General features: G+C 37.4%; 5 protein-coding genes and 1 pseudogene across 5 annotated transcripts; 2 read left to right on the top strand and 4 right to left on the bottom strand.

Annotated features, from left to right (window-relative positions):
• The first annotated feature begins 19,338 nt into the window (after positions 1-19,338).
• Positions 19,339-25,375, top strand: LOC145604139 (uncharacterized). Its single transcript, XM_081660090.1, has 10 exons — positions 19,339-19,354; positions 19,812-20,037; positions 21,175-21,228; positions 21,355-21,530; positions 22,171-22,238; positions 22,334-22,435; positions 22,515-22,670; positions 23,144-23,263; positions 24,646-24,766; positions 24,847-25,375. Exons 1-10 carry the CDS (start codon positions 19,339-19,341, stop codon positions 24,960-24,962), a joined length of 1,155 nt encoding a protein of 384 aa, XP_081516216.1. The 3' UTR covers positions 24,963-25,375.
• Positions 25,376-29,889: 4,514 nt separating this feature from the next.
• On the bottom strand, positions 29,890-29,988 carry LOC145606399 (small nucleolar RNA R71; annotated as a pseudogene).
• A 12,617-nt stretch (positions 29,989-42,605) lies between these two features.
• On the bottom strand, positions 42,606-43,802 carry LOC145604138 (putative disease resistance protein RGA1). The gene has a single exon (XM_081660089.1). It carries the CDS (start codon positions 43,800-43,802, stop codon positions 42,606-42,608), a length of 1,197 nt encoding a protein of 398 aa, XP_081516215.1.
• A 48-nt stretch (positions 43,803-43,850) lies between these two features.
• On the bottom strand, positions 43,851-44,471 carry LOC145604137 (putative disease resistance protein RXW24L). Its single transcript, XM_081660088.1, has one exon. It carries the CDS (start codon positions 44,469-44,471, stop codon positions 43,851-43,853), a length of 621 nt encoding a protein of 206 aa, XP_081516214.1.
• A 689-nt stretch (positions 44,472-45,160) lies between these two features.
• LOC145604136 (putative pentatricopeptide repeat-containing protein At3g11460, mitochondrial) lies at positions 45,161-46,537 on the bottom strand. Its single transcript, XM_081660087.1, has 2 exons — positions 46,525-46,537; positions 45,161-46,428 (listed from the first exon to the last, which is right to left on the bottom strand). Exons 1-2 carry the CDS (start codon positions 46,535-46,537, stop codon positions 45,161-45,163), a joined length of 1,281 nt encoding a protein of 426 aa, XP_081516213.1.
• A 2-nt stretch (positions 46,538-46,539) lies between these two features.
• LOC145604134 (uncharacterized) lies at positions 46,540-47,055 on the top strand. The gene has a single exon (XM_081660086.1). The coding sequence runs from the start codon at positions 46,540-46,542 to the stop codon at positions 47,053-47,055; it is 516 nt and encodes a 171-aa protein (XP_081516212.1).
• The last annotated feature ends 25,034 nt before the right edge of the window (positions 47,056-72,089 follow it).

The following is a 72,089-nucleotide window of genomic DNA, read 5'->3' as shown; positions in this document are numbered from 1 at the left end:
TTGTGCAATAATTAACCGGACTGAGGCCCTGCCATCAACCATTACATTTTCAAGGTGAGTAAACTCTTTACTGATTACAACTCTTGTAATTCTTGGTTGAATAATTAACCATCACATGTTTAATTATTACCCTTAGCTTCAAGGTTCTAAACTGATCTTTAGGTAACCTTGTTGAATATAACCAATTAAAAGTGTAGAACGTGATCTACCCCCACTTCCCCAAGATATATTATGACGCTCTGCTGAGGCCGACCCATCACAAACGATCAAGGTTTTCATCGGGTTTTTAATTGGAAAAGCTGCATCAATATTACTGGGATCTAGATTTATTATGTTGTGATTATATAGTGAACTCTAGCGCATCATCAAGCAACATAAATAAACCTAAACATGCATAATCTACTAATGCAATAAAACATGACATAGCATGGCCCCTTAATCCTAAGAAAACTAATAAAGCAAAATGCTCCCACTTGAACCTTCATGGATCTCATCCATCTTGCTCCATTGGGCCTTCACTTCATTGGCTTTTGGATCAACTGCAACCTGTAATTTTATTCTACTCTATCTACTACTTAAATAAAATAAAATAAATTACAAAAATACTTAACGGTACGCAGACCGTATTTAGATTACAAAAATACATCCCGATGCGCAGATCGTATTTAGAATCTATGGGCCATACTAGTCTATATATAGCAATAAACAATATCATATATTATAAAGTGTCATATAATAAATCACTCATCATGCTTTCCTAAACTACAACATCGAATGTTCACAATAAAGGAAACATGGCCATAAATATCTCATATTTTAATTAATTAATTACTGTAATTAGATAATATCATATATTATTCATGACCAATCATAAAATATCATATATTTTAATTTAGGTATGAGATAGAACCAAATCTTATTTGAATTATGGAAGATAAATCATATTTATTTTTCATGATTATCCTAACTAATTTAGGAATTCTATCCTAATTACTAACCAATCACATATTTTAAATCAATTATTATCCATAAATAATTATGAGATAATCACATTATTTAATCAATTATTATCCAAATAGAATCTTTTGCTCCATAATTATCCAAACTTAACAAAAAAAAAACAACTTTAATTTTGTTAATTATCTTTTCAAAATTTAAACTTATCCTTTTTATTTTAAAATTTGAAATCTGATTTTATCTAAAATAAAATTTTTTTTTTTTTTGAAAAACCGCGTCAGCCACCGTGGTGTGGCCAGCCGAAGCCAGCCACGGTGGCCGCACACCTTGCGGTGTGCGCTGCCCCTGCATTGACGCAGGAACAGCAGCAGCAGCAGCACACGCAACGGGGTGGTGCACTGTTGCGCTGCCCCTTTGCTGCCTGATCCCAGCCCCGTCCCTCCCTCCTGCACCACCAGCAGCGGCACCACCGTGGCAGCGCCACCCAGCCGCGGTGCTGCTGCTGTAATTTCACCCTTTTCTTATTTTTATTTATTTTAATTAATTAAAACAAAACAGATTTTGTAAAAATAAATTAAACTTTATGTGGTCCTATTAATTCCAAAACTAAATCATATTCAATTTCGAAATTAGGGTTCTTGATGAAATTAATCCCCAATTTAATTTAACATTTAAATTAAATAATTTGATCATGAAAAATTCATAATTTTAACATGTAATCAAATAGATTAAATTCCTTAAACATATTACCATCGAAATAAATCAAAATTAAACACAAAATTTCACAAATTAGGGTTTAAAATTTCGAAATTTTCGAAATTAGGGTTTAGGGGCCGAATTTTTTTCGATTAATTTGGGGCAAAATTCGGATCAAATTATTGCTAATATGGAGCAAATTAAACACCTTTAATGATTCTATATTGATAAATCATATTTAAAATAACAATTGACCCATAATTAAATATTCTCCCTCCTAATTGAATTAAAATTGTGGATTATCAAAGAATTATTACTCAATATATGTAAATGCAAGAGGCTAACTGATACCACTGTAGGAGAATATAGGTACTAAATGCGGAATTAATATGAATCATATTCACATAGCACCAAACTAAGGATCTCATGCACAACACATAAAAAAGTAAGAATTATACCTTTGAAGCGTGATTCCACGATGATCGAGCAAGAACAAAGGGGAGATAAAGAACCTCAAACGTGATTCCTCTACTTGGTCCACGGGCACGGATTAAGACCTCCACTAATGCTAGTTAGTCGCGAAAGAACCCTTCTATCGACCTTCTACGGAGATGAACGAACGATCAACTAGCCAAGAACCACCGCGCAAAGACCACGCGGCTACTAGGGGTGGCCGGCCGTGGGTTAGAGGGGAGAGTGAGGGGCGTGCGTGTGAGAGAGAGAGGGTGAGGGCTTTTGGATGTTGGTTGCTTAGATTCACAATTCACTGTATGTTAATTGTGACTTGATGTTTCAACCCTAGGCATGACTATTATTTATAGATCGTATCTCTAAATAATAGTCCAAGTCCAAATCCAAGCCCAATTCCTAATCCCACTCAAACTATACTTAGCCCAATCATGCTTATGACTAATTAATTGCTCATGAGGCCCATTAATGGGACTCTAACTTGCTTAACCCATTACCCTTGTGTGTGACCAATATAGGATCCATTCTAAAGGGCTTTGGGCTATTTGACTAGCCCAAAGATCATCTCTCATAGTCTAGCAACAGAGGATGACGCCCCAATAGAATGAACTTATTATCTCCATAATAGTGATCCTTGATATATCTAGTAATTGCACTTATCGAAGACATAATTCCTTCATTGTCACTATTGGATCGTCAATCTCTCAATCACCATTGAAATTCTTCACTTTCTCTCTCTAAAATCTACTCCTAAAACTAACCCCTAAATCTAGAGAGAGAAACTCTCAACTAAGCTAAGAAAATGATCTAATTCTATTATGAAACTTCTTACAAAAATTGGGTTCAAATAGGTATAAGAAGAGAGAGAAAATCGTCGAAATCCGATCAGAAAAGACCCACGTCGGTGCGCCCGCACAACAGAGGATGTGCGCCCGAACCACCATGGTGTGCGCCCGCACCACCATGGTGTGCGGCCGCACATTCTTCGTGTGCGGCCGCACCTTCTGCGCGTGCGGCCGCACTCAGCTGGGTTTCTTCGAATCTTTAACTCTTCAAGCTCAAGGGGTGCACACATGATTTATGATTGTGATGGGAACTAGGAGTGGCAGTAGCTAAGGCTTAATATTGAGGGCACACACTTCCTTTGAAGGGAGCACAAGAGAAGAGCCAAGACTTGGAACTTCCACTTCTTTGCATCTTGAGCTTCCCAAATTCCATGAACTTGATCCAAAAGCTTCTTCCACCATAGTGGATCACCAAAATCAAGACCCGAACCTCGTCCAATACCTACAACCACGAAAATAGAGCAAATAAAGAAGAAAAGGCTAGAAAACCAACGAAATGCACAAAAGCTACAAAATAAGAGAAGAAAGGTAAAACTAAGCAACAAAGCATAAAACTAAGCACTTATTAAGCATGAAAGCTATGAAAAGAGAATAGAAAGGACCTAAATGCTCGTCAGATGTGTGCCATTTATGACACACATCAAATACCCCCAATCTTACCTTTTGCTCGTCCTCGAGCAAAACAAAACCAAGGGAGTGGAAATGACGAGCTTATTAAAACAAACTAAAGAAGAGACGAGATGAGAATATACACTAACTCACTTTCGTAGGAATCACGGTCAATTTTAGCAACTAATGACAAGCCATTTAAACCCCTAGATCGCCCTAGAGGACGAGTGATGCTCTCGTAAGGGTATCCTAAGAGTTTACCCATAACTCTCATAATAATACAAACAAGGCAAAGCATGAAAAAGAAAACAAAATACAAGAAAAGCAAACAAATGTTCATGAAAGGACTTTTGCAAATGTACAAGCACAAGTGGATGCAAATCTTTCTAAACAAGTAAGGGAGTGCACGTTCCAAGATACCCAAGGTTGATTGAAACATAAATATGCTAAGCATAGGAACTAGCTTTCACAATCCACTTTCATCCCAAACGATCTTACCGCGTTCTTCCTAATAGCTTCAAATCGACCTCTAATGAGCATCCCAATGATTCCACGAAGGAACCCGAAAAAGAGAATTTTTAGGCTACTCGACATCTTGACTTTTGCATCCCCTCTCCCTATTCCTAAAACTCACATTCCTCTCCACCGAAGAATGACTCAACCATTTAGGTCAAAAGGTCTTTCCCCAAGGTTGTAACGTTAAGGCAAAAAGGGTGAAGGTAGGCTAAAATTTAAAATTTGGTGGTTTTCCTAATAGTGAAGCAAAGAACGGCCAATTCTTAGGATCACAATCAAGTAGTCACCAAACAAAAACAAACTAACACCCCCAAGCTTATTTAAAGCTATAAACCACAAACATATACACAAAAAGCGTGAGACAATTCCCCCCAAGCTTAAATGGAGCATTGTCCTCAATGCTCAAAAAGGGAGAAAACTCACATCAAAATATTTATGAATTTTTTTTTCATTTTTCACTTTTTTTTTCATCATTTTTTTAATAAAATAGTGCTTTGTCCTCGCCTCTTTTAACTTTGGATGGCTTTTTCAACTCTTGCACTTATTTGTCCATGCCTTTTATAATATAGGACGGCTTTTACTCATACTCATTTGCCATTATTCACAAAGAAGATATAACACAATCTTGCTTTCATAAGAACCAAGCATTTCAACTTCTCCACCACAAACTCCATCAAGAATGATCAATTGTTTCACAAAAACTAAGAAAAGAAAGAAAATGAAACAAAAGGCCAAAGATCTAAAGATGTGGCTTGAAAAGAAGGTATAAGCCTCAAATGGTTGTAAGAAGGCAAATGTAAACCCAAAAATAAAGATGAAACAAACTATCCTAAAAATGAAAAATACCATCCCGAAAAAGGTGTCTTTTTCCTCCCTAAATGGTTCGGTCTCGGATTCAAGATCTATGAGTCAAGTTTCAAGATTAGGTTTGCAAGAAGTCAAGGATCCATGCCGCTCATACAAATAAGGTAGAAGGCTTGAAAAACATAGAACTCACATGGTTGTAGCAAAAACTCACTATTGGTGTCAAATCGACTATAGGAAGCAACTACCAAACGGGCCACAAACAAGTAGAATTCGGCTTCATGTTCCCACTAGTTCTAACCAACTACCTTAGCATGCTTTATCCTAGAATCAACCAAGCGTACTCTCAAACCGTGCACACCGTTACCATTTAGGAAGAAAAGCACTCAATTATACAAGTCCAAATGTTATTATGTCCAAAACAAGAACAAAACAAAACACATTGCAAATTTGCCTTGATAGAAACAAAAATCTTTTTGGAGTTTTTCAAAATATAAGAAACATGGAAAAGCATAAACAAAGGTGCATAACACATGAGAATCAACATTCCACCAAAAATGATAGAATACCCTCCCCCAAGCTTGAATGAGACAATACACTCAAACATAAATCATATAATCCATGGGAGGGGAAAACAAGGAGATTAATCCAACAAACCAACATATGTCCAACATGGCATCATCCACTAGAGAAAGAGCAAGGAAAGATATTACCGGATTTGAGGTGGGTGTAAATACCCGCAAATGACCCAATTAAACCTTTCAAAGCAAATTTCTCAAGAATAGAACCTTGTCTCCATGTGCTAGTAAAAATAGGAGTCAACCTTCCTTGATTCTTGATCCAAATCGAAGCACCGAAGTATATCAAGTCATGTACCTAGCAAAAGGCACACAAAAATTTCCATGAGAGAAAAATCTATTCTAAAAAGAAAAGGAAAATCTAATCTAAAACACGGGTTACTTCCCGAGAAAGGCTTGCTTAAGGTCCAAGCTTGACCGCTCTAGTAAAATAATAATTCAACGCACGCAAGAGCTTGTCAAATGCACCACTACACATTTCATAAGAGAGAATGTAGGCAAATGACGGAAGAAAAACGTGCAACAAGATTATTGCACGCAAGTGAGAAGGGAGGTGCCAAAAGAAAGAAGAAGAAGGATCAAAAGGAAAAACAAGAAAATAAGAAGAAGAAGAAGAAGGGGGAATAAAAGAATGGAAAGAAAAAGAAAAAGGCAAATCCTCCTCACTAAAATATTTTTAGGTGGCAACATCACCCTTTTCCTCAATTTGAGACAAATGAGCCACATGCAAATCCTCATAGACCAAAGGGTCCCCAATAGGCTTACCAACAAAGGAAGGGAGAAAAATAGGGCAATAGGGGATGTGGTTGAACTTTTGAAAGAAAGGGGTATGAGAAATAGGTAAAGGGTTCGCGACTCCCTCAACACAAGATCTCACATCGCCAATGAGGGCATGAAAATCAATCATAGAATCCTCAAAAGAAGAACACTCATGATCACCATCTCCCTCAAACATCCAACTCCCAAGAGGAACCACATAATCTCCTCCACTACCTTTATAAACAATAGCTCCCTCAACTTCCGTAAAGCCTAGAGTCTCAAAATCATGCATGAATGGAGGCAAATATAACTCAAAATCATCTCTCTCCCATGAAGCTTTCTCAATCAACTTGCTAAAAGGCTATGACTATTCCTTATGCACTCAATAAACACATTTGACATAACCTCAAATGAGTCCAAATACTCATGGATAGAAGAGTCACATTCATACATTTGAGATTCATCACAATGGGTGGGTGGGTTGGGATTTCAAATTCAACACTCTCTTCTCTCTCAACTCCTTCACCATCACTCATATGCTCACCAATGGTATCCTCACACACTCTTGGTTGCTCAAAATCACCATCATCATCCTCAACACACACATTGGATTTGTTATTTTCACATACAAGCATCAAAGATGACAATTGGCTTTCTAGCTCTTCATTTCTCCTTCTTCCCTCCTCAAAACGCTCCTCACTCTTTTTCATCATCTCCAATTGACTTCTCAAACAATTAAGAGTAGACTCCATTTTAGGCCAAAGATCATCACTAAGCTCAACATGCCTAATTCGAGTTTCCAAGGTAGCAATAAGAGATTCAAAGGATGTAGAAGACTGAGGCTCAACAAAAGAAGAAGAAGTACAACCAAGATTGGAAGAATCAACATTGAAATCATGAGCATGTACATCACATTGGGGGGTGGGGGCAAAATCAAGAACATGAGATTCATTATCAAGGGAACGAAGCACATCACAAGAAGGCATGGTAAATAATGAAGAATATTGAAACACACTATTAGCATCAACTTGAGCATGTACTTCATCATCATGAACAAAAGGGGAAATAGAGTTGAAATCATGTGTTCTAGGTTCACTAATGGGATCATGTGACAAATCATGGGAAATCATGCTAACATTAGAAGAGTCAAGACATTGCACATCAATATTAGGAACATGATTATCCCTATTATAGGCATCCCTAGCAAACCAAACATAAAAATCCCAAGCATCATCAATTGACAATGCTCTAAATTCACCATTGTGCATGCATTCAACTTCATCCCTAGTTTGCTCATTCAAACCAAAATAACAAATCTCACAAGCCTCCCAAAGGCTACTACAATTACAATCAAGAAATCCCTCTAGTCTATTAAAATATTCACAAAAAGGCTCATTATCATATTGAGGTAATGAGAGACATGCCATTTTATATAAAGCAAACAAAAATCAAATAAAAGAAAGGTATACACAAAGACCTAGACTCAAGCAATCAAAAACACTCAAACATAGACACCGTTCCCCGGCAACGGCGCCATTTTGACGTGGGAAAATTAGGTCGTTGGACTAATCCTCCTAAGCCAAACAAAATTTATAAACACTCAACAAACCTAAATACAAGTATAGAGGTAAGTTAAGGGTCGAACCCAAAGGAACGGTAATGTCTAAGTGCTTTCAATTATGTGCCTAAGCTGGGTCGAAGACAAAGGGTAAAAGAGGACACTAACAACTACTAGGACAAAGAAATCAAACAAATAAAATGCTAGGGATTATGATTCACTTATAATAGCAATGAACAATGCAAATTGGTTTAGGAAGTTGACTAAGTCAAGCAATGTGAGGGAAAATCAATTGTGCAACCAAAAGAGCATATCAAGCTATTCTCCTAGAGGTCTAACTAGCGTCAACTACGATAAACTCTAGCTAGGAAACATCACAAGACACCTCAATCGTGTAAATGCAAGCCACAAATCAATGGTCCGTATCAATGTGAACTTACAATGCAATCTAGTGTGAATAACTAGGGTGATCAAGCCTAAATCAAACACACACATGCACATAATCAATTAACCAATTTAATCACATCATCAACTCCATCAAAATCCCCAATCTACATTAATCCATTACATAATATAAGCTTCACCAAATCCCTAACCAAACAACTACTCAAGAAACATCATCAATTCAACCAACAACTAAAGAAATCAACAATCAACAATCAAAGAATCTACAATTAAAGAAGAACAATTACTCTAATCAAACATCAATCATCAAATCATCAAGATCTAATCAAAATCAAACAATCCAAACATGAATTCTAAACAAAACAATAAATGAGATAGAGTTTAGATATGCTCTTTGATAATAGAGTAGATCTCCAATACAATTGTCACCATTGGATCTTCAATCTCTCAATCACCATTGAAATTCTTCACTTTCTCTTTCTAAAATCTACTCCTAAAACTAACCCCTAAATCTAGAGAGAGAAACTCTCAACTAAGCTAATATGATCTAATTCTATTTTGAAACTTCTTACAAAAATTGGGTTCAAATAGGTATAAGAAGAGAGAGAAAATCGTCGAAATCCGATCAGAAAAGACCCACGTCGGTGCGGCCGCACAACAGAGGATGTGCGCCCGCACATTCTTCGTGTGTGGCCGCACCTTCTGCGCGTGCGGCCGCACTCAGCTGGGTTTCTTCGAATCTTTAACTCTTCAAGCTCAAGGGGTGCACACATGATTTATGATGGTGATGGGCACTAGGAGTGGCAGTAGCTAAGGCTTAATATTGAGGGCACACACTTCCTTTGAAGGGAGCACAAGAGAAGAGCCAAGACTTGGAACTTCCACTTCTTTGCATCTTGAGCTTCCCAAATTCCATGAACTTGATCCAAAAGCTTCTTCCACCGTAGTGGATCACCAAAATCAAGACCCGAACCTCGTCCAATACCTACAACCACAAAAATAGAGCAAATAAAGAAGAAAAGGCTAGAAAACCAACGCAATTCACAAAAGCTACAAAATAAGAGAAGAAAGGTAAAACTAAGCAACAAAGCATAAAACTAAGCACTTATTAAGCATGAAAGCTATGAAAAGAGAATAGAAAGGACCTAAATGCTCGTCAAATGTGTGCCATTTATGACACACATCAATGTAATAATAAACCAATAAACATGTACGGCTTAGTCAAATTAATCATTTTGATTGTTTGATTATTCTTTTCGATGATAAAGGTTTAACTTTACTTTTAAGACCATACCAGATACAACTGTACAAGTATTTTTCTAAAGTATATTGTAGTTGGAGTTGGGAGTACTCCAATATTTTAAAGGGAAATTCCCAATGGTAACCCCCAACTTTTGCTACGCACCAATGGTAACCTTTCCTTTTTTTTATTATACAAAATGACCTTAATTAACAATTTCATCTCACTTATGACATTAATGAGTGTTATGTAGTTAAAAAAAAGTTTACTATGGTTAGCTTTGTAAAAAAAATCAAAAAAAAAAAAAACACCAACCTAACCACTACCTCCACCCTCATCCCTCACCAGACCTAGCCAGCCCACCTCCAACCTCACCGGAACCTCACCGGAGCCACCAAAACCGCCGAATCACCCACCTGCACCACCAAACAATTGCCTCCCCCCTTCCTCCGCGTAGACCCAAACCCTAATATCGCAACCTTCTCTCTCCAGTGGCCGTTTTGGTCGAGGAGGGGCGGTGGGTTTAGGGTTTGAGGTTTCGAATATGAGCGGGATCGGAGAAGGCAGAAGGTGAAGAGAGAGAGGGTGGAGGAGAGGGCGGAGAAGAAAGAGAGAGAGGGAGGATCGGTGGTCTGTTGGTGGTCTGGGGTGATCGTGGCTTGGCTCGGCGATCTGGGGTGGTTGGGGTTCTAAGTTCGGCAATCTAGGAGGGTTGGATTGTCGGGGTTCTGTGTTCGACTGGGGTGGTCGTGGTCGCGGTTTGGGTTCGACGGTTTGGGGGAGGTCGTGGTCGCCGGAAAGGGAGATGGTGGCTGGCTAATTGGGGTGGTTGGTTTATGGTGGTTGAATTAATTTAGTTTTTTTTTTTTTTTTTTTGAAAAAAATCTAACTATAGTTAATTTTAATAAACTATTTAATGAAATAAGGTTATGAGTGAGATGAAAATCTTAACTAAGGTCATTTTGTATAGCTAATTTTCAAGAGAGATACCATTGGTGCATAGCAAAAGTTGGGGGTTACCATTGGGAATTTTCCTATTTTAAAAGATGGTTTCCTCAACAAAAAAATTAATAAATTAAAGTAAAATTAAGAGATGAGTACATTAAAGCTTGGAGGTTTAGTCAAATGGACCAGTCCTCATTTCTTTTCGGTTCAATCCATTTGTCACATACTTACCGTACTGTTGTGTAGCAACATCTTCAGGAATCCTACCATTCAGTCTCCTATGCTGTAGATTCACCTTGATAATCTTGGTAATCTGTTTAGTGTTTACAGCTCATAACATTCTGAGGTAGCTGAAAGATCAATTATTCTCATCAGTTGCTAGTTTGCTACCAATAGTCTTTGCAAGAACATGCTCCGTTTCTAAAATGATGGAAGCGAGTTGCATCTCTAACAACAATAAGCCGGTCCACAATCTTGCTAACTAGCTTTATAAACAAATGACAGTCTTCACATACTCGAAGGTTCTTAATCACAATAATTTCTGCACCAGGCAGAGTGTTGAGTAGCCCAAATGCAATTGTCAGCCTTTCACTATGTAATTTACTATTGCTCTTCCTGAACTCACCAAGATCCCATATCAACTTTTCCAATCTTTCCAACATTTTGCAGATTTCATTTGTCTCGGGATGGGATGCATCCCCTGCCAAGAACATATGAATCCTCCCTTCATGTTCAACATAACTATACCCAGGATCTTTTCTTGGGTGTATCATCGAAAATTGCACGAGCCTTCACCAAATTTCCACATCTAGAATGCATATAAATCAATACACTTCTCAAGAACACATTCGAATTATACCCTAAGGTTTCAATTTGCTTCTTCACATCACAACCAATACTACGAGCACCAAGGTGCGCACAAGAGGATAAAACCCCAACTAACGTTACAAGATTAGGACGGATCCTCAAGGACTCCATCTCGTGGTAAAGATCTAAAACACGAGTAGGAAATCCATTTTGTGCATATCCATTAATCATGGCATTCCAAGTAATCAAAATCTTCTCCGGTATCTTGTCAAACAATCTCCTAGCAGAATCAACCGACCCACATCGTAGATACATGGTCAACAAACAATTTGCTACTCGAGTCACTTTGCTTCTAGTATGATTTTCCTTCTTTTTATGCTTTGATGAATTGATTTTTTATGTTGTTGTTATGAATGCAGATGGCAGACCCTTTAACGGCATTGATGCATGCAGTCCAAGTGATGAATTTCCTGAAGACACTCATCAAAAGGACTCTAAAAGAAAGAGAAGATTCGGTTTTAGATTCTGCTCTTGATTCTTACAGCAGGGATCCTTCAGGTGACAATGGTTGTCACACTCCCTTGCAAACCATTCATGAGGAGAATACTGAAAGTGAGCCAGAAGTTGTAGAAAACCGTACTTCTGAAGCCATGAACCGTGCTGCAGCCGATCAACCAACCACCTCGGCTGAGAACATTAATGTCATTCCTAGAGAAAATCAGTCCTCAGTTAGCAATAACAAAGAAGAGGAATCGACACCTCAAGACACCAAAACCAAGCCATCTAACAAGCAGAAGAATAGTAAAATTGGACAAACTTCTACAACTAAAAAGGGACCTAGAAAGAGTAACGAAAAACTGGTTGTTCAGATTGCCTCTAAGTCAGCAGAGAAAACTAAGGGATCCATCCTTAGTAGCAGTGTGAAACCAAGAAATGAGAGAATTGAAGCTTGGCGGTAAATCTTGTTGTGCTTACTTTCCTTTATTATAGATCCATGTCTTCAGTTGGGGGGATGGTTGTATTGTCTACATCTTTTGTGGCTGGTGATCCAAAGTCGAAATTGTAGTTTTGCTTTGGAATAATGTATTTAGTATCTATTATGACTTTTCTTGGATGATTTTATATGTTGTATGAGTGGTGATTTGCTGTTAACCTGTTTCTGAAGTGATTTGGGATGTTTCCTTATTAACCCCAGAAGAGCTAACAGTTGTATATTTAAAAGCATATTTAGGATTTGGATTTTTGTATGAATCAAGTCCTTAATTTGCTAATAACATTGTATAGTTGACAATATGACATGTTATCATGTTTTGACTTAAGTTTGAAACACATTTTTGGAGCTCTGGCATAGAATTAGTATGAATACCTTGAGAAGATCATTTGTCCTGATTCCTGAATATTTTACAAGACAATGACAACACTGATCCATGTAAATTCAATATCATTAGCTGGAAAATAAGGGAAGTTCTACTAGGGATGGCGACGGGGCGGGTCGGATGCGGATGATAGTACCTCCATACCGATACCTGCCTAAAAATCTTATGTCCATCCCCGCCCCACCACCCGTGACGGGTACAATATCCACATCCATACCTGCCCCACCGGGTATAAGATAGGATCCATCCCCGCCCCATCACCCACTTGGATATTCATACTCACCTCATACCCGCCCCAAAATCGTCCTAAACACATTGCCATGATGCTCTATTGTATCACATTAATGACAATTATATCAAATTAGGTTAAGAAAAAATGGACTTTCATTATTCAAGTTTATTGGGTCTTAGAGGATATTAAGTTTCATAAATTCTAAACTCTTCTAAAAGAAATATGGTGCGGGTATAAGATGGGTATGGGCGGGGCGGATATGGGGCGGGTCTCTTTTCTGTAGTTACATTTCTATTTTTGTCGTTTTCTTTCGGCACTTGCGTTTATATTTTTACACATATATACCTACATGCAATGCAACTATTCTCATTTATTAAAATATCTACATAATCTCAAAACAACTATTCTATCATTTACCAAAATATTTATTTACTCCCAAAGCAAATACTATGTATTTCCATTTATTTACTCCCAACAAGTTTTTCTTGATACCCTCGTTAAATCTTAACTATTTAGTAAAGAGATTAAGGGAAGGATTATTTACCAAATATATCTCCAAATAAGCTTTTTTTAGGGTTTCAAAATGAGCAGCTAGTAAAGTGATTCATTGTACGAAGTAGATGTTGACATGTTGTGCGACTTATTATTTACGAAGAATGGAGTAGGGTGAAACTTCGGTTTGTGGTGTGGTTTATAGCCCAACCGAACCAAACCATATTAATTCAAACTGCATCGCATCATATTATTATACGATCCAAACCAAAACACACTGTTTTTAATTCGGCTTTTAAAAAATAAAATAAAAATTTAAAAGCTAGTGTTTTGAGCTTTGATTTGTAACTTTTTTGGGCTTGACTCAATATTATAAGACTTGTTTTTGGCCTTATGTATAGGGTAAAAATCAGAAATGGGCTGTAATTTAGATATGGGTCTATATTTCAGTTTGGTTTTCGAATTTTCAAATCCAAAAACCGAAATCAAAGCAATTTTTTCATTTCTCAAATCACATTGAATGATATTAACAAAAATCGAACTGCATTACTTACTCGGTTTGGTTTGCGGTCCAAATTTAAACCGTATTAGTTTCACCATAGTACGAAATATAAATCCATCTTTATTAAAAAGCAATTGTTAATTTAACGGTGTTGCTAAAACTAAGATTGGTTTAATAAAAAGAAAAACATCTTGGAAGTTCAATCCCCACTAGTAACAATTTGATGATGGAATTTCCTTACCTTCGCCCTATCTTCCAAATTGTCTATCCGGTAACCCAGGTCGAGCCTGTGAAGAATTCTGACCCCGTAGGACATAATCTATCCAAAAAAAAAAAAAGGCAAAAGCTAACAAACTCCCTGGGGGCGCTAGATAAGCTAGCTAAAAATAGAAAGATTAAATTAAAATGAACATTAATTACACCAATCAACGCGTGATTTTGTCATGATTTCCCAAATTAAATACCATTTTAAGCAATATTTTAAATGCTTATCCAACGCCCCGGGACGTTCGTTAGCAAAATAAAATATAATTAAAATTTAACGGTGTCGCGATTCGCGAAGTGAGTGCAAAATGTGAAGAGGTACTGTAAGTAGGGGTGAACATGTCTGATTTGGTGTGGTTTTAGTCCAAACCAAACCAAACCACAAAATACGGTTTGGTCAATTTTCCAAACCAAACTAAACCAAACCATATTAGTATTGAAACCAAACCAAACTGTAATAATACGGTTTGGTGCAGTATGGTTTGCGGTTTATGCTGAGACGACATTTTTTCCTAAACATTGTCAAATAATACTTAATAAATTTATAATAAAATTTAAATGATTAGCCCAAAGGGATTAAATTACATTACAAAGGAAATTAGATTACATTACAAAGTTATAATACCTATTGAATTAGAAGTATTGAGAATGAGTATAGAGTATACTGACGTATAGTTTTCTTTTGATTTTTTATGTTTTTTTTTATTATTACTTTTTTAATAACATATAATAATTATTTTTTATTTATTTTAAAAATCTAATATATATGTATGTAAAGGGGAGTTTTTCCCCGAGTTTTTAGAGAGCCATGTACGATTTAATTTTCTTAACGCGCCACGTATGATTATAAATTTTAGTTTTAGCCAATAAAATAAGAGATATTAATTTCTTTTGAAATTAAATAATACAAATGCTATGTAAGCAAAATTGGTGAATGAGATTTTAAAGTTTTAATAAATATATTTAAAATATTATCTTTTGATATTATGAATTTTATTTAAATGTATAACAAATTTTAGCACATACATACAAAAAAAAATTGTTTTAAAAAATTCAAACAAACCGTGTATCGCACGGGTTTCATCGTATATAAATATTAAAATACGGTTTACAAGTTTACGGTTTGGTTTGGTTTATATTTTTGAAAAACCAAACCAAACCACAAACCGTATTATTACAAACCGTAAACCAAACCAAACCGCTATGGTTTGGTCTGGTCGGGTTACGGTCCAGACCAAACTGTGTACAACCCTAACTGTAAGTATCAAGATATGGTTACAACTGTACAAGAGGTATATAAAATGCCTTTGATTCAAAAACGTCAGATTGAAATTTGATAATTGAGTATAAAGAAGTGAGTATCAAATTTAGAAATTAGGAATTTCCTCTTTTGATTGGCTTACCAATCGCCATTGAAGCGTACTCCGAATCTCCATTGAATAGGCTTCTGAGTCTTCTTTCCACCATTGAAGCTGCTTCTAATTGTGGCAGTTCGGTGCTAGTGGCTAGACTGATGGTGGTTGCTGTTGTTGGTGGCTAGTGGGGGCAGTGGCGGAGCCAGGAATTTCCATCCGAGGGGGACAAATGAACGTCGTATAGTTTGACAAAAATGTATGTTGAACAAAAATCATTACTTGAATTCATAATTAGTTAAACAATTCTGTCAAAAAAAAATAGTTAAAGAATTAATGTTTTACAACATCTAAAATACTTACTAAGGAATCTAACATTGTATACTTCCTCCGTTTCTTTTTAGTTGACACGTTTCTTTAGTCACGTTTGCCAATGCACTTATTCAATCATTAATATCTTTAATTATCGATAAGCAAAAATTATGAAAAGTTGATTTTGAAAGTATATAACGTGACGAATCTAACAAGATCTCACATGACTATATTTTTCATTATGTATAAAGTACAAAACACGGTCAAAGGGAGGTGTGTGAATAGTGCTAAAGTCAAAACGTGTCAACTAAATAAAAATGGAGGTAGTACTAATTATTACTCCTCTGACGGTACATTATTAGTTTTGAATACTGATGAGTCTAATGGATTTGAATTTTTGACGAATTTGAACAAAAATAATATAAGTAATTATGTACTTATCATTGTTCCTTATTATAACTATACTTTATTGTTAAAAATAATGGAAGGCAAATTTTCTTAGAAATATCACATATATACAAAAAATTAAAGAAAGCCAAAAAGTAAAAATTGTTTAACTAAAAAAAAAGTAAAATAAAAAAGCAAACAAAAAATTACAAAAAATGAAAATGTAAAAATGCTAAACTGAAAAACAAGGTAAATTAACCTTTCAAAAAAAAAAAAGAAAAAAAAAGGTTAAAGAAAAAAATAAATAAAAATAGAAAGCTTCATGATAAGGTTTTGATCCCGAGTTAAACAACCCGGCCTAGTGGCGCTTTACCACTGCTCCATCTATTATGTTGTACTTATTATAATGCATGAAATAATATTTAACTGATTTGTTTTAAAGTGGGGGGACAGCTGTCCCCCCTTGTACCGGGCTGGCTTCGCCCCTGAGTGGGGGTTGATTGTGGAAGAGGAAATTAGAGGGAAGTGAAGAACAAAGGAGAAGAATGAATGGTGGCTTGAGGAACAAAGTAGAAGAAAATAAAGAAGAAGAATGACTTCTATAATTAAAAAAAAATGAGGAGGAGAATGACTCATATAAGCCAAAAATTTAATATATAAGCTAATAAATTTCTTATATCAGATATCAATCAAAATGTACCAGCCAACAAAAGGAACTTATTAGCCAACAAAAGATATATATCAGCCAACAAGAGAAATATATCAGCCAAGAGACGGAACATGTCAGCTAACAAATGAAGTATATCAACCAATGGAAGGATGAAATCAGCAAACAAAAGCAACATGTAAGCCAATAAAATAAACACATTAGCCAACAAAAGTTACAAAAGGAATATATCATCCAACAAAAGATACATATCAGGCAACAGAAGGAACATATTAGCCAACAAATGAAGCATATCAGTCAGATGAAATCAGCAAACAAAAACAACACGTAAGTCAACAAAATAAACACATCAGCCAACAAAATAAAATATATAAGTCAACGATTAAAATATACATATCGGAGAAAAAATTAAATAGATCAACCAACTAAAGAAACATATAAGCCAAATAATGTTTTATATCAGCCAACAAGAAGGAAGAAAAATATTTCTGCCAACAAAAAGAATATATTAGCCAACACAAAAATCATATAAGCCAACAAATGAAATATATCAGTCAACACATGAAACATATCAACTTACAAGTAAAACATATGAGTCAAACCAGCCGCACTGAAATTTGTGTGTGGGCATCTGCTCGCAATAACTTCTTCAATTTATAATTTCCCAAAAGAGGAACACAACGTAAAAAACGCAATAGTAAAGGATCACTAGTCACTACTCACTAGCACTACTACAAAAGTGGCCAAAGTGACCTATAATAAGAGACCTGTTAGTTAATGCAACAGGTCTCTTTGTTATAAGAGACCTAATATTAGAGATAACAGGTCTCTAAAATATCAAGGGACCCACATGAGATAGAGGGACGAAAATATGAGACTTGTTGGTTTGCTGAACTGGTCTCTTATGTGCATAAGGGCCCACCACAATCTCATTTAAAAATAACTTTTTCTCTTCTTAATTGAGTTAATTCTTATTCATTTATACAGTTCATTATTAGTCATATCTCATATAGTCATATCTCATATGAGTATATGACTCTTTTCTCGTTCCCCCCTATATGCCTCTTTCAGGCCCCGTTCTTTAGAGCTGCTGTGCTCTGCTCTGCTCTGCTTTGCTCTGCTGAAATCTGCTCTGCTTTGCTCTGCTCTGCTTTGCTCTGCTGAAATTTGCTCTGCTCTGCTCTGCTCTGCTCTACTTCAATCTGCTCTGCTCTGCCCTGCTCTGCTCTGCTTAAAATTAATACTTAATATTGAATTATTATAATAATAATGTATATTTAATAAAAATAATAATAAATAATTAATACTTAATGATAATAATAATTAATATTTAATAATAATAAATAAATAAATAATATTTATTAATAATAATTAATATTTATTAATAATAATACTTCCTCCGTTTTCTTTTACTTGCAACACAGCCTTGTGGCACGTGTTTTGAGCTCTGGTTTATGTAATGTAAATGGACAAATTTTTCATTATAATTTTTACAAATGATACTTAACTCTATTCTAATTTTCGTGTAAAAATTATATTGATAAAATCGCTCGTTTACCCTCACTAATCATCTCCTAAAACTGCGTGCTTAAAAGGTGTGTTACAAGTAAAAGAAAACGGAGGAAGTATATAATTAATATTTAATAATAATAATATTAATAATAATATAATTAATATTTAATAATAATAATATTAATAATAATAATATTAATAATAATATAATAAATATTTAATAATAATATATTAATAATAATATAATTAATATTTAATAATATTAATATTATTAATAATAATTAATTTTTAATAATAAAATTTAATGATTATAATAATAGTAATAATAGTAGTAGTAGTAATAGTTGTAGTAGTAGTAGTAATAATAATAATAATAATAATAATAATAATAATAATAATCACAATAATAATATTTAATATTTAATAACAATAATAAAGCATTACAATTATTATTACAGTATTAGTAGTAGTAATAATAATAATAATAATAATAATAATAATAATAATAGTAATAATAACAATATTAGTAATAATAATAATAATAATAATAATGATAATAATAATAATAATAATAATGAAATCTGCTCTGCTCTGCTCTGCTCGGCTCTGCTCGGCTCTGCTTCAATCTGCTCTGCTCTGCTCTGCTTTGCTGAAATTTGCTCTGCTCTGCTCTGCTCTGCTCTGCTTTGCTGAAATCTGCTCTGCTCTGCCCAGAAGCCCAAAAGAACAGGGCCTCAGTCTTTCTCTTTCACCCTAATCACTTGACTCATCTCATTTCTTGTTTTTCTTCAAAAAAAAAAAAAAAAAAAATCTCATTTCTCGTTTTATTTTTTCTCACGGAGCAATTGATCGGGCCACTAACTCCTCCTCATTAACGTCGCTCGCTGCTGCATCCTACTTCAACGCCGGCGTTGCCTTCTTCTTTTAACTCAAGTTTGAAGCTTTCAATGTCAATTTTGACCATAAATATTCCACAATTGAATTAGTCTTGAAAAGGTATGTTTCCATATCAATTTAATTTTGAAAAGTTTTTGGGTTGGTGACAAGGTGTTTCTATGGCGGTGGTTTCTGGTTTGTTTTTTTTTTTTTTTTTTTTTTTTTTTTTTTTTGTTTTTTGTTTTGGGTTGTTCTAGTTTAGATTGGGTAGTTTTTGGTTTTTTCACGGGTGGCTAGTGTTTTACGGGATTGGGGTTGTTTTTCACTGCGGGTTGGGGTTGGATCGGTTTATGACGAGGTTGGGTCTTATATTTTCACGTTTTTTCCAAAACAATTTAATACCTCCGTTTTTTCAGTTGCTACACTTATATTTTCACGGTCTCCTAGATAGTTTTTTAAGAGGAGAGAGATAGAGAGAAATATAAGATCGACTCATGTGGGTAGGAGAGAGATAGAATGAAATAAATGTCAAAAATGAAAAATGTTGCAATTAATTTAAAAATTCCAAATAAAAAAGTGTAACAACTAAACAGAAACGAGAAAGTATATTAGACCAAACGGTGCGAATGCGAAAAAGAAAAATAAGTGTGAGCTCAAATATCCGTGCGGACACTTCAACTTGGGCTGCCTTTTTGTGTAAACCAGCCTGTTAGCAAGTTTGTTGAGCAGCCGCTAGAACACACAAAACACAGGAACAACGAACAACGAACAACGAACAAACGAACGTTTCTCTTCATTTTGTTCTTCAAAGTTGAATCTACCATACTGTTGAAGCAGCTTCTCAGCTTTCTCTCTCCTCCATTGAAGCAGCTTCTGAGGTAAAGATGTGTTTTTTCTCTTCTTCGAATTTCAATTTCACATTCTAGGGTTAATCGTTAATTTAATATATTTTATGGTTCTTCTATTGTGGATCGATTATTAAACTATTGGTTATAATTTATTTCTTCTAAAGGTTAAATTTTTGTTAATGATTTTCTTAAGTGGGAAGAATTTGAGTCAAATTTGGTTGATATTGTGCTGCTGAACCCTTTAATTTTATTAATGTTTGGACAAAGCTATGAAATTGATTTTTTTTTTTATTTTGTGGGTAAAGTGGATCCAAGTTTGAATGCATGATTTTGTGTAATGGGTGTTTATTATTGTTGATTTTGAATGTCTGTTGAAATTTACCTGGGGTTATGTTCTCCAATTGTGACGAAACGTTTGCCGAACCCTCACTATAATTGATTAGGGTTTGAAAGATTAATGGAGTTTTGGGAATTAGGTTGTATAATTTGAGTTGAATTAAGAATCCTATACATAAGCTCTAACAAATGACATTTGCATATAATTCCCCATGTTTGGCTTATCAAATCTGGGCAGTCAGTTCTTATTACGCCCAAGCATCGAATTCATGTTGCGATTATTTTTAGCTATAAAGCTATCTTGATACCGATTTCTCATTATTTACTATATTTTTTTTCCTGTTTCTCTTGATCTGTATCCATTGTTATAATCGCTAGATGTAAACTTAAAAACTTGCCTTTTGCTTGTCTGGGCAGAAGTCCCTATCTAATTATCGGATAAAAATTCATTGTTTGCACCTGTTGAGCATTGCCTCATCCTCTTCTTTGTCATTCAGTTTTCTTTCTTGCCTGTTTTTGTTAGTTCTATTGTTCATTCAGTTTTCAAACTCCTTGGTGCCGTAAATCATGGCACAGATTCATTTGAGATTCTTACCGTGCAACTCCTTTTGGCCTTTCGATTGCTCCTCCTTCCTACCATTTTCTTCTTTCTTTTTGGGTTGCACCCGGCTTTTTTGATTTGTATATTGTATATATCATGGGAATATGAGAGGTTTTCCATCTTAGTTTTCAATTGTTTGTGCTTTGTCTGCAGGTGCTTCCTAAAATTTACTAGTTCACGACAACAATCAATCCATAACTATAATGAACTAACATGCGCTGCTTCAACAGACAATTTTCTCTCTCCTGTCAGCCGCTGCATCCTCTTCCTCTCCCACCTCGAGGGTACATATGTTCTACCTTTATCCTCCAACTTTGATTAGAATGGATTTAGATTAATTTTTTCAATTTCTTGCTTGGCTTGTTCACTTTAATGTCGTAATCAATAGAAATTTGATGTTTCCGTGGCAGGGAAACTCACTTATGGTATGTCATTCCTGATGAAATAAAGAGCTCATCACTCTTGAAGCAATATTTGGATATCCTTTCCCCTTCTGAGAAAAAAAGTGTTCTTAGCTTCCCGGAAGATGAGGTCAGGAAGAAAGCCATCTTAGCTCGTGCTCTAGTTCGTACTACCATTGCTAGATGTCAGTACTCATCTCTAATTGTTTTGGATTTTTTTTTAAATGTTTGTTTAAATTTAATTTGTCATAGGGTATGTTGTGGTAATTTTAAGGGTTTTTGAGTTTCCAGTGATTGGGTGACCTTTTAGCTTGCAATGCCTTCTAGAAATATTTTGTTCATCGGGCATCTCTAAGCAACCGAATTTCATCAATTGTTTAGATTATGAGTTTTATTATTTTATTTTTAAATTTTTTTTAATGTTTGGTAGCTACTGATAAATGTACAAACTTTCATGCTTGATTAATATACACCTAATGCTTCATTGGCATATTCGGTTGTGTTGATGTGCTACATGTTTGTGTATCTTTCAAAGTCTGGAATAACTAGCTGACTCTTTAATTTGAGCATGGTTATGGAGGCTTCTAGAGTGTGTTCTTTCATTTGATGCTATTGTAGCATATGGAATTATGGATACCATGATAAGCTCCATATTGCTGAACCACAATAAAAGAGGTTCTGGGCTTGTACCCTTGACCTATTAAGCTAGGACTCTTAACATTGCAAGCGGTAGACTTCACAATTTTTATTTCATCTGTTTATTTATAACAGAAATGTCACCCTTAAATCATGAATTACTGATTTTCTGATTGCATTTTATGGTAGATCAGACAAATTCTTTTGTTGACCCAAGATCTTTGAAGTTTAAGAAAAACACCTATGGAAAACCCGAGGTTATTGTCGACTTCCCTTATTTAACTGTTGATTTCATTACTCTGGTTAGTCATATGTCTATCTTCTCTTATTATGGTTGCTCTACATTTTGTAGGTTGATCGGCAAGATGTACCTGATATAAGCTGGCCACCATTGCATTTTAATTTGTCACACACCTCATCCTTGATTGCTTGTGGAATTACAACTTATTGTCCTGTGAGATATACTTTTTTCTGCCTTTTTAGCTTATGACTGCTTGATGCAAACTTTTGATTTGTTTCTCTGTGCCATTTAGATTGGAATTGATGTTGAAAATAAGAGTAGAAAAACAAAAAATGATGTCATATCATTTGCTTGTCGCTTCTTCTCTCCCTGTGAAGTCGATCACTTGGCCAATATTTCAGAACCAGAATTACAACGCCAGGAATTTATAAAATTATGGACACTCAAGGTAATAACTAATATGGTTTATATCATAAGACTTCACGTACAAGTGTGACATGTGTGTGAAAAACTGTTCATATTGAAAATTTCAGGCGATAAGAAATACAGATTTATAAATGTAAAACTGCTTTACTTCTCCTCAATTTTACCTTTCAAGATTGTGAAAAAGTATATGAGAGTTCCTAAAAAGTGTTTGATACCTATATTGCTTAGAAAAGGGAACCATCCATTTCTTGTCATTAACCCAGGCATGTGAAGGTAAAATTGGTAAATGTCTGCAATGTTAAGGGGAAGAATGAAAAGCATTAATTAAATTACACTCAATCTATGTATGTAGACAGGAGTGACAGTCCATAAGCTCTTAAATCTCATGAATTGGCCCTTTCTATTTAGTATATTTCTTTGGCTTTGAAATTGTAGTTGACAGTTAATATATTTGATGCTAATATCTCACCTTACACGTGTAATTAAAACTTTCAGGAAGCTTATGTAAAAGCAATAGGAAGGGGCTTTTCGGCTACTCCATTTAAGACATTCAGGATTCACTTCAAAGCTTCTTCAAAAAATAAGTCTAATATTTCAAAAACTGCTGCTCTTGAGGTATTCCTTCGAATGTTCTATGTCCTTTTTGACGAAGTTGATGCCCTTTCAAATAGATCTTGTAGCTAGATGTTATTATATGACTGAAAAATGAAGGTTTGTGGCTTAATAAGATTTTAAGAATCAATGGGGTGTTAATCTGTTTAAAACCAATCTGGACTAGAATTTTCCAGTAATTTTAGTCCAGACTCGGATTGCTGATTTTATGGTTCCTTCAAATTATCATCTTTTGCAAAATCCTACCACTATAGTGCCTTTTGAATATACCACATATGTTCTCTTTTTTAACAAGAACAGAAGAGCTTTTTTATTACAACTAGATTAAAAACATCTAGGAAGAGCATTGTTTGTTCTCAATCCATCACAACATATCTTTTTCACAGACTCCAATGCATAGTTTGTCCTATGTTATCTTAAAATCTTAATCACATATATGTAAATTACGTAAAAAGCTTATAATAAAATCTCACATGATTTTAAATTATTTAGTACATCTATATATATATGTGATCAAAATTGTGTAGTTATTTTGATCACCAAATGATCTTACAAATAAAAAAAGCAGACAATTGGGTAGAAGGAAAGTAGGTCGACAAATAAGGGGTGGGTAACTTTAAAACACTTGGAATTCTAAATTCCAGAAAGTACCTAGCTAGGAAAAGAAATAAATGTATAAAACCAACGTCCATTAAACTTAAGCTAAATGTAAACCCTTTAAATTTGACTAGGGCTTTGTTCTAAGAGGGGATGGCAGATACAGATAGTCACTGATAGTCACTGTAGAAATTGGTCAGCTAACCAAGTTAATAAACTTGACCAAAAAAAGAAGTCAATAGAAACTTGTTCCATTAGTTCAGTCTCTGTGTTTCGCTGCTTTGCTCTACAGCAAATCATTTTTGTAGTTTGCCAAAAGTTAGAGCTGAGGACTGGAGCAGAATCATGTGTTCCGGGTTTGGTGTAGTTTAGTTGGTCTGATTTTCAAGTGAGGCAGGATTTTCATCTGCCCCTTTTGGCAATCTGTGATTCTGAATTTCTACCTTTCATTGTATTTTTAAGAACCTTCAATTTGAGATTAATATCCTGGAATGCAGTAGTATATTAATATGTTGTTAGGCTTGTTTTGATAAGCTTTTCTTAATTTTTTGGCATTAATGCTCAATCTTCAATCAGACGTGTTTTGCGATATCCTGTTCTAACTTGATTTTGATCTGGATAGATTATTAGATGCTTTTTTCATTATTGTGTACTACAAAAAAAATGCTACCATTTCAATATGTTAACATATTGCTGATTTTTTGAAGCTAAAATTGTACGAGTGTTTGCAGCTTACCTATCTAAAAATTTTAACATGTTTGGTCACTTCCACCTCATGGTGATACCAGGAATCTGATATTGCTGTTGAATCATCTCAGTTTCAAACTGGGGAATGCCAGTTGGCCCTTCTTGACTTGGCTGATACTCATTATGCTGCTATTTGCACACAGAATGATAAATTCAGTAAAGGTAAGGTATAGTATTATCAAATTACCGGTTTCACAACATGGATATTGGATATCACTTTTTAATTTGGTCCACTTGTGCAGAAAACCCAACACCTATGGCTTTGAGAGTGTGGAAAACGATTCCATTTTTGGAAGATATGTGCATGTTTGGGACTCATTCCGTTATCACTGTTGGTGGGCTTGTCAAGCAGCTCTGATTGATTGATCAATTTTTCTGATGATAAGTACAAATATGATGAAATTAGTTACATGACAAAACAGTGAACACAAGAAGAGAGCTTAATCGAGAATCAAGAAAAGGATTGTTGATAGTACATATTAACAGTGGATCTGATCATTGGAGCAGAAGCTAAAACCAACTTATAGGGTGTTCAAGAGGCTCTTACTTTGTACTTCATGTTCCGTATTATTTTGTTCATTTTATTTGTATAACCTTCCAACATTAGTTCATTTGATTTGTATAACCCTCCAACATTATGCAGAAAATTTAGCTAGGTATTACAGTTTTTTTCATTATTAATCAACATTTCACATTGTAGGAGTCAAAACGAGTATAAAATTACCCCATCTGTTCAAAGTTAATTAAGAGGCCAATTCAATTTTCTCTCTGTTTACTGTGTGTTGGTAGATATAAAGTATGTTAAAATGTAAATAGTTTGCCGCCTTGGGGTACTGCAGAAGTGCACAAGCAAGCATCATAGAACACAGAAGCCTAATGCTTAGAAAACTTTTCATTGTTGTAGTATAGTGGACCAATTGGATTGTGTAGCAATTAGTTATATTCCATTACTTATATGCCAAAACTGTAAACAGTTAGGCCTGCATGACTACACTTAGAGAAAACAATCACGAAAACTGTTCCATCAGGTCGTACGCCACTACTAATTATCTCATCAAACAGCTCTAACTGTTCTACTTGCCCAGACAAGCCATAACCACCTATCATAGCCATCCAAATGACCAAACTTTTGGTGGGTGCATCATTCAAATAATATATGTAGTATTAAAAAAAAGGTAGGAGATGTTTAAAAGGTGTGAGCTGCTTATGCTTTTGTGTTTAAAACAAAGGCAATGAATATTTGTTTAGCATTAGATAACAAGAATAAGTGTCAGCCAAATGACTAATGAAATTATACGTTGCTTAAAACTTCATACAAATTCAAAACCAGCAAATTATGTTAGTCAGATTGAAACCACAATCTCAATGGAGGGGGAGATTGAGCTTCAACAAATTACAAGAAACTAAAACCAAGAAAATACTAAACACAAAAAGTGAGCCAGTGAAGGTTGACGATTCAATTTCATTTGCATTTTGATCACCGTTTGCTATCTTTGAACTTTAAAACTGTATACATCAGTTCAATCCGAGGGCATAAAAAGAGGAAATGCACCAAATTTTCCATAGTTCAGCTGTTCAGCACATTATACAAATGCAAAATCTTGGGAGCAAAATACAGTAGAGACTTTTAGGCAGCAACATTTGCAGCAACAAGATAAAACTTCAAGGCAGTAGGTAGTTAGGTACTGATGTATTGATACCTGGCAACTTGAAATTTACTGCCAAAAAAAAAAAAAATGCAAATTGAGATGGGAAATAAATCAGAACTCAATTCATAGTGCCAACCCACAAACTAGTATACTACCTTACACTACTAACAAATTCAAGAAGAAACGCAAAAATAACCAGACAATTGTAATAAGTTGCTGACTTGATGGAAAATCAAAGGTCATGAAAGAAAAACTTATCATATGCTCATCAGCTTAATTATTCTGAATGTTTACCCATATTTTGCAATATTAAACAAGCACTTTAGCAAAATCTAATACTAAACAGAAAACAGAAAGTAACTACTATGTTAAATCAAATTTGGATAATGTAAAGAGAGACAGAGAGAGCCTACCTAATCAGTCGAAGACTTCAGCCAAATCAATATTTGGGATGTTTTGTATCTTGGAGCGTTAATGCCTGAAACATGGATGAGGAGTCCTCATCAATTGATTCAGGAAGTGATTTAATGGCTTCGCATGCAGGTAAGGTCAGATTTCTGATGTTTTGAAAGCTTTGTAGGGAAGAAGCTCGGCTCTAGAGTACTTGCCCAAATTTTGACAACCTCTCTGCGTTCTCATTGGAAGTAACGCAGAGGGAAGTAAGACAGAGTGATGTTAACTCCATGTCGTTGATTTCCACCTCCAATCTGACTTTACCTTGTGAATTTCCATCACAGTCAACCTCATTGATGTTAACTCGTACCTTATTGTCCCTCTAAGAGAAGTTCAAATGTTTAAGGCTTGGACATGAAGGAAATGAAGTCAAGTTATCACAATCAATGATCTTCAATGTTGAGAGATGGGGAAATGCCAATCTACTCCTCAAGATGTGATCACCATCCTTTTCAACCATGTACTCCGCCCCCCTACACCATCCTTTCAAACTTCCAAGACATTGAATCTCTAGAGATTCAAGGGAGTGAAAGAATGTGGTCAATTCTTCTCCGTCATTGCTCGTGTTGTTGCTTCTATTTTCCATATATTCCAACTTTTCCAAGCCCAAAAATGACAGTGATTTTAGATAGCGCAGTTTACTCAACAATGGTAGTTGCTCCAACTTTCTACCAGACTTAATCTTAATGTTGACAAGATGTTGGAAAGAAACTGCCCAATCATCCTCTGCTGTACCCCACCTTGGAATTTTCATACCCTTGTATCGTAACAAGACAAATTCCTTGATATTTGAAGATGGCTCTAGCTTTTCCATCACACTTTCACACTCATCATCATTTTCTAAATAAAAACATATTTCAACCTTGCTGAGATGTTTCATGCTCTTCAAATACTCTCCTTCTCCATCATTCCTGTAATTATTGCCGATTTCGATACGTATGTGATGAGTGTCATTTATGGCACTCATAGGGTAGTCTTTTAGGTTATTTCTCTCCCTTTTTGTTGCTTTCTTCTCTTAGTTTTGGTCCTTTTTCCTTTAGTTTCTCCTTTTTCCTCTTTTCTTTATGATTCTCGTGTTTTTATCGTGTTTTCCTTTATTTTGCTCTTTTTCCCTTTTATTTCCTTCCTTTGTTTACTTGTGTAGGTATTGTGAGATTCACCTTGGCAAAGGATACAATTCGGGACCTCAATGATCAAGCAAGGAAGAAGCATTTGGCTAGAGAGGGCTTAGAGAGGCCTTGGAGAGGCCTCAGAGAGGTCTCCATGGCATTCCACCAGGCCGCGGGCGCGGGCCTATGATGCTCAAAACTGCCAAAAGTTGGCAGGAACTAGCCGCGGTTGCCCCGAGGGCTTCCCGCGGGCGCGGGCAAAATGGAGAGGCCTCTCCACTCAGAGAGACCGCGGCCCCCTGATCAGCCTTTGGGAGCAGGGGATCTTGCCGCGGGCGCGGGCCCCTGATGCCGCGGGCGCGGGTGCTGCCCAGACAGCCCACGGAGGGTTCCGTACCCATTTTTCCGCGGGCGCGGGTCTATCGGGAGAGGGCGCGGGAGCTGCCGATTTCTTCTTAGCTTATAAATAGAATTGTATTTCCAACTTGAATCCAACTTTTTGATAATATTTCATTAGCTTAGTTTTAGAGAGAGAAGTTAGAGAGAAGTTAGAGAGGAATTCTTGGTTTTGGATTTGTAACTCAACATTTGATCAATTAAGTTTGGATTTCTTCATTTTCAATCATCAATATTAGTGAGAATCTCTTCCTTTTTTCATCTCTTACTTACTTGCTAGTTTGATAATATTGAATACTTTGATTTCTATTAGATTTTGATATAGAATGATGCTCAATACAATATCTAGTTATTTGGTTTTGAATCTCACCATGATTAGTGAGTAGATTAGTTGCTAGGGAAAGGGGGAAGCATGTTTGATTAATGGAAATGCTAGTTGATGCTCTTTGATTGGTTGATTTGTTGCAATTAAATTGGTTGACATAGTTTTGCATGAAATTGATTAGATTAGGATTGATCACCCTATAAGATTAATCTAGATTGCATTGCAACTCTTAATGACATGACCAATTGATTTAAAGGTTGCTCTAATTGATTGAGCTTGCTTGTGATTCTTCTTGGTTTGCCTTTCATAGTGACCACTAGATTGGCCTATAGGAGATAGCATTTGAACTCTCTTGATTGCTACTATTGTTTGTCCATTGCAATACTTGAATTAATTGATTGAGCTTTAATCTAGCATTATCATTGATCTTGCATGTGGAACCCATATCCCTAGTGTTTAGACCCTTGATTATTTGTTGAATTTGATCTAGTTCATTTTAGCACCAACCATAATCTCATTTTCGACTCCGAGGTAGCTTGACTTAGACTTTAGTTTTCATCATTGCATTCCCTTGGGATCAACCCTTAACTTGCCCTATATTCATATAAGGTTGGTTAGGTGTTTACAAATTTAGTTTGGCTTGGGGAAAGGGTAGATAACAACATGCATTTTCCTCTTGTCAAAATGGCGCCGTTGCCGAGGAATGCTATTGGTGCTTAGCTTTTGTTGTTGAGTCTACTTCATTTTATAAAAAAAATACAAAAAGATTTTGTTTCTTTAGGCTACACTTGTAGCCGTGCTACTAATATTTTTCTTTGAGTTTTGCATGCATAGAACCCGTGATCGTTCCTTTGTTCCCCTTGATCCGGAAATTGAGAGAACTCTTTCAAAAAGAAGAGTGGCTAATAGATCCTTGGGTTATAGCTCTTCAAGTGAAGAAGAAATTCAAGAAGAGCAAGGCATGGGTGAAAATCCTAGAGTGGCCTTGAAGGAGCTTGGAGTGCCCGGGGCATATAGGTTTGAGAGCGGAATAGCTCCACCTACTACACCGGCAAATGACTTCGAAATCCGGCCGGCAATGATCACCTTGATTGAGAGAAGGCAATATAGTGGGGCTAAGAATGAGAGCCCATTGAACCATCTAAAGGAGTTTGAAAAATATTGCAACACCATCAAAGTCAATGGGGTTTCTCAAGAATTCATCCGCCTCAGGTTGTTCCCTTTCTCTCTAATAGGAAGATCTTTGGAGTGGCTAGACAAAGAGGTGAAGCCCAACTCCTTGAGAACTTGGGACGATGTCACAAAGGCTTTCTTGTCCCGCTTCTACCCCCAAAAGAAGACGGCGGAGGCAAGAGCCTTGATCCAAGGGTTCAAGCAAAGGCCAAGTGAAAGCCTTTACGAAGCATGGGAGAGATTCAAAGAGTATCAAAGGGAGTGCCCTCACCACAGAATCCCCACATACCAAGTGATCCAAATCTTCTATGGCGGTTTAAGTCCCCAAGGCAAGTCATGCCTCGATGGAGGGGCCGGGGGCCCTATCATGAAAAAAACCTAAGAAGAAGTTGTGGACATCATTGAGGACGTGGAGACATACTATAGGGATTGGAAAGATGGGGAGAGGGATTCTTCAAGCAAGCAATCTTCATTGTACTCGGTGGACCATCTAAATGCAATCAACAACCTTTCCTCCCAAATGACAAACTTAGGAAAGGAGGTCACCGCAATCAAAGCTAAGTTGGAGAGCACTTCTTCCCCTTCTCAAGCTTCGAATCTTCCCTCCCAATTTAAGGGGAGAGGTACTCCTTCTAACTCTCAACCCCCTCCCTCTTCACATAATATGCCTATGGGTTGCTTGTTTTGTGATGCATGTGGATCGTATGATCATGACTCTAGTGCTTGTCCTAATGAATGTGTTGATGAGTTTGATAACCATGAGAGTGAACATGTGAATTATGTGTCGAATAATAATGGTCAACGGTTTGATAATCAAAGGGGTCAATGGAATAGGAACTTCCAAGGCCAAGGAAATTTTGACAACTATAATCAAGGTGGTGGTTATAGAAACCAAGGGAACCAAGGTTCTCGTGGTGGCTATAATAATCAAGGTTATAGTGGCCAAAATCAAGGCCAAAATTATGGTAATCAAGGCCAAAGTTATGGTAACCAAAACCAAGGTTATGGAAATCATAACCAAGGTAGTGGTAACCATAATCAAGGTGGTGGAAACCATAATCAAGGCTATGGCCAAAGTCAAAATAGGAGTAATTGGAACAATCAAGGACGGGGTAATTTTCAAAATAATTCTCAAAGAGGTCCCCCACCCGGGTTTGTTCCAAAAACTCAAGATGAAAGTTCATATTCTCAACCTTCTTCACCTAGGACTAATTTGGAGGAGATAATTGAGAATCAAACCAAGTTGTTGAACACATACATGGCCGTGAGCGATAAAAAATTCAATGAAATGATGACCCACAATAAAATGCTTGAAAACCAAATCTCTCAACTTGCTAATGCCTTGAAAGATCATGCAAGCCCTTCTTCTTTACCTTCCCAAGGTCTTGACCCCAAGAAACCCGTGAATGCTATTGTTACTAGGAGTGGAAAGGTTCTTGAGGAGATATTGCCTAGGAAGGGTGTAGATAAGGAGATTCCTAGGGAGGTTTTGGTTGAGGATGAGGGGAATAGGGCATCATTGGATGAGGTAGTGGTTGAGACACCTAGAGAGGTGAGAGTAGAGAAAGAGATTGTGAGACCCAAACTCCCCTACCCACAAAAATTCATGAGACACAAATTGGATGAACAATTTGGGAGATTCATTGAGATGCTAAAACAACTCCACCTTTCTCTACCTTTTACCGATGTGATCAACCAAATGCCAAACTATGCCAAATTCCTCAAAGACATTTTGAGTGGGAGAAGAACTTGTGATGTTGTGGAGACCATCAATTTGACCGAAAATTGTAGTGCTATCATCATGAACAAAATGCCACCCAAGTTGAAGGACCCCGGAAACTTCTCCATCCCTTGTACCATTAACAAGATGCAAATTGATAATGCCTTATGTGACTTGGGAGCTAGTATGAGCCTAATGCCATATTCGGTTTATCAAAGACTTGAGCTAGGGGAACTCTTACCTTCTAACATTACCTTGCAATTAGCGGATAGGTCTATCAAATTTCCAAAAGGTAAGGTAGAAGATGTCCCTTTGAGGGTGGGGAAATTTGTGTTTCCCGTGGATTTTGTTGTTCTTGAAATGGATGAGGATGCCACCATTCCTATCATTTTAGGTAGACCCTTTATTACTACCTCGGGAGCCATGATTGATGTGAGGAGTGCTAAGATCTCCCTTAAGGTAGGAGAAGAGGTTATAGAATTTGATTTGAATGAGAGCATGAAGTATCCATGTTCTTCTTTGGAAAATTGTATGATGATTGATTCATTTGATATTGTTGTGTCTTCCATGCATGAGCACTTGCTCACTTCTAACGATGCTCTTGAGAATATTTTGTTGAACAAAGACAAGGTAGGTGCTTCATGCAAGGAGATGACTTTCTATGAGGAGTTACTTGATGGAAGTGTGGAGGACGTGGATGAGCAAACATGTTTGGAAATCTCAAGCCATGAAGCTTTGCAAGTGGCCACATCACAAGAAGGTAATGGTGTGCCTATGGTGGAGCTCAAACCTCTAACATCACACCTTAGGTATGAATTCTTGGGCCCTCATTCCACTTACCCCGTGATAGTTAGTGCATCCTTGAGCGAGAGCCAAGCTCAAGCGTTATGTGGTGTTTTGAGAAAACACCAAGGTGCTTTGGGGTACACAATTGATGACCTTAAAGGTATAAGCCCCGCTTTGTGCCAACACCACATAACGCTTGAGGAAGGAACCCTTCCCTCTATTGAACGACAAAGGAAACTACATCCCCAAATGGGAGAGGTAGTTAAGAAGGAGATCACCAAGCTATTGGATGCGGGAATCATATTCCCCATCTCTAGCTCTAGGTGGGTCTCCCCCGTCCATGTCGTTCCAAAGAAGGGGGGCATGACCGTGGTTGAGAATGAGAAGGGTGAGCTCATTCCAACTAGGACGGTCACCGGTTGGCGGATGTGTATAGACTATAGACGTCTAAACACATCTACCAAGAAGGATCACTTCCCTCATCCGTTTATAGACCAAATGCTTGAGAGACTAACAAGGCACAAGTTTTATTGTTTCCTCGATGGGTATTCCGGATTCTTCCAAATCCCCATCCACCCTAATGATCAAGAAAAGACCACATTCACTTGTCCCTATGGGACCTTTGCCTACCGGAGAATGCCCTTTGGGTTATGCAATGCACCCGCTACTTTCCAAAGGTGCATGATGAGTATCTTCGGAGACATGTTGGAGGAGGAAATGGAGGTCTTTATGGATGATTTTTCGGTGGGGGTGTTTCTTTCGAGGAGTGCCTTGTGAATCTTGAGAAGTGTTTGGCAAGATGTGAGAAAGTCAATCTTGTTTTGAATTGGGAGAAGTGCCACTTCATGGTGGAGGAAGGTATAGTGCTTGGGCACAAGATTTCAAATAGAGGCATTGAGGTGGATAAGGCCAAAATTGATGTGATCGAGAAACTTCCACCTCAGGTGAATGTCAAAGGAGTGAGATCGTTCCTTGGTCATGCGGGTTTTTATAGAAGATTCATTAAGAATTTTTCACTCATTGCTAAGCCCCTAAATGACCTTCTTCAAAAAGATGTTGAGTTCAATTTTGATGACAAATGCTTGAAGGCATTTGATAGATTGAAGAAGGCCCCTAATCTCTACTCCTATTGTTCAAGGCCCAAGGTGGGATCTTCCTTTTGAGTTGATGTGTGATGCGAGTGATTGGGCGATTGGAGGTGTTTTGGGAAAACGGGTAGACAAGAAACTTCATGTGATTTACTATATGTCCAAGACTCTCAATGGGGCTCAAAAGAACTACACAACAACGAAAAAAGAATTTTCGGCAATTGTGCACTCTTTTGAGAAATTCCGGTGTTACTTGTTGGGTTCCAAGACCATAGTCTTCATGGATCATGCGGCCCTCAAGTATCTCTTTTCTAAGAAAGAGTCCAAGCCAAGGTTGATTCGATGGGTACTTGAATTGCAAGCTTTTGAGATTGAGATTAGGGACAAGAAGGGTGCGGAGAATGTTGTGGCGGACGATCTTTCTCACCTTGAAGGGGATCAAATTCATGATGATGGTCTACCAATAGAAGATAGAATGCTTGATGATTTCTTGTATGCCATAGAGGTGAAGGAACTCCCATGGTATGCCGATTTGGTTAATTTTCTAGCATGTGGGGAGTTTCCACCCTCTTTCTCCAAGAACCAAAAGAAGAAGATCAAAAGAGAGGCAAGGCACTATTTGTGGGATGATCCTATCTTATACAAACGTGGGGTTGATGGCTTAATTAGGCGTTGTGTTCCAAATGAAGAGGTGCCTAGTGTTTTAAAAATGTGCCACTCGGACCCTAGTGGTGGGCACATGGGTGTTTCCAAGACCGCTACCAAGGTTTTTCAAAGTGGTTTTTGGTGGCCACATCTCTTCAAGGACTCATGGGGCTTTGTTAAGTCGTGTGACCGATGTCAACGAGTTGGGAACATTTCCAAGCGAAATGAGATGCCTCAACAACCTATCCTTGAATTAGAGGTGTTCGATGTGTGGGGAATTGACTTCATGGGACCATTCCCCTCTTCATAAGGGAATCAATATATTCTTGTGGCGGTGGACTATGTTTCTAAGTGGGTGGAGGCTATTGCCTCTCCAACAAATGATCACAAGGTTGTATTGAAGTTGTTTAAGAAGATCATCTTTCCAAGGTTTGGTGTCCCAAAAGCGGTGATAAGTGATAATGGATCCCACTTTGTCCATAATGCCTTTCAAAAGATGTTGAGGAAACATGGTGTGCATCAACGATTTGGGCTTCCCTACCATCCTCAAACGAGTGGCCAAGTTGAGGTTTCAAATCGTCAAATCAAGCTTATTCTTGAAAAGACGGTTGCTCGCAATAGAAAGGATTGGTCGGACAAATTGGATGATGCTCTATGGGCTTATAGGACGGCTTTTAAGACACCCATTGGTACCACTCCATATCGCCTTGTCTATGGCAAATCATGCCATCTCCCGGTTGAGCTTGAACATCGTGCCTTGTGGGCCATCAAGAAGATAAATTTTAACTTAGCAAGTGCGGGAGAGAAGAGGTGGTTGGATCTTCATGAGTTAGAGGAACTTCAACTTGATGCTTACGATTGTGCTAGCACCTACAAAGCTCGATCCAAGGAGGTTCATGACAAGTTGATTGAGAAAAAGGAGTTTTGTGTAGGTGACAAAGTCCTCCTCTACAATTCTAGAATGAAGTTGTTCCCCAGAAAACTCATGTCAAGATGGAGTGGTCTGTTCTTGGTGAAGGATGTTTTTGGTAATGGTGCCGTGGAAATTTCTCCTTTGGATTCCTCATCTTCATTTAAGGTTAATGGTCATCGGCTCAAGAAGTACTTTGATGGAGTGTTTGTTGGTCTTGTTCACAAGATGATTCTTTTCAAGCCACCTTGAGTGGGGTGATGCGCGTCGAGCTAACGACGTTAACCAAAAGCGCTTACGGGAGGCAACCCGGATTCTCATCTCATTTTTCTTTTCTTTTCTTTTCTTTTCATTTTCCTTGATTAGTTTTTGATCTTATGTTGTGTTGGTTTTATGTTTGTTTTGTAGGTTGCCTATTGTCATCACTTGTTGGAAAGAAGGGGTTTTCTGAAGAGTTTAGAGTGCAGGGGAGAGGGATCCCCGAGGGCTTGGAGAGACCTCGGGGGCCTCTCCAGCTTTCAAAGGAAAATACAATCAGGAACTTCCCGCGGTTGCCCCGCGGTCTCTCCGCGGGCGCGGGGGAGTTTAGAGAGGTCTCGGAAAATTGGAGAGGGCGCGGCCCCTATTTCGGCAAATTTCTAAGTTTTGGATCAGGAACTTCCCGCGGTTGCCCCGCGGTCTCTCCGCGGGCGCGGGAAGTTTTGGAGAGGGCGCGGCAAATCTAGAGAGGGCGCGGCTAACATCAGGTATAATTCCTTTAATTTTTGACAGGAACTCCCCGCAGTCTCTCCGCGGGCGTGGGAGAGTTCCCGAGACCGCGGCAATATCGGGAGAGGGCGCGGGTATCTGGGTTTCATAAACCCAAACGCACCCCTCTCCCTCTCTCTCCTCTCTTATTTTCTCATCTCCTCTCTAATTTTCCCCTTTCTCTCTCTACATACACTCAAACCCTAACCCCAAATCATCAAATCCTTACTCCTTTCTTCAAATTTTCCATCAAATTTTCACAAAATCTACCTTATTTCTCCATTTTCATCACTTCTACTCAAGTTTCTCGTGGTTTTTCGGCAAATTTCGGTAGTGTGTGGTGCTCTAAGCTTGATTTGAGTCTCCAATCTTGGTATACTTCTAACCTTTGTATTATTCTTGTCAATTTCACTTGATTTCTTTACATTGGTTGGTTTATCTTGATTTTGAGCATGATTTTTGTGTTTCATGGTTATTTTTGTGAAATTTGGTATTTTTGAGTGATGATTGATTTTTCTTGATAAATCTTGCATATATTTGATGGATGATTGTTAATATTGGTATTTGTTGTTGGAATTTTGGTTGTTGTGTTGATTGAAACAGGTACCTTGTAGTTTTTGGGGGTTTGGTTGGATTTGAAAGGAGGATTGTGAGTGTTTGAGGTGTTTGTTGCTTGTTTGAGGGAGTTGGATTATTTCTTGTGAATTTTTGTGAACTTGTGTGGTAAAAAAATGAATTTGTTGAGAAAAGTTAAGAGTAGCAAAAAGCGCCCGAACCAATCTCCCGGCCAATCTTCTCAAGGCCAATCCTCAAACCCTCAATCCCAAACACATTCCCCAAACCAAGATGACGCCCCTCCTCCTCTACCACCTCTAAAATTGTGGAACCGGTCTAAACAATTGCCCATCTATAACAAAATGAAAGACCGAAAGTTTAGACCCACCCGCCATTATTTTCCTAATGACATGGCCAAGCTAGGGATAGATAATGACCTTGATGTACTCCTCGAAAACCTAAGCTTGGGTGAGTTTTTGAAATCTAACCCCCGAACCTACTTGGAGCCTTCAATTGAGTTTTTCTCTACCTTTGAATTCAATAGGGTAGGGGAAACCGACTACATCATCTCCTTCCAACTCTTCAATGTTAAGCACACCATGAACCTAGCCGAGTTTAATGTTGCCCTAGGTTCAACCCAAATGGTGATATCTTCGAGCCCCTAATCTCCCTTGCCCAAAGTGAGTACAATGAGGTCGCTTGGTGGAGAACCATAGCCCACAAAAAACAGTTTGACTCCAAAATTTCACTTGCTAGTGAGATCATTCATCCGGCCCTTAGGATCCTACATAGAATTCTCGGGTACTCGGTTTATAGTAAGCAAGATTTGGGAAAGTTGTCTCGAGAGGAGATCATGGTCTTGTGGATGGCTATTAAGCCGGAGTTGGGATCTAGGATAAACTTTGGGTACATTTTCATGGAGTGTTGCAAGGAGATCATGCATGGGGTTAAGACGGGGGAAATTCATTGTGGGGGCATGGTGACCCGTTTAGTGCGGTATTTTAACCAAGAGCGGTTCTTAGAGTCTTGCACTCCGGTTGGAGGGAGTGAAGACATTTGGATTAGTTTGAGGCAGGTTAACACCCTCCGTTTCATAACTAGTACTAGGAGAGCCGGTACCTACTCTTGGCTAGTGAGGAATACCCACCATTGCCTTCTCCCTAACCCGGCCGCTACCTCCATTTTTCGCCAAGCTAGGAATGTTTGGATGGTCCCTAGGGACAATGGTAGGATAGATGAGGATGAGATGGAGGAGGATGCAGATTTTGCTGAGGGAGCCGGGTTTGAGGGAGTGCATGAGGAGGAGGAGGAAGGAAGAGGAGAAGAACAAGAGGAGCAACAACAACAACAACCGTTTCATCAACAACATGAGCATTTCCAGGAGGATGCTCAAGGAAGAAGAAGAGAGAGAAGACAACAACGAAAACAACAACATCAACATCAACGACAACAACAACATCAACATCAACAACAACAACAAGACTTCCAAGGAGATGCTTATCTCCGGGAAATGGAGGCCATGAGAGCCCACATGGAACGCATGCAATTTAGCATGCAAGGTATGTTTTCTGACCACCAAACTTTATCTTATCAAACTAGCGCCTTGTATGACGCTAGTGTACGCAGGGGGGAGGTCGCACCCCCGGTCAACTATCCTTATGTGCCGTCCCAACAAGGGCCGGTACCTTCCCGGGGTGGTGACGGCCTCCCTACGTACCCTTATTGGCAAGGGGTTGAGACCCCCGATGTGCCAAGGCGCAACTTCCCGCCCTATGATTATAGGGTCTCGGGGGGGGGGGGGGGGGGAGTGATTACAGGGGTGACCCCGCTTATTATTATGTTGACCCCCGTCACCCCGAGTCCCTTGTTCAACAAGAGCCCTTTGACCAATTGACCCCTTCCCAACAAGACCTATTTAAGGGTCATTATGGATTTCCTCCCGGTTTCACCGGAGGTTGGGATGAGGGTGATGGTTTTGGAGGTGATGATGGTGCCGGCCCCAGTGGCCAATAGTCCCTTTTTTTGCATATTTGTCTCCCTTTTTGTTCTCCCCTTTTCCCTATTTTTGCATGTTTGTCGGCATCGGGGTTGATGCTTTCATTTTGTGAGGGGGGGGGGGGTCAAAAAGGATGTGTTAGCATGGGGGCGGCACCTTGGGCTCGGTGGGAAGTTTTTGATAAGGTTTTTGGTGGATCTTGGCTATTGGTCTCGATGTTCTGTTGCTTGTTGTTGATTATTTCTTCGGATGATGGTTTTTGGAACTTTCTAAAAAAAAAAAAAAAAAAAAAAAAAAAAAAAAAAAACAAAGAAATAAATTTTTGGTTTGGATGATGATGGGTTCTTCTAGGTTTTTGTATATAGTTAGTGTTTAAGTATTTTTTATTGTTTGCTTTTGTTTGAAAGTTACTAACAATTTCATTTTGTATATATATAGCTTTCTTTTCTTTTACTCACTCGTAGCTCATGCTTTGGATTGCGGAGCCCTTTGGAGAAGCTCGTTCTTACTCTTTGGGTACTTTAGTCTAGCACGGACGCTTGGTGAGGCCTTTCTTATTTTACTCCTTTTTATTTTCACTTCTTTGTTTTCTTGGTTGCTTAGATTAAGATTAGACTTAGGGGAAGTTGAACGGTTCGAGGATATATGAATTTAACACCTAGTGTGTTTGGGGTCTTTGGCGATGTGGCCATTAGACCACTTGTATGTCGATTGGGATAAACGTGTTATGATTGCATCTTTGCCCTTTCCTCTTTCCCTTTCTTATCTTTATCTTAGTTTTCCATCTTTTCTTTTCTTTTCTTATCTTTTGTTCTTGTTGGCGTGCATATCTTTTTGAGGCTTTCTTTTTACTATTTCTCTTTTTGAATGTCGGACTTGTATGCAATGGACTCTTGCTTTTGAATAATAGTCTTCCTAGGTAATTATGGTATGCACGGTTTGAGATTACGTTTGGTTGATTCTAGGATAAAGCATGCTAAGATAGTTGTCTAGAACTAGGGGGATCATGAAGCCGGATTCTACTCGTTTGTGGCATGTAGGTAGTTGCTCCCTATCTTTGATTTGACAACCTTAGTGAGTTTTTGCTACAACCATGTGAGATGTATAATTGTTCAAGCTTTCATCAAATTCTTGCATGAGCGGCATGAATCCTTGATTTTCGCAAACTAATCTAGAATCTTAGCATATGATTCCTAAGACCGTGACCGAACTACCTAGGAAGGACAAAGGCAGCTGTTTCGGGGAGGTATTTTTCTTTTTTTTTTAGGATAGTCCCTATTATGTTTATTTTTTTTTTGGAATTGGGATACATTTACCTACTTGTTACCCCTTTGAGCCTTCTTCCCTCTTTTCAAGCCGCATAATTAGATATTTTGAGCCTTTTGTTTCATTCTCTATCTTTTTGGTTTTTGTGAAGCAAGGGTCAATGTTTGGTGATTGTGGTGTATGAAGTTGGGGTTTGGTTCGATTTGGTACACATATTTGAGTCGTTTTTGTGAATAATGGTAAATGCTTTTGTAAAAGCCGTCCGAATTGAGAAAGAGGCAAGGACTAATGCTTTAAAGGTGTATGAGAAATTTCAAAAAAAAAAAATAAATAAATAAAAAATAATACTCCAAGTGTCTTTCACCTCTCTTTGCATTGAGGACAATGCTTCCTTTAGCTTGAGGGGGGGGGGGGAAAGCGTTAAGTCTTCACGCTTTTTGGTCTTATTTTAGTAGAGTATTGCGTTGAATAAGCTTGGGGGTGTTAATACATTTTTGTTTGGTGATTACTTAAGTTTGGTGTTGAGATTTGGCCGGTCTTTGCTTCACATTTTAGGATAACCACCAAATTTTAAATTTTTAACCTACCTTAACCCTTCTTGCCTTACGTTACAACCTTGGGGAAGACCTTTGGACCTAGGAGTTGAGTCTTTCATCGGTGGAGGGAATCATAGGTGGTGGACTAAGGAAAGGGGATGCGAAATCAAGATGTCGAGTAGCCTAAAAACTTTGATCTTTTTCCGGTTCCTTGGCGGAATCTATGAGATGCTCACTAAGGGGAGATATGAGATTAGTAGGGGGAACGCGGTAAGACTGTTTGGGATGAAGGTGGAGTGTGATAACTAGTTCCTATGCTTAGCATATTTATGTTTCAATCAACCTTAGGTATCTTATAACGTGCATACCATAATTCACTTTAGAAAGGTTGCTATTCATTTGAATTATAGTCTCTTTGTAAAGTCCATTTCGTAAAGATTTTGTTTCCTTTTTCCTCTTTCTTTTATTTCTTTGGTTTGCCTCTTGGGGGTTTGGTGGAGAGTTATGGGTAAACTCTTAGGATACCCTTACGAGAGCATCACTCGTCCTCTTGAGCGATCTAGGGGTTCAAAATGGCTTGTTGTAGCTAAAAACAACCATGATTCCTACGACAGTGAGTCCTAGTGTAAATTCTAACCCCTCTTTTTCGTTTTATTTGTCCCTTCTTATTCCTTCTTGGCCTTTGTTTTGCTCGGGACGAGCAAAAGTCTAGCTTGGGGGAATTTGATGAGTGTCATTTATGGCACTCATAGGGTAGTCTTTTAGGTTATTTCTCTCCCTTTTTTGTTGCTTTCTTCTCTTAGTTTTGGTCCTTTCTCCTTTAGTTTCTCCTTTTTCTTCTTTTCTTTATGATTCTCGTGTTTTTATCGTGTTTTCCTTTATTTTGCTCTTTTTCCCTTTTATTTCCTTCCTTTGTTTACTTGTGTAGGTATTGTGAGATTCACCTTGGCAAAGGATACAATTCGGGACCTCAATGATCAAGCAAGGAAGAAGCATTTGGCTAGAGAGGGCTTAGAGAGGCCTTGGAGAGGCCTCGGAGAGGTCTCCATGGCATTCCACCATGCCGCGGGCGCGAGCCTATGATGCTCAAAACTGCCAAAAGATGGCAGGAACTAGCCGCGGTTGCCCCGAGGGCTTCCCGCGGGCGCGGGCAAAATGGAGAGGCCTCTCCACTCAGAGAGACCGCGGCCCCCTGATCAGCCTTTGGGAGCAGGGGATCTTGCCGCGGGCACAGGCCCCTGATGCCGCGGGCGCGGGTGCTGCCCAGACAGCCCGCGGAGGGTTCCGTACCCATTTTTCCGCGGGCGCGGGTCTATCGGGAGAGGGCGCGGGAGCTGCCGATTTCTTCTTAGCTTATAAATAGAATTGTATTTCCAACTTGAATCCAACTTTTTGATAATATTTCATTAGCTTAGTTTTAGAGAGAGAAGTTAGAGAGAAGTTAGAGAGGAATTCTTGGTTTTGGATTTGTAACTCAACATTTGATCAATTAAGTTTGGATTTCTTCATTTTCAATCATCAATATTAGTGAGAATCTCTTCCTTCTTTCATCTCTTACTTACTTGCTATTTGATTCTTTTTGCTTGATGCTTGTTTTTCTTGGATTTGAGTTTGATAATATTGAATACTTTGATTTCTATTAGATTTTGATATAGAATGATGCTCAATACAATATCTAGTTATTTGGTTTTGAATCTCACCATGATTAGTGAGTAGATTAGTTGCTAGGGAAATGGGGAAGCATGTTTGATTAATGGAAATGCTCGTTGATGCTCTTTGATTGGTTGATTTGTTGCAATTAAATTGGTTGACATAGTTTTGCATGAGATTGATTAGATTAGGATTGATCACCCTATAAGATTAATCTAGATTGCATTGCAACTCTTAATGACATGACCAATTGATTTAAAGGTTGCTCTAATTGATTGAGTTTGCTTGTGATTCTTCTTGGTTTGCCTTTCATAGTGACCACTAGATTGGCCTATAGGAGATAGCATTTGAACTCTCTTGATTGCTACTATTGTTTGTCCATTGCAATACTTGAATTAATTGATTGAGCTTTAATCTAGCATTATCATTGATCTTGCATGTGGAACCCATATCCCTAGTGTTTAGACCCTTGATTATTTGTTGAATTTGATCTAGTTCATTTTAGCACCAACCATAATCTCATTTTCGACTCCGAGGTAGCTTGACTTAGACTTTAGTTTTCATTATTGCATTCCCTTGGGATCGACCCTTAACTTGCCCTATATTCATATAAGGTTGGTTAGGTGTTTACAAATTTAGTTTGGCTTGGGGAAAGGGTAGATAACGACATGCATTTTCCTCTTGTCAGTATGGCATTTTTAAGATTAGTCAGGGCTTTTAGGTCTTTGATCTCTCCCATACATTGCTCTTCTGTGGAACCTCTCCTTTCCTTACCCACCATAAAATGGTAACTGCCTAAGATTGGTCAACTTACCCATGCCTGAAGGCATACTACTCACCTCATAACAGCGCCCTAAATTCAAATTCCTAAACCTAGTCAATTTATCCATTCAAGAAGGCATACTACTCAACTCCTCACAGCCACATAAATCCAAGTACCTAAGTTTTACTAATTTGCAAAAGTCTTTTGGCAACTCCCTCAATATATCGCAGTCACTTAAAGTAATGTCTGCAGATTATTCAATCTAGTAATAAAATCAAGGAGTGCCTCTAAATAAGTTTCAGACAGGTCAAGATACCTTAAATGCAGTAGCTTACCTATTGAATCAGGCAGCCTTCTCATCCATATTAACCGCAAGTACAACACCCATAGCCAAATCCAACTTTCAATTGGTGTATTATTTACAGATCTTGAATGAGAACGTAAAAAAAATGAACGAATCTTACTATTTAAAAAGCAACTTTGTGGACATATATTATCAGCAAAATACACATGACGAACTTTATCTCCCATCTTGGTTGTATTACAACCCAATTCTATTTCCTCTTTCCCCACTTCTAGAGCAACATCGTGCATCAAGTCATGAATTTTCACTCTCAAAATATCACCATATCCATTCTTCTTTACATCTTGAAAGAAACATCTCCGTACCAAAATCAGGAAATGTTCTTCTGCAACATCTTCCGCGCTTTGACCTCCGTCTAATGGCACAATGTAGTCTTTTGCCATCCAAAGATTAATCAATGTCACCCTATATAGATAAGCATCTTTGGGAAACAATGCACAATAGCTAAAGCAATTCTTCAGAGAGGGTGTAAGATTGTGATAACTAAGTTTAAGAATAGAGATAATTTTATTATCACCTTTTCCAATTTCAGCCAATCCACTATCCATAAATGTCTGCCACTTACTGAGAGGCTGACCGAATAAAAGACTTCCGACCACCTTTATAGCAAGTGGAATGTTATAACATTTTTCAACAATCTTCTTGCCAATATCAACTAACTCAAGATGATTCACAATCTTTTGTTCCCCTTTGTCAAATGCTATATACTCAAACAACAGCCAAGAATTTCTTGGAGACAAACCTTGCAATTTGTGCACATATTTTTCCCCGACAATCTTTGTAGTCATCTCCGAACGTGTGGTAACCACAATCCGACTACCCTTCTGACCCAACGTTAAGAACTTGTGCAGGGAGCGCCATTTCTCACAATCTTCATTCCATACATCATCAAGAACAAGCAAGTACTTCCTTCCTTTTAATTGCTCTTGAAATTTCTTTTGCACCCATTCCATTGTGGATGTAGTATCAGGTTTGAAATTAGTAACTAATTCTAGAATCTCACAAAGGATTAATCTGACATCGAATTTCTCTCCATCTTGATCAGAGACACAAACCCACAACCTCATCTTGGGATCCGGAAACTCTGCTTCAATCGCTTTATCATTACAAACGAGTTAAGCAAGAGCAGTCTTACTCAATCCACCCACTCCTACAATACTCACGAAACGGATACTCTCATCAACATCATTCGTACCTAACAACATTTCAATGACTGCCTTTTTATCATGCTCCCTCCCAATGATAGCCTGTGCGTCCACGTAGGAACAAGTGTCCTCCCTCCTCCTAACAATAGGATTATAGTCTACACTAAGACCAAACTTCTGATGGTTGCTAACAATTTCATCCAACTTCTTTCTAATGTTCTTAACCTGACGAGACATTCTACGAGCATTACTCACCCCCTTCTTAGTAGAAAAAAAGCGGCGTACCTTATTAAGGAATTTACCATCATTATTGACATCGAGCAGCTTCATTTCAGCAAGGGTGAAAAACTCATCGAATAGATCATCAACATCATAAACAACATCCTTGAGTTGATCAAAGTAACCGCGTGTTTCGTGTGAAAGCTCACGCTTGGAATCAGCATCAAGGAGAACATTGTTGATGGTGGTGAAAGTTTCGTTAAGGTCTGCGAGTTGAGATTTGTAGCCCCACATGTCACAAATCTCTTTGATGATAGCAGACCCAGTTACATCAATGAGCTTTGCAACAATGGTGATTCCAAGGTCTGCCATTGAGTTATTCACTGAAAAATCACTGGATTACAAAAAGAATGAGAAATGGGATAGAACGATAGATCTGTGTATTGTAAGTTCAAGGGCTTAAGGACTTCAATAAAAGTATCTTTCAAATAAAAACAAAGACCCCAATTAAAGTACAGAACTTGAAAAAAGTGAAAGCATCCAATAGCTAATGTAGGAAAATGAGCACATCCATCAATTCCAGTGAAGTATGTAATAATAAACCAATAAACATGTACGGCTCAGTCAATTTAATCATTTTGATGGTTTGATTATTCTTTTCGATGATAAAGGTTTAACTTTACTTTTAACACCATACCAGATACAACTGTACAAGTATTTTTCTAAAGTATATATATTGTAGTTGGAGTTGGGAGTACTCCAATATTTTAAAAGATGGTTTCCTCAACAAAAAAATAAATAAATTAAAGTAATAATTAAGAGATGGGTACATTAAATCTTGGAGGTTTAGTCAAATGGATCAGTCCTCATTTCTTTTTCGGTTCAATCCATTTGTCACATACTCACCGTACTGTTGTTTAGCAACATCTTCAAGAATCCTACCATTCAGTCTCCTATGCTGTAGATACACCTTGATAATCTTGGTAATCTGTTTAGTGTTTACAGCTCATAACATTTTGAGGTAGCTGAAAGATCAATTATTCTCATCAGTTGCTAGTTTGCTACCAATAGTCTTTGCAAGAACATGCTCCGTTTCTAAAATGATGGAAGCGAGTTGCATCTCTAACAACAATAAGCCGGTCCACAATCTTGCTAATTAGCTTTATAAACAAATGACAGTCTTCACATACTCGAAGGTTCTTAATCACAATAATTTCTGCACCAGGCAGAGTGTTGAGTAGCCCAAATGCAATTGCCAGCCTTTCACTATGTAATTTACTATTGCTCTGCCTGAACTCACCAAGATCCCATATCAACTTTTCCAATCTTTCCAACATTTTGCAGATTTCATTTGTCTTGGGATGGGATGTATCCCCTGCCAAGAACATATGAATTCTCCCTTCATGTTCAACATAACTATACCTAGGATCTTTTCTAAGTTTCAGCCCTCTCATCATCACTTGGGTTTTCTTTACACCCTCAATATTTCTAGCATCCAAGTATATGTTTGATAATAAGACATAGTACCCAGTATTTGCTGGTTCAATCTCAACAACTTTTTGGAAAGCCAATTTAGCCAATTCAACATTTTTATGGATCTTACAAGCACCCAAAAGAGCTCCCCAAACAGCTGCATCGGGTTGCATTGGCATAGAAATGATGAGCTCGTGAGCTTTACTAAGACAACCAGCTCGTCCTAATAGATCAACCATACAAGCATAATGCTCTTTTTTGGGCACTAAATTGTAATCTTTTCCCAATGAGTAGAAATATGTCAAACCTTTATCAATTAGGCCTGCATGACTACACGCAGATAAAACGCTCACAAAAACTGCTCCATCAGGTAGAACTCCACTACTAATCATCTCATCAAACAGATCAACTGCAACCTCTCCTTGCCCATGCAAGCCATAACCACCTATCATAGCCGTCCAAATAACTAAGCTTTTCTTGGGTGTATCATCGAAAATTGCAAGAGCCTTCACTAAATTTCCACATCTAGAATGCATATTAATCAATACACTTCTCAAGAACACATTCGAATTATACCGTAAGGTTTCAATTTGCTTCTCTACATCACAACCAATACTACGAGCACCAAGGTGCGCACAAGAGGATAAAACCCCAACTAACGTTACAGCATTAGGACGGATCCTCAAGGACTCCATCTCGTGGTAAAGATCTAAAACACGAGTAGGAAATCCATTTTGTGCATATCCATTAATCATGGCATTCCAAGTAATCAAACTCTTCTCCGGTATCTTGTCAAACAATCTCCTAGCAGAATCAACCGACCCACATCGTAGATACATGGTCAACAAACAATTTGCTACTCGAGTCACTTTGCTTCTAGTATGATTTTCCTTCTTTTTATGCTTTGATGAATTGATTTTTTATGCTGTTGTTATGAATGCAGATGGCAGACCCTTTAACGGCATTGATGCATGCAGTCCAAGTGATGAATTTCCTAAAGACACTCATCGAAAAGACTCTAAAAGAAAGAGAGGATTCGGTTTTAGATTCTGCTCTTGATTCTTACAGCAGGGATCCTTCAGGTGACAATGGTTGTCACACTCCCTTGCAAACCATTCATGAGGAGAATACTGAAAGTGAGCCAGAAGTTGTAGAAAACCGTACTTCTGAAGCCATGAACCGTGCTGCAGCCGATCAACCAGCCACCTCGACTGAGAACATTAATGTCATTCCTGGAGAAAATCAGTCCTCAGTTAGCAATAACAAAGAAGAGGAATCGACACCTCAAGACACCAAAACCAAGCCATCTAACAAGCAGAAGAATAGTAAAATTGGACAGACTTCTACAACTAAAAAGGGACCTAGAAAAAGTAATGAAAAAATGGTTGTTCAGATTGCCTCTAAGTCAGCAGAGAAAACTAAGGGATCCATCCTTGTTACTAGTGTGAAACCGAGAAATGAGAGAATTGAAGCTTGGCGGTAAATCTTGTTGTGCTTCCTTTGCTTTATTATAGATCCATGTCTTTAGTTGGCGGGATGGTTGTATTGTCTACATCTTTTGTGGCTGGTGATCCAAAGTTGAAATTGTAGTTTCGCTTTGGAATAATGTATTTAGTATCTATTATGGCTTTTCTTGGATGATTTTATATGTTGTATGAGTGGTGATTTGCTGTTAACCTGTTTCTGAAGTGATTTGGGATGTTTCCTTATTAACCCCAGAAGAGCTAACAGTTGTATGTTTTAAAAGCATATTTAGGCTTTGGATTTTTGTATGAATCAAGTCCTTAATTTGCTAATAACATTGTATAGTTGACAATATGGCATGTTATCATGTTTTGACTTAAGTTTGAAACACATTTTTGGAGCTCTGGCGGCATAGAATTAGTATGAATACCTTGAGAAGATCATTTATCCTAATTCTTGAATTTTTTACAAGAGAATGACAACACTTTATGATCCATGTAAATTCAATATCATTAGATGGAAAATAAGGGAGGTTCTACTAGGGATGGCGACGGGACGGGTTGGATGCGGATGATAGTACCTCCATACCCATACCCGCCTAAAAATCTTATGTCCATCCCCGCCCCACCACCCGTGACGGGTACAGTATCCACATCCATACTTGCCCCACCGGGTATAAGATAGGATCCATCCCCGCCCCATCACCCACTTGGATATTCATACTCACCTCATACCCGCCCCAAAATCGTCCTAAACCCATTGCCATGATGCTCTATTGTATCACATTAATGACAATTATATCAAATTAGGTTAAGAAAATTTGGACTTTCATTATTCAAGTTTATTGGGTCTTAGAGGATATTAAGTTTCATAAATTCTAAACTCTTCTAAAAGAAATATGGTGCGGGTATAAGATGGGTATGGGCGGGGCGGATATGGGGCGGGTCTCTTTTCTGTAGTTACATTTCTATTTTTGTCGTTTTCCTTCGGCACTTGCGTTTATATTTTTACACATATCTACCTACATGCAATGCAACTATTCTCATTTATTAAAATATCTACATAATCTCAAAACAACTATTCTCATTTACCAAAATATTTATTTACTCCCAAAGCAAATACTATGTATTTCCGTTTATTTACTCCCAACAAGTTTTTCTTGATACCCTCGTTAAATCTTAACTATTTAGTAAAGAGATTGAGGGAATGATTATTTACCAAATATATCTCCAAATAAGCTTTTTTTAGGGTTTTAAAATGAGCAGCTAGTAAAGTGATTCATTGTACGAAGTAGATGTTGACATGTTGTGCGACTTATTATTTACGAAGTATGGAGTAGGGTGAAACTTCGGTTTGTGGTGTGTTTTATAGCCCAACCGAACCAAACCATATTAATTCAAACTGCATCGCATCATATTATTATACGATCCAAACCAAAACGCACTGTTTTTAATTCGGCTTTTAAAAAATAAAATAAAAATTTAAAAGCCTAGTGTTTTGAGCTTTGATTTGTAACTTTTTTGGGCTTGACTCAATATTATAAGACTTGTTTTTGGCCTTATGTATAGGGGTAAAAATCAGAAATGGGCTGTAATTTAGATATGGGTCTATATTTCAGTTTGGTTTTCGAATTTTCAAATTCAAAAACCGAAATCAAAGCAATTTTTTCATTTCTCAAATCGCATTGAATCATATTAACAAAAATCGAACCGCATTACTTACTCGGTTTGGTTTGCGATCCAAATTTAAACCGTATTAGTTTCACCATAGTACGGAATATAAATCCATCTTTATTAAAAAGCAATTGTTAATTTAACGGTGTTGCTAAAACTAAGTTTGGTCTAATCAAAAGAAAAACATCTTGGATGTTCAATCCCCACTAGTAATAATTTGATGATGGAATTTCCTTACCTTCGCCCTATCTTCGAAATTGTCTATCCGATAACCCAGGTCGAGCCTGTGAAGAATTCCGACCCCGTAGGACATAATCTATCCAAAAAAAAAATGGCAAAAGCTAACAAACTCCCTGGGGGTGTTGGATAAGCTAGCTAAAAATAGAAAGATTAAATTAAAATGAACATTAATTACACCAATTGACGCGTGATTTTGTAATGAATTCCCAAATTAAATACCATTTTAAGCAATATTTTAAATGCTTATCCAACGCCTCGGGACGTTCGTTAGCAAAATACAATATAATCAAAATTTAACGGAGTCGCGATTGGCGAAGTGAGTACAAAATGTGAAGAGGTACTGTAAGTAGGGGTGAACATGTCTGGTTTGGTGCGGTTTTAGTCCAAACCAAAGCAAACCACAAAATACGGTTTGGTCAATTTTCCAAACCAAACCATATTAGTATTGAAACCAAACCAAACCAAACCGTAATAATACGATTTGGTGCAGTTTGGTTTGCGGTTTATGATGAGACGACATTTTTTCCTAAACATTGTCAAATAATACTTAATAAATTTATAATAAAATTTAAATGATTAGCCCAAAGGGATTAAATTACATTACAAAGGAAATTAGATTATATTACAAAGTTATAATACCTATTGAATTAGAAGTATTGAGAATGAGTATAGAGTATACTGACGTATAGTTTTCTTTTGATTTTTCATGTTTTTTTTTTATTATTTTTTAATAGCATATAATAATTATTTTTATTTATTTTAAAAATCTAACGTATATGTATGTAAAGGGGAGTTTTTCCCCGAGTTTATAGAGAGCCATGTACGATTTAATTTTCTTAACGCGCCACGTATGATTATAAATTTTAGTTTTAGCCAATAAAATAAGAGATTATTAATTTCTTTTGAAATTAAATAATACAAATGCTATGTAATCAAAATTGGTGAATGAGATTTTAAAGTTTTAATAAATATATTTAAAATATTATCTTTTGATATTATGAATTTTATTTAAATGTATAACAAATTTTAGCACATACATACAAAAAAAATAAAAAATTGATTGTATCCTGCGTACCCATCCATAAATGAGAGAAGCGCATGATTTGCTGTATTATCTACCAAAATATCGATGTGCGGTAAAGGGAAGTCGTCCTTTGGACTTGCCTTATTTAGATCTCGATAGTCGACACACATTCAAACTCTACCATCTTTTTTCGGAACTGGGACGACATTGGCTGTAATACCCCGTATTTTTATACGTATTTTATTTAAAGTATGTATTTAATGAAATATTTAATTAGTTATAATCATTTTAATTAAAGCATTTTATTAATATTTTTATAAAAGGAAAGTTTATTTAATTATTTTTATTTTAAAAGATGGGGTTTTAATTTAAGAAAGTTTATTTTTAACAAGTTTTATTTGGGAAGGGATTAGGAAAATTAAAAGAGGAAAGTTTAGGGTAAAAGGGTTTATAGAGAAGGGGTATAAATATCCCACTTATGAGGCAAATCAACTTTGCCCAGAGTGGAGAAAACCTAAGGTAAGCTTCTCCCCTTTTCTCCTTACTTTTCTTTCTTTTTTTTCTTCCTCTTCCCCTTCCCCTTTCTCACGGCCGGCCACCACCTCAGCCACACACGTGGCCGGACCACCACCGCACACCACCACAGCCGCCGGCGCACGGCCAGCAGCTGCAGCGGCAGGCGGCAGCAGCCAAGTCTTGCCGCGGTGGCTGCTGCTGCCGTGGTTGGCTCTCGAAAAAAAAAAAATTTAATCTTTCTTGTTTTTATTTAATCTATGCTTAGATCTAATTATAAATTATGAGTTTTGGGATTAAAACTTGATGTTTGAATGTTGTAATTATGTTAATTAATTTTCAGATTTAATTTTAATTAAAAAAGCCCCAATTTTTGAAACCCTAGGTTCTTGATTTATGAAATTATGAAAGTATATGATGTATTAATGTTTAGACCTTTAATTTAAGTGCTTTAAGACTAATTTTCAGCAAGTTTTAATTATAAAAATAGTGCAGGAATTTTTAAGTAGAAACCTAAATTTTATGTTTTTAAAAAGAATTTAAATTACCCATTAAAGGGGACTTAATTATGGTGTTCTAAATATAATTTCAGCTTATTCTAATTAATTTATGAAGGGTTTTAAAATAGTATATATTGCTGGAAATTTGTTTAGAGTGGACTTTGATACACTATTATAATTTTAATGTGTAGGAGACTTTGAAGTAAGCGATTTTTACTAGTCGTGGCGAATTTAAGATCATATTCAAGGTACGTTCGCGTACTTAGCATACTTTGATGATGTTGAATCATGCTAGGCTTAAATTCAATCAAATACAAGTAGTATCATGCTAAGGTTCATGTATAGAATTGAGAATTATTGGTGTTGATGATTGAATTGTGGAGCATGAATTATTTGTGATGATCTATGGATTAGAAAATTATATTTTGGCATGATTATATGGACTACATATTTATTTATGACATGATAAAGAGCATGTTTAATCAAACTAATTGTTTAATTATGTTTGGATCATTGAAAAGGAATTTTATTATGGTTCATATAATTTTTATTGATGCTTTAAGCATGAAGAATGAGCTATATAAGTGTCTATGTACACAAGGAATAAATTGTATGTTGGTGCATTTGTGCACTTAAGGTGTTTTTAACACCAAAGGATAGGATTGTTGGCGCTTTATGCGTTTACAGTGTCTATGACACTGAGGTAGAATTAAAAAGGGTTCAACATTAAATATTATGTGGTCACTAAATATTCAAGAATTAAATTGGTATGTTTGAATGGTTGAATTATTATCGATGATTGAATTGTTATGCTTTGAGAGTCATCACCAAGTCTAATAATATGTAAATAACGTAAAGTGAAAGAGATTACGCACCAAAACTCTTGGAACGTATATACCTTGCGTATGAACATATGGGGGGAGTTATGTGACTTTATATTTGATCATAACTTCTAATGGAGTACAGAACGCTGTACATTCCTTTTATTTTTATTATTATTGTTATGCGCTGGAATTCCGCCACCAAAGGATGTGGCACAGGTGATGCTGGCACGGTTAGCTCCCGTGTTAGTGGTCCTCAATTCATTGAGGAAGGTTTGGTTAAGTTAGAAACCCGTTCGATGCGTAATCAACGCTAAATAAATTATTTAGTGTCCAATTAAAGAGTCTTGTTGATTGTTGTGTGTGCTTGTAAACAGGTGCAGTGAGGTAAGTGTGTGAAATGCTAGGAGTTGCATGATAGTGTGTTTTACATACGCTTATGTACTCAGCTTTGCTGATTGTGTGTTTTGTTTGTGTCTGGCTATGTCTTTATCTTGGCCCTACGATGATCCATTCTAATGGAGAGTAGTGGGGGCAAGTAGAGATACTCTTTTCAGGTATTGAGGCATGTTCATGATGGGGCATGAGTAAAGAGAGAACTATGCTAGTTTTCATTAGGATGTGATATGTTTATATTTTGAATATTTTGTTTTATTATTTGTTGGACTAACATTATTATTTGATTGGACGGTTTTGAATAAGGGCCTTGAAGGTTCCAAGTTGTAGTGGTTATTATTTAACTTGGTTTTGTTGATTTCCAACTTTACTTTCGTTTAGTTCGGTTTTTAAATTGTGTTATATCTTAGTTTGACTTTCAAAACTTCCGCTGTGTGTCTTTGATAATTGCCTTAGCCGTTTTTACGGTGGCTGTAATGTCTTAGATATTCCTAAATCGTGTTTTAAAGAGGGTAAAGTGTATTTTAAAGGAAAGGAATTTCTAGGGTGTTACAAAGTGGTATCTGGGAGCTTTGGTTGAGATTTTAAATTACCACTAACACGAAAACGTTTTTTTTTATGATTTAAACTTGGCCAAGTGCTTATTTAATTTTTATTATGTCTATTTCATTCCGATTTTATTTTATTTTAAATAATTTTTTTTTAAGAAGGTCCGAAATTTTTTATTTATTTGGGCCGAAATTTTTTTTTTTTATTGGTCCGAAAATTTTCTTTTTAGACACTCGAATTTTTTTCAAGTGTCCAAATTTTTTAAAAGGGCCGAAAATTTTGCCCCTTTAATTTCAAAAAAAAAAAAAATTTATTTTTTTAGCAGGATAAAATATTTTTAGTTTGTTAATTTTTGCAGGGAGCAAGGATTGAGGTAAGAATTATGTGTTAAAAGCTTTTATTAACATGTTGGTGAGCTTGGGTAGGAAAGGAAAGGGCATATAGGCTAGAATTTAATTTCTTCCCTGCGTGCATTAATTTTATTTTAGGGTGTTCAAGCATGTTGTATGATTAAATGTTTGTTGATTGAAGCATGAAATATACGTATTGTTTTGTGGGAATTATTCAAATTATATGATTGAACACCAAACTTAAATTTTGCACGAATTATATTATCTATTTTGTTTCTTTGGGGAAGGGAATTCTTTCTAAGCCTTTTTCCTCTACAGGATGCCTAACTTTCCTAGTAAGTATACACAAATGGGGTCATTAATAAAGAAAAATGATGAGCACCCCTATGACTTCGTAGAGAAAATTAGATATTATTGTTCTTATAGGAGTAATGTCTTGCGGGATAGAATATTTGAGACCCCTGATCGTATCTCAGCAATGATTGTACACTGTCTGCCAGAGGAGCCTCCTTATATTGCTATCAAGGAAAAATTTGCTGACTTTTACCTTCCAGGAGATGTTCCAAACTACTACAAGTACAAAAATTATTATGGCCAGTGGTACCCTGATTATGTTTATTTAACTAACTACATTGTAAGGGTGGAAAGAGCTCACTATCAGCGTTTAAATCTTCCCTACCCTAACTACTACTATGACAACCCAGTAGAGAACAACCCACCTTTAAATCAACAACCAGAAAGTTCCTCTTCTGCATCATCAGGGGGTAACCAAGCGGAGAATGGAGAGCAACAAGAGGGGGACAGTTCAGTGATGGAGATATCCGATCCTAACCCACCTCCAACTCCAATTATAATCGACATATCATCAGACGAGGAAGAGGAGGGAGAATTCGTCCAAGTAGAACCTGAACCTGAGTCACCTGAACCAATGGAGGATTCTAATGACAATGATTTCGATCCTTCGAGTTATAAGCAATCTACTGACAAAAGGGACAACGTTCGAAAGGACTGATTATTATAATCTCTTTTATTAGGACTTTCAGTTTATTTTTGGTATCTTTATTATTTGCAACTAGGTAATAAGTGGTATTCCCACAAACATTTAGTGATCTTATGAACACTTGCTAGTGATTATACTCATTTATATTCCAGTATTTATTCATTATTCCTATCAATAAAATTCCACTTTTCTTTCCTTACTACTTCCTAATAATTTAATTATTTCAATGACAGCAATCACTCCATCTCCCAATAATTTTAACTTATGTTGCCATTCCAATTCTACAAACCATATTCCAGCAAATTAAATTCTAGTCTCAAATATCGAGGGTTAACGGGGACTATTTTATTTATTTTTGTGATGCTTTATTAAATGCTTGGTTGGTTAGCAATCAATAATTAATTGATAAAGCTATGAACTATGAATTTGGTAAATCCAATTCAAAATTTATTAGCTTCAAAGGAATTGTGCAAGTTTAATAATTCTAGACTTAGCGAGTGGATGCCTTGGGAGCTAACCTAAACCACATTTAATTTAGAACCTGATTCTTTTAATTCTGGAGAAGAAAGATGGCAGGAGGAAGCAGTACCAACACTGGTGGAAATGAACTTAGTGAGGTAGTAAGACAATTAGCAGCAGTTGCCCAGCAGCTGGCTAGAAACACGTCCAGCAATAGGGATACTCAGGGGGAACTTTTTAAGAAAGTGGCACAGAGTAAGCCACTCACTTATCAAGGGGAGCCTGACCCTACCATTTTAGAAAACTGGTTGAGAGAGTTTGAAAAACTGTTTGAAGCGGTGGGATGCCCTGAGGATTCGAAAGTGGGCTGTGCTACCTACTACCTAAGGGGTGAAGCTGACCTCTGGTGGCAGCAAAATGAAGCTACTGTTAGGTACCTACCTGGATTTAATTGGACCAAGTTCCAAGAGAAAATGAGGGATAAGTTTTACCCTACCTTTTTGCAAAAGCAGAAAGCTGAGGAGTTCTCAAACCTCAGAATGGAAAAGATGTCAGTTACGGAGTACTATACCAAGTTTATAGAGTTGTCCCGTTTTGCTGAGGAGACTGTTGCTACTGAAAAAGCCAAGGCTAGGAAGTTTGAGAGTGGTTTAACTACGGATCTGCAATTAAAACTCTGCGGGCAAGTATTTGAAACTCTGGATGAGGTGTATGGGAGAGCCGCACACCTGTATGCGTTGGAGGAAAAGAAGAAGAAGGAGCTGATTGATATGGAAGGGAGAGAGAAGAGAAAGGAGGTGGTGCAAGTTTTTGGAAACCAGCATGGAAACCAGAATGGTTTTAAGAAGCAGAAGTACCACCACAACAACAACTTCTCCAATAATAATAATTTCCAGAATAATAACCGTCAAGGTGGACGTTGCAACAATGGAGGGGTTAGAAACAATAACCGGGGGAATAACAGAGATGGAAAGTATCATCTTTGCAGAAGGTGCAGTAACAATCACCCTGGGAGGGACTGCGAAGGCAATCTAGTTACTTGTCGTGCTTGTAACAAACTGGGGCATAGGGAGTACGAGTGTTACTCTAAGAATGCTAACGGGAATAGGCAGAACAACTTTAACTCAAAAGGAAACCAGAGGAATTTCCAAGGGAACAACAACAACAACAACTTTAATGGGAACAAGGGAGCACACCAGAATGGGGTGAGGAACGGTAATCCTAATAATAACAATAACCAAAATAAGGGTGGAGCTGCTGGAAAACTGAATGTGCTGAGTAGACATGAGGCTGAGGCTACGAATGATGTTATTACTGGTACTTTTTCTATTAACTCTATTCCTGTTAAAGTATTGTTTGATTCTGGTGCAACTTTTTCTTTTGTTTCTAAAGGTACTGTGACAAAACTTAGGGACTGCTTAACAGCAGTAAAAGCAGTAGATTTACCTATAATTATTCCGACAGGTGGGGTAGTGAATTGTACTAAAGCATTTAGAAATGTGCCTTTAGAAATAGAAGGAAAGATATTTCCTTCTGACCTTATTGAGTTTGGGTTGAGTGACTTCGATGTTATTCTAAGAATGGACTGGATGAGTAAGTATAATGCTGAAATTTGTTGTAGGTCACGAAAAGTCAAAATGGTCACAAGCAGTAATGAATCAGTGACATACTGAATGAAGGGTGGTATTAAGTGCCCAAGATTAATCTCTGTCCTAAAGTTAGCAAAATACATGAAGAAAGGACATCCAGTATATTTTTGTAGTGTCAGGGATATGGACCATGAGCAAGTGACAAACCCAGAGGATATAACAGTAGTGAATGAGTACTTGGATGTATTTCCAGAGGAAATTTCGGGGATGCCACCTAAGAGAGCAATCAACTTTACCATAGATTTAGTTCCCGGAACAGCCTTATATCCAAGGCACCATATCGAATGGCACCTGCAGAAATGAGTGAGTTGAAGGAGCAGTTACAGGACTTACTGGATAGGGGATACATTAGACCAAGTGCTTCTCCTTGGGGAGCTCCAGTTCTATTTGTGAAGAAAAAGGATGAAAGCATGCGATTGTGTATCGATTACAGGGAATTAAATAAGGTGACGATAAAGAATAAGTATCCTTTACCACAAATAGATGATTTATTTGATCAATTAAAGGGAGCCACGGTGTTCTCTAAGATCGACTTGAGGTCCCGGTATCACCAATTGAGGATTGCCGATGAGGACATTCCTAAAACGGCATTTAGGACAAGATATGGACACTATGAGTTCACAGTTATGCCTTTTGGGTTGACTAATGCTCCAGCAATCTTTATGGATTTGATGAATAGGGTGTTTCATCAATTTATGGATAAGTTTGTAGTGGTCTTCATAGACGACATTTTGGTATACTCCAAGAACAAGGAAGAACATGCAGAACATCTAAGGGCAGTTCTGCAAACACTGAGAGAAAACCACCTTTATGCAAAGTTCTCTAAGTGTGAATTTTGGTTGGAAAAGGTAGCATTCCTAGGACACTTTGTGTCTAAGGATGAAGTAGAAGTAGACCCAGCCAAAATAGAAGCTGTGAAAAGTTGGCCTACACCCAAAACTGTATCTGATGTGAGGAGTTTTTTAGGTTTAGCAGGGTATTATAGGCGTTTTGTTAAAGATTTCTCCAAAATTGCTAAGCCTATGACTACTCTAATGAAGAAGGATAAGAAATTTGAGTGGGATGAGAGGTGTGAAGAGGCATTTCAACTCTTAAAGCACAAACTAGTTACAGCACCAGTGCTTACACTTCCAGATGATAGTGGATTGTATGATGTGTATAGTGATGCTTCAAAGAATGGTTTGGGATGCGTGCTTATGCAAAATGGGAAGGTAATAGCATACGCATCAAGGCAGCTTAAAACACACGAGGTAAACTATCCAACCCATGACCTAGAATTAGCTGCCATCATTTTTGCCCTAAAAATTTGACGTCATTATTTGTATGGAGTGAAATGTAGAATTTACACAGACCATAAGAGCCTAAAGTATATTTTCACTCAGAAGGAATTGAACTCTCGTCAAAGGAGGTGGCTGGAGTATACAACGGATTACGACTTGGACATACAATACCACGAAGGGAAGGCGAATGTAGTTGCGGATGCTTTAAGTCGTAAAACTAGTCATGGAGTAAACTCGTTAGTAGTAGCTAATGAGTTATGTAGAGAAATGGCAAAATTGAACTCAGAAGTCGTGGAATGGGGAGTACCAGTAGGTATTCTTGCAAATCTGAGTGTCCAACCAACAATATTCGATGAGATTCGAGAAAACCAAGAGGGAGATGTGAAGTTGGACAGGATCCGTGAGAAGATTAAACAAGGGAAAGCTACAGACTTCAAAGTTCATGAGGATGGGAGTTTAAGGTATAAGGGTCGATGGTGTGTGCCACAAAAATGTGAAGAAGTGAAGAGAAAGTTGATGGAAGAGGGCCACAATACACCTTACTCAATACACTCGGGACGAGACAAGTTATATAAGGATTTAAAGAAAATGTTTTGGTGGCCTAGGATGAAAAACGAGGTGGCTGAATTTGTGGCAAGATGCTTAACTTGTCAGAAGGTGAAAATAGAACACAAAAGGCCTTAAGGGACTGTACAGTCATTGGAAATCCCAAGCTGGAAGTGGGACTGCATTTCAATGGACTTTGTGACCTGTCTTCCTAAATCCAAGAGCGGCAATGACACCATTTGGGTAGTGGTGGATAGACTAACAAAATTAGCAGTGTTTATACCAATGAAAGAAACTTGGAAAATGGAACAACTTGCGAAAGCTTACATCAAGCACGTTGTGAGATTACATGGGGTTCCAAAAGATATCGTATCTGATAGGGATTCCAGGTTTCTCTCAAAATTTTGGAAAAGTGTGCAAGAAAACTTTGGTACAACACTTAAAATGAGTACAGCCTTCCACCCTGCCACAGATGGGCAAACCGAAAGAACCATTCAAACCTTGGAAGATATGTTGAGAGCCTGCATTATAGATTTCCAGGGAGGATGGGAAGATAGCTTGGTTTAAATTGAATTCTCTTATAACAATAGTTATCATGCGAGCATTGGTATGGCTCCATTTGAGGCCTTGTATGGGAGAAAGTTTCGTAGCCCAATTTGTTGGAACGACATTAGTGAAACTATAGTTCTTGGGCCTCAACTAATTGAAGATACAATCAAACAAGTAAGGGAAATTCAAGCTAAAATCCAGGCAGCTCAAGATCGCCAAAAGAGTTATGCAGACTTAAAGCGAAGAGAAGAAGAATTTGAAATAGGCGATAAGGTGTTGCTAAAGGTGTCACCAATGAAGGGAGTTATGAGATTTGGGAAGAAAGGAAAGCTCAGTCTAAAATACATCGGTCCATATGAAATACTGCAAAGAATAGGCAAAGTAGCTTATAGGTTAGCTTTACCTATGGAACTTAGCAAAGTACATGATGTATTCCATGTATCACAATTGAGAAGGTACATCCCTGATAAGTCCCATGTGCTTCAACCAGAAACCATCGAGATAGATCAAAGTTTAACCTATGAAGAGAGACCTGTTAAGATTCTTGACAGCAAGGTGTGTAGTACACGCAACAAGAATGTTAAGATTGTAAAAGTACTTTGGTCTAACCAAGAATATGAGGAAGCCACTTGGGAGGCAGAAGATGAAATGAAAAAGAAATACCCAGAGTTGTTTCAGGTATGTAGAGTTGCGGGGGCGTAACTCGTTCTCTTTAAGGGGGGTAGAATGCGGTAGAATTTCGCGCTTTTTACCCAAATTTTAGTCATTTTTGGTGCTCTTTGCACAAATTTTAACAAATATTTCAAGTATTTATTCCCTCAAGGGACATAAAGCAGAAAAAGGGTGACAAAAAGTACAGCAATATTATACATTATTAAGAAAAAGGTTTCAATTTCGTTCCCCAAGTTTCTGGACGAAACTTTTTTTAAGGGGGGTAGATTGTAATACCCTGTATTTTTATACATATTTTATTTAAAGTATGTATTTAATAAAATATTTAATTAGTTATAATCATTTTAATTAAAGCATTTTATTAATATTTTTATAAAAGGAAAGTTTATTTAATTATTTTTATTTTAAAAGATGGGGTTTTAATTTAAGAAAGTTTATTTTTAACAAGTTTTATTTGGGAAGGGATTAGGAAAATTAAAAGAGGAAAGTTTAGGGTAAAAGGGTTTATAGAGAAGGGGTATAAATATCCCACTTATGAGGCAAATCAACTTTGCCCAGAGTGGAGAAAACCTAAGGTAAGCTTCTCCCCTTTTCTCCTTACTTTTCTTTCTTTTTTTTCTACCTCTTCCCCTTCCCCTTTCTCACGGCCAACCACCACCTCAGCCACACACGTGGTCGGACCACCACCGCACACCACCACAGCCGCCGGCGCACGGCCAGCAGCTGCAGCGGCAGGCGGCAGCAGACCAGCCTTGCCGCGGTGGCTGCTGCTGCCGTGGTTGGCTCTCGAAAAAAAAAAATAATCTTTCTTGTTTTTATTTAATCTATGCTTAGATCTAATTATAAATTATGAGTTTTGGGATTAAAACTTGATGTTTAAATGTTGTAATTATGTTAATTAATTTTCAGATTTAATTTTAATTAAAAAAGCCCCAATTTTTGAAACCCTAAGTTCTTGATTTATGAAATTATGAAAGTATATGATGTATTAATGTTTAGACCTTTAATTTAAGTGCTTTAAGACTAATTTTCAGCAAGTTTTAATTATAAAAATAGTGCAGGAATTTTAAGTAGAAACCTAATTTTTATGTTTTTAAAGGGAATTTAAATTACCCATTAAAGGGGACTTAATTACGGTGTTCTAAATATAATTTCAGCTTATTCTAATTAATTTATGAAGGGTTTTAAAATAGTATATATTGCTGGAAATTTGTTTAGAGTGGACTTTGATACACTATTATAATTTTAATGTGTAGGAGACTTTGAAGTAAGCGATTTTTACTAGTCGTGGCGAATTTAAGATCATATTCAAGGTACGTTCGCGTACTTAGCATACTTTGATGATGTTGAATCATGCTAGGCTTAAATTCAATCAAATACAAGTAGTATCATGCTAAGGTTCATGTATAGAATTGAGAATTATTGGTGTTGATGATTGAATTGTGGAGCATGAATTATTTGTGATGATCTCTATGGATTAGAAAATTATATTTTGGCATGATTATATGGACTACATATTTATTTATGACATGATAAAGAGCATGTTTAATCAAACTAATTGTTTAATTATGTTTGGATCATTGAAAAGGAATTTTATTATGGTTCATATAATTTTTATTGATGCTTTAAGCATGAAGAAGGAGCTATATAAGTGTCTATGTACACAAGGAATAAATTGTATGTTGGTGCCTTTGTGCACTTAAGGTGTTTTTAACACCAAAGGATAGGATTGTTGGCGCTTTATGCGTTTACAGTGTCTATGACACTGAGGTAGAATTAAAAAGGGTTCAACATTAAATATTATGTGGTCACTAAATATTCAAGAATTAAATTGGTATGTTTGAATGGTTGAATTATTATCGATGATTGAATTGTTATGATTTGAGAGTCATCACCAAGTCTAATAATATGTAAATAACGTAAAGTGAAAGAGATTACGCACCAAAACTCTTGGAACGTATATACCTTGCGTATGAACATATGGGGGGAGTTATGTGACTTTATATTTGATCATAACTTCTAATGGAGTACAGGACGCTGTACATTCCTTTTATTTTTATTATTATTGTTATGCGCTGGAATTCCGCCACCAAAGGATGTGGCACAGGTGATGCTGGCACGGTTAGCTCCCGTGTTAGTGGTCCTCAATTCATTGAGGAAGGTTTGGTTAAGTTAGAAACCCGTTCGATGCGTAATCAACGCTAAATAAATTATTTAGTGTCCAATTAAAGAGTCTTGTTGATTGTTGTGTGTGCTTGTAAACAGGTGCAGTGAGGTAAGTGTGTGAAATGCTAGGAGTTGCATGATAGTGTGTTTTACATACGCTTATGTACTCAGCTTTGCTGATTGTGTGTTTTGTTTGTGTCTGGCTATGTCTTTATCTTGGCCCTACGATGATCCATTCTAATGGAGAGTAGTGGGGGCAAGTAGAGATACTCTTTTCAGGTATTGAGGCATGTTCATGATGGGGCATGAGTAAAGAGAGAACTATGCTAGTTTTCATTAGGATGTGATATGTTTATATTTTGAATATTTTGTTTTATTATTTGTTGGACTAACATTATTATTTGATTGGACGGTTTTGAATAAGGGCCTTGAAGGTTCCAAGTTGTAGTGGTTATTATTTAACTTGGTTTTGTTGATTTCCAACTTTACTTTCGTTTAGTTCGGTTTTTAAATTGTGTTATATCTTAGTTTGACTTTCAAAACTTCCGCTGTGTGTCCTTGATAATTGCCTTAGCCATTTTTACGGTGGCGGTAATGTCCTAGATATTCCTAAATCGTGTTTTAAAGAGGGTAAAGTGTATTTTAAAGGAAAGGAATTTCTAGGGTGTTACATTGGCGACCCATTCGAGGTATTTAGATACCCTAATAAAACCTGCAGTTATTTGTTTTTGTACTTCTTATTTTATTTTTAGAGCCACGTCGGGTTTCATTCGACATAACTTTTGTTTTACAGGTTTCATTCCTGGAATTAATGGTATTGTGTGTTGAGCTATCTCTCTATTAATGCCTGGCATATCTTCGTATGACCAAGCGAATACATCAATAAATTCTTTAAGTAGATTAATTAAATCGGTTCTTTCATCTTTACTTAGTGTTAGTCCAATTTTAATTTCTCTTTTAATGGTTGGATCTTTTGAGATGTCAACCGTTTCTGTATCCTCAATTATTGGCGTTTTATTTTCAAGTGTTTCCATTGCTTTAATTATTTCTTTGTCATTTTCATCATTAGTTAAGCAATGCTCGACATCTTTAGATAAAGAAAAACAAGTAAAGAAAAACAAGAGGAATAAGGGAAAGAAGACATATTATTGAATTCTGAAATCATTACATCGAATAGAGAAATGTCCGTTGGGACTTGATTGCTAACTATCCTCGGAGTAGAAATAGAAGGTGGGGGGTGCTACAACTAAGGATTTGGAAGACTCGATAGGGGAAGACTCTAACTCGGACTCTGACTCAGACGATTCTTCGAACATTAGCCCTTGTCCTGTAGAAACTGAAATCTTCCTTCCATTTGTAGTGGTCACCTTCACTGTTTTGCGCCATCCTCACTCTTGATCTTCTATTGGAGTGATGAATTTCGAGAGATCAAAATTTTCACTTTGAAGGACCGTTTGAATGAGTGAAGAGTTGTCTTCCACATATCTTGGCTCATTCTTTTCTCTTCCAAAGAGGAGTCCCATGACAATAAAGTCAAAGCAAGGGGGTGCTTTCTCCTTATGAATTGGAGTTGGGATTTCGTCTAGGAAGTAACAATCCAAAAAGATCTTGAACCCTGGTTGTCTTATGCCATTTACAACGAAAGGTTCAGGAAATTCATGACAAGGGTAATCCTCTCCTTCTCTTATAAATTGTCCATTTAGAGTGAGAGGATATTGATCCATGGGTATTTCCCTCTTTTGTGTACGAGCATTCTTTCGTGCTCTCGACTTTTCTTGGGCCCGCTTAAGATCTTCGCAAGTTGGTTCAAAACCAAGTCCGAAAGTATCCAACTTAGAGAGGCCAGGTAATCCCATATGCTTAGCTACTCCTTTCTTCTTTCCTAGAGTCATTCCAGGAAAGTGTCCTTGTTTTCTTAGAATAGCATTAGTTACCATGTTTGAGTGGAGGTCGTAATGGAGAGTGGTCCTTTCATCCTCCTCTATTAAGGAGACCTCTTCGTTAAAGCCCCACAAATCTTCATCATTTTCATCGTGTTCTACATTGATTAGTGGATTTTCCACTGTTTTGATCCTCATAGATGAAGCATCGATGGTGATTGGAATTCCTCCAACTATGGCTTTCACTTGTTGGTGAAGAGATGAAGGGACGGCCTTTAGATCATGAAGCCAAGGGCGTCCCAATAGCAAGTTGAAAGATGCTTTAATGTCCACTACTTGGAACGTAGTGGCATGTTCAATTGCACCCGCCGTTATGTTCATGGTGATTGTTCTTAATGCTTGACGGCGTGAGTTATCATAAGCCCTTATTCCTTGAGTTGATGAGGATAAATCCTCATCTCTTATTCCTAACATTCTTGCGGTCCTAAGTGGGAAAACATTGATTGCCGAACCATTATCCACAAGGGTCATAGGAACATTCATCCTCTTACATATTACTGTGAGGTTTAGAGCCTTGTTGTGCTTGTCACCTTCCGGTGGTAAATCTTTATCCGAAAAGGTAACCAAGTTGATCGGACTTGGAAGATCACTCGTGAGGAAGTTAGCTAGTCCCTTAGGAGTGGTGTCCGAGTCTATGCCTACTTTAGCTAAGGCATCCATGATTGCAACTCTATGCTCTCGGGATGTGGCTAAGAGCTTCCATACGTTCATTTCAACCTTAGTCTTTTTTAATTGTTTGACAAAATCGTTGTCTTCTATGATTGGTATGGGAATTTGTTGGATAGTGGGCATAGGTTGTGTTGAAATGGGAGGTTGCATTCTCCCGGACCTGGTGAGGACATCTATGGGCGAATCTTCCTCGTCCCAAATGTCACTTACTGGGTATATTGTTGATAGAGGAGTCTCTTCAATATCTTTGAGGTAGACATCCTCATCATCACTGTCCCACAATCCATTGATCGCGGCATCCTGTGGGAGTTGAACCAGTTTCTTGTCATCAATCAGTCGTTGAACCAACTCTTTGAATTTAAAGCAATTCTCTATTGTATGTCCCCCTGATTGATGGTATGAACAATAATATTTGTCCATCCTCTTTAGTGACTCAAATGGTCTCGGTTCGAGAGGTTGGATCTTACCATTCTCGGAGAGCATTTTGAACATGTTAGCATATGACGTCCCAATTGGAGTATAATGTTTGTTACTTTTCCTGAGAGTGTCAATTACTTGGAGAGAAAAAGGTTTCTTCTCCTTGGGTGGAGGTCTACTCTTGAGTAACTCATTTTTCTCTTTTAAAGCCTCATAGGTTTGGAACAATAACCTGTGTACTTCCGCCAATACTAGTGTTAATGCATAAACGTCCTGTTTAGTTGCAGGTTCTTGGTCATGAGAATCAACGGCATCTTCGAAGATTTCTTCTTCAATAGTCTCAATAGGTTCTATGAGACTAGATGGGTCCACTTGATTTTCTTCGTCAGAAATAGCCAAGGAATCCGACAGTGGTGCGGCGTTGATACTTGGCTTCTTACTTGCAGGGGGCAATGGAAGCTTGTTACTATCAATCAAGTCTTGAATGGATTCCTTTAGCCTCCAACAATTTTCCGTAGGATGGCCCCTGCCTTGATGATACTTACAATGTGCATTTGGGTTCCAGCTAGCCGTTCTCCTTTCGACAGGTGGGTCCCCAAATGGTCCAATAGGAGTTATAAGACCTTTTGCGTGTAGACGGTCAAACGCGGTGTCATAACTTATACCAATAGGAGTATAGTTCTTCCTAAATGGTTTCTTTTATCCTTGATTGTTTTTCATAGCTAGGACCTCATTCAAATTAAAGGTACTAACGTTGTTTGAGTGGGTGGATTTAGATGAAGAAGGATTGTCGTTCTTCTTACCCTTCCAGCCACTGTTGGAATTATTGTTAGCAGCTTTTTGTTTGGCTAGGTCATCTTCAATATTAATACCAATATCATAGACGGCCTTAAAGGTGTGCAGATTGCTTTGGTACCTAAGATGCTTAGAATATTTTTCTTGGAGGTTCTTAATGAACATCCTGACAGACTCTTTTTCACTAGGTACTTCAACCATTTTTGCAGTGGTTTCCCTCCATTTATTAAAGAAGGAAGTGAAACCTTCATTTTCTTTTTGCTTTAGAATTTCAAGCTCTCTATAATCAGTTTCAATTTGAATATTGCATTTATATCTTTCAATGAAAGCACTTACAATAGACTCCCAACTAGAGGTCTTTTCTTTATCAAGTGAAAAGTACCACTATTGACATACAGCTTCTAAAGATAAAGAAAATACAGAATGAAAAGCTTTCTTATCTATCCCCATAATATTCATTATAGTTTCAAATGCTCTTAAATGAAAGTAAGGGTTATCCATAGCCTTAAATTTAGGGATGTCGTTGGGATTGAACTTCTGCGGGAGAAGGTCTTTATCCACCGAGACCCCTTGTGAGCAAATCCCTTGGAATCTAAAGTCATTGGACAGCTTGCTGACAGGCTAAAGTTGTATCACCTAATCAAAAATAATTACCTAAGTCCACTAGCTTATGCAGATAGGGAAGTAGGGTCGAATCCACAGGGAAACAAGTCTTTCTACTCCTAATTAATTAATATAGTATAAATTATTAAAGTAACCAATATTTGTTTGTGATTATAAACTATACTACGAAGATTATGAGTAAGGAGAATAATTAAGGAAGAAATCAAATATTAAAAGGCCTAGGGCATAGGTTCACTAATAAACAATATTCCAGGGCAAAACACAATAATCAATCATCAATGCATTAATTAATCAGATCATAAAGGGCTTTCGCTACGTATTCCAATCACAGAATTAATTTACCGGTATTAAATCTCATCTCTCGAATCTCGACCTAACCATTTATAAATTAATCCGCCTATTGAAATTAAGCCTAAACATCAATTCTCATCTCTCGAATCTCGAATCAATATTGCTAAACTCATACAATTAAACCTGGCCAAATCTAATTGCATAGCATTTAAACAATCAATAGGAAATTAATTAAGCATTAATGATCAACAATCATAAAATTGGCCCTTCATATTATTTATTAGATCCCCATAAACCCTAGAAGGAAAATTACTCAGACATAATTAAAACTAAGCAAAACATTATAATTAAACAAGAAATGAAGAAATTGAATGAATAAAATACTGAGATTAATTAAGTGAGAAATCGTACCAAGACGGCGGAATTACAATGGAGTTTTAGGAACAAGAGAAAATAAAAGTCTAGAGAGAAAGAGTCTAAGTAGAGAGAGAAAGAATTAAAATCTAGAATAAGAGAAGTGAGAAGAAGTATCTAATCTTGCCTAATAATAACACATTAATACTAAGCAAGCACTAATCGCTAAACAAAGCTGAACGAAAAGTAACAACTTCCTAAGCAACACTCGTGCCCGGTCGGGCAGTGGCTCGTCCGACCGGGCCCGCCTTTTCTTCTCAGGTAGTATTCTCGCGCCCGGCCGGGCGCGTCTCCGGGCGCGGGACTCTTTAAGGCATTGCTCCGCCCCGCCCGGCCGGGCGCGCCTTCGGGCGGAGCCTTGTGGCTTGGGAAAGGCTTTTGGGCCTCCGAGCTTCTACCTTTGGGCCTCCGAACATGGCCCAAATGCCATCAAATTGAGCCCTTAGTCACCGATCGATACCTCCGATCAGTCTTGGGCTATCGAACGTGGTCGCGGTCTTCCAACACTTGTAGATGCTCCTCAAAAACCCGGGAAAATGCTCCAAGTACGCAAATTTCTACAAAACTCAAGCAAAACTACCAAAGCACTGGAAAACACAAATTAGTAATAAAAGTGGCTCGTAGGAGCCAAAAACACTACTAGTTACGACCAAGGGACGGGGATAAATAAATATATAAAATGAACACATCAAACTCCCCCAAGCCAAACCTTTGCTTGTCCCTAAGCAAAGAGCTCCTCAATGAACAATAAAACATGCCTCACCCCAATATAAAAATCAAGCACAAACGATTCAAGGCAAATCAAGTGAGCATGCTTCAAAATCAACCAATCCTATCCATCTAATCACCCTTCCTCCTCAACAATTGTCAAGTGGAGCAAACCACAAGAGCATATAGAATTCAAGACTAGTGCTCACACACTCAACTCTCATTTATGTGGCGAGTAAAAGATGTACTCGATCGCTCTCCATCCCAACCCCTTTAATGTGAACAATGCCCTCCCAAACTCACAACACTCGTGTGTTTAAAAAGACATACACTTAACCTAATAGTCAACTCGGAATATGTCAAGTCATAACTTGCATTGATAAACATCACTTTCACATTTACACAACTCTATGCACAAGGTCAAAAGGTCTTTAAAAGCTTGTAATGTAAGGCTAGGGTGAAAGGGTAGGATAAATTTGGGAATATGTGAGAGAAAAGCTATGCATTAAGGGAGCCAAATCCTAATAAACCCATGACCAAATATAATGATCATACACATCTCCAACAAAACTAACAAATCCACCAAATATACTCCAATCATAAAAACCAAACCCAACTCTTACAATATTCACTCATAAAAATATGATAATAATGAACTAGAGTGAATAAACAAACTTTTAACTTATATAACTTCAAATATTTTCATTGAAACTCAACTTTTTTCCTTTCTTTTCTTTTGATCAACCTTCACTAGAACATTTGAACATCAAACACTTTTTTTTCTTTTGCTCTCTTTTTTCATTTTTTTTTTCTTTTTTTTTTCTAGAAGTTCACTTTCTTTTTTTTTTCTCATTTTTTTTCTTTGAAATTCTCTTTTTTTTTCTTTTCCATCACACTTTTATTTTTCAAATATATACAGAATAAAACTCATCAAAACAAAAATATGATCAAGAACAATAAATAACTTCTCAAACCCACCCAAATTGTGCAAATAATATAAACACTACAAACTTCCTCACCTCACTCACTAATAGCTCCCCCAAGCCAAGCTTGGGACTAGTAACCAATGGGGCAAACATGGCTTGTAATGTGGCTAAAAACAATAAAAAGTCAAGGCAACAACATGGGTAGCAAGAAGGGAACAAATGTATCTAATAAATCTGAAGGCTACCTAAAAGAACAAATGCCTTCGTCCTCCACATGTGCATAATAGTGAGTTATGAAACACTACTCATCGTTGCAAATCAATACTCAAATTCATTGACATACCAGGAACTAATCACACATTCCTAACCAAATCAACTAGTCAAGCACTATATTCACAAGTAGTTGGACAAAATTGACGCAAGTTTAGGAATCCAAGTAATTAAACTTCAAATCATGATCAACAAATCCACAATGCTCAAAATCAAAAACCAAGAATCAAAACAATTTTCTCAAGTATGGGGCACAGGGAAGCATGATTTACAGTTCATTGGTTCTTTTTTTTTTTTTTTTTTTTGATTTTTCAATTTTTTTTGTATTTTTCATATAAGGAAAGCAATAAACTAATCTAAAACGCAATAAATATAAACTAACAAAACACACCAAAAATAAACAAAAATAAAGAAAAAGGAAGAAGAAATATATACCAAATCCAAAAATCTCCCCCAAGCCAAGATCAGACAATGTCCTCATTGGCTCGAAGCTAGCCCAGCTGGCTACTCATCCTCATCCTAGTCCATTCGTGTGGACCCACCTGCTCCACCACTGGAACCTGCACCATCTGCACCAAAGGAGCTACCACCAAAATAGTTAGCATGAAAAGTCCCCCCGGCGGTCCCCCAAAAGGTATGTCCTGGCCGTACCCATGGAACGAAGAATAGTCTGTGTAAATACCATGGGCAGTGGGATCCCTATCGTATCCCTGAGGTGGGGGCTGGAACTAGTCCGGGTAAACAGCATCGTCGGGAATTTTGCCCCGACGAGCATAATCATCATAAATGGGGTAGAGTCCCCTACCCTGGTTCCTCTCTAGGTAGCCTAGCCTATGGTCGACAGAACCAATCATCTGTCTAAACTCGGTCTGGTTTTGCTCTATGCGACCTATGGCCTGACCTATACTCTGCAATTCCCAAACTGGGTCAGAGTCACCGTGAGGGACGGAATAGGACTGTCGGGGTGGTGAAGGTGGCTGTGGAATAGGCTCAACTACAGGCTGTGGCTGGGCCTGGGCCTGCTGTGGGTCCTGACCCCTAGCATGTGCAACTAACAGGGCATAAGTGTAAGACTCTTGCCCTGAGGGGAAAGGCGGTCAGGTCAGGGTTGGGCAAAGGAAAAATAGGTAGGGGTTGTTCAGTCCCTGTCCTAATGCACCAATGGGTGACCTGGCTCCCGTCTACCCTCAACCACCCTAGCTCCTCAAGGTACCTAGAGGTAATGTAGGTGTCGGGTCCCATGTTAGTCATGCGGTGGGGTCCACTCTCTACAAAGTCGGCCTTCTTGATGGCTATCCTAGTGATAATGCCACCAAGACGGATAGGGGTAGTGACCTGGTTGCTGGCCGTAGCGTGCCTACCTAGGTGGTGGATGATATATCGAGCTATGTTCAATTTCCCGAACCCAAACATATAATGGCCAATCACAGCTAATTTATTGGTCTGACAGTTGTGGGGTTCATTCCTACCTAGGAAACAGACACCGGTAAATCTTTGCCACTTTTTAGGGACGAGGTGGTGGATGGGCCTAGCACTAGCATGTTGTGCAGACACATGAGGAATACCAGTCAAAGCAAAATAAACATCATCCATTTTAAACTCGGCATTCCATTGCCTATCCAAGTTAGGTTCCAGTTCAAATAATTTACAGAATTCCACAAAAGAAAGAGTGATGTTTCTATTATTAAGCCTAAAAATTAATTTTGGTCCACTTTTATGACTTTGAATAACAAGAGAAGATAAGAATTCACAAGTTAATTCACGGTATGTCGAATAATGCATATCTACAAATTTACGCATACCAATATCATTCAAAAATCTCCTAACAAAGCCATAAATACCTAAAGCTTCAAAAGTGGGACGGTGTAACCACCGTGAGGGGATTACCTCTCGTCCGTAGAGCACCTCAAACTTTTCCCTTTGTTCCGCCGTCGCGATCTTGATCGTCGGCCATTGAGGGAGTTGCAAAGCTGGGTCGTATTGCTAAGAAGAGCCGCTCGAGCTTCCTCCTAGTAGGTTTCTTGCTCTTTTAGCCGCCATTAGTGTGGAGGTCAAAAATTAATTTTGTGGAAAATGGAAATTATTAATATAGGAATGTAGAGGATGAAGAGAGGATGAGAAATATGTAAAAAGTTTTGGATTTGGGTGAGAAATGGAGGAGAAATCTTATAGAGAAGTTAGAGAGATTTTGAGTGATGAGTGACATTTATGGCACTCATTTGGTTCCTTTTTGGATGATTTCTATTTCATTTTATCTCTCTTTTCTTTAGTTTTCCTTAGTTTTATTCTTGTTTTCTTTATTTTATGCTTTTTGTAGTTAGTTTCTCTATTTCATGCTTTTTCTAGTTTACTTGTTATTTTTCTCTTTTACTTGCTTTTTATCATTTGTTTGTAGGTGGTAATTGATTGTCCAAGAATTCCCGAGTTTCCTCTCTATGAGCTTTCATTGTTTTCATGCCTAGAGATGGTGCAATAAGCTTCAAGTCTAGGGTGGATCCAAGAGGCAAGTTTCAAGGCTTTGTATACGCCTTCCTCATGGCTTATACTCTTCAAGAAATTCAAGAAATTTTCTGCCTACTTTGTCCTCCATCATCATCATCTAGGATGTGTGCACCGCTTGACCTAGGACGAAGAGAAGAAGGGGGAAAGACCCAGCATGGTGCGGGCGCACCAAGGGAGTGTGTGGCCGCACCAAGGGAGTGTGCGGCCGCACATTGGTCGTGTGCGGCCGCACACCAGGTGCGTGCGGGCGCACCAGTCTGGGTGTGTCCCGTGCGCACCATTCTCTCTCCTCGAGCGCCCGCACTTACGAGGGTCTATTTTTGGGCGTCATTACCGACCTCCTCTTTGTATATATAGTAATTTCTACCTATTTTTAGAAAAGAAGGTTTTTTAGATTGAATTTGATAGTTAGTTTTGGGAGAATTTTAGAGAGAGAAACTCAAGAATTTTAGAGAGAGAAACTCATGATTTTTGGTGATTGCTCAAGGATTCCTCATTGTATTTGATCTTTAGATCAAAGTTTTGTAAGGATTTTCTTCTTGATTTCAATACAAGTTTGATTTTAGTTGATTTCATTTGTTTTCCATGTTATTGATGATTGATTTGGTTATTGATTGAATTTTGATTGATTTTGATTGATTGTTGGTTTAATCTTTGATTTCAATTATGTTGATGATGAAATTGATGATTGTTGTAGTTTTGATCTTAATTCCTATGGCTAGTGAGTAGTTTCCTAGCTAGGGAAATGGTGAAGCATGTATGAATAATGGATTAGTGTAATTTGGGGATAATTGATGGAGTTGATGATATGATTAAATTTGGTTGATAATTCATGTGCATGTGTGTGATTAATTGAGGTTTGGCCATCTTTGATTAATGCACTAGATTGCATTGTAAGCGTGCTATGATACGGACCATTGATTAGTAAACTTGCAATTTCACGATTGAGGTGCTTTGTGACGTTCCCTAGGTAGTGTTTAGCGTAGTTGACGCTAGTTAGACCTCTAGGTGAACCATCTTAGTATGCTCTTTTGGATACATGATAATCTTCCTTCATATCACTTGACTTAGTCGGTTTGACCTCTCAAATTACCGTTTCCATTACAATTA

This window comes from Chenopodium album, chromosome 22 (assembly GCF_948465745.1).
Source record: "Chenopodium album chromosome 22, dcCheAlbu1.1, whole genome shotgun sequence".
In the NCBI taxonomy this organism is placed as follows: Eukaryota; Viridiplantae; Streptophyta; class Magnoliopsida; order Caryophyllales; family Amaranthaceae; genus Chenopodium; species Chenopodium album.
The sequence above is the reverse complement of the archived record's forward strand: the minus strand, read 5'-3'. Positions and strand labels throughout refer to the sequence as shown.

Excerpts from the sequence above, each read along its gene's own strand:
- LOC145604139 (XM_081660090.1), top strand. Across the intron at positions 21,229-21,354 it reads CTTCCTCTCCCACCTCGAGG|GGAAACTCACTTATGGTATG; the intron begins GTACATATGTTC and ends TTTCCGTGGCAG. Across the intron at positions 23,264-24,645 it reads CAAAAACTGCTGCTCTTGAG|GAATCTGATATTGCTGTTGA; the intron begins GTATTCCTTCGA and ends TGGTGATACCAG.
- LOC145604138 (XM_081660089.1), bottom strand. The coding sequence starts at position 43,802 with ATGAGGTTGTGGGTTTGTGTCTCTGATCAAGATGGAGAGAAATTCGAT.
- LOC145604137 (XM_081660088.1), bottom strand. The coding sequence starts at position 44,471 with ATGGCAGACCTTGGAATCACCATTGTTGCAAAGCTCATTGATGTAACT.
- LOC145604134 (XM_081660086.1), top strand. The coding sequence starts at position 46,540 with ATGCATGCAGTCCAAGTGATGAATTTCCTAAAGACACTCATCGAAAAG.